Genomic DNA, 72,089 nt, shown 5'->3' with positions numbered 1-72,089 from the left:
CGTATTCAGACAGTATTTAGTAACCCAAAACCACACTAGAGGGCGGAAATATAGCGCTGATCGCTTTGAAAATTTCAGTGAAATTCCAGTTATGGTCAAGGACAACGCCTATAATTTTCGGTGATGATAACATAATAATTTTGGGATGAAGTGGACCGAAAACTTAACATTTTGTGAGTGTGTGTGTTTTTTTTTTGAGTCGATCTATAGTCCACAATTGAAAGCCCAACATCACAACATAACGTCCGACAATACTTGCCGGCTCACTGTTTTTTTTTTTTCTATTGCATTACAGATTCACTATTATTACAATAACATTGTTTCAACAATTGCATACACATGTATCCAATATGCTAGACATTATCAAACTGTACAGGTCCAATAGCTGACTAATAAACTAATAAAATAATTATAATTTATGTAAAAATAATTAAAAGCTAAAAGTAGTATTTTTGCCAGTAAATTGCATTTAATGGAAGGTCATAAATAATACAACAATTTTGCCAATCTTTGAGTGTGGACGGACATGTGTTTGGCATTGTCGGGACACTAGGGATTTAGGCAGAAATGTGCAAATTATTATTTTGCATTTTGGCACTTTGGCAGGCTAATAAACATTCCCAAAAATATGTCGATGATTAATCGGTAAAATTTCACACCGAATATATTTATTTGTGTGTGTGTGTGGCGATTTCACTATTTCACGGCTTGGTTTGTTGATTTCAGGGGTTTTGGGTTGTGATGCGGGTGGTCTTGTTTTGGTTATGGGTGTGTCGTGTGGTGTTCTCACAAACACCGGTAGCATTGTCGTATGATACGAGGCGGCCTGATGGTGAAAACGATGATGATGTCTGATATTTATTTTAAAAAGACACATTCATTTTTGAGATATTTTTTTCTAGATCAAATTTATTGGTGGCCGCATTGGCCTCTGCAGTTTTATAAATTAATAAATTTTATTAAATCATATATTCAGAACAATTCTGCAAGAATTTTCTTATTTTTAATGCAGATAATCCATAATACATACATTTGGCATAGAATTAAGGGGTGTAGATTTGAGTATTGAGAATACTTTTTCATTGTCTATAAAACGCTGGTCCCATACAAGTTTCGTATGGATAAACCGGCAGACGGCCACAAACGTAAACACTTTGCCGTCGTTTTTTTCATTTTCAAGAATAACTTGAACGTAGGTGTATCATCACATTTTTACCATTTCCATTCTATTTATTTTTAGACTAGTTGTTTTTTTTTTCTAGTATTTTTGTTTGATTTTTATTGTACTACAGAGCTTTTTTCCCTGCAAATATTTGCTGAAAAATAAGAGAAGCGAAAACAAAATAAAAAGTTGCTCATATGCAAAATGTAAAATTTATTTGCATGGAAATGGAATGTACTTTGCTACAGCAGACATACATAAAAAAAAATACCTGGAATTGTGCTAATAAATTTTTAATCCAATATATAGATGTGGAACAAAAAACAAATTCTATACATACATGCTCATGTATGCTGGTATTTGGAATTTAATTCAGATATGTATTAGATTTACGTAGAACTCCATATTTTTCATTGAGAAAAGAAAACTTTCTACAAATGGTACAATATCTCTCTATTTGACTAAAAAAATTTTAGTTAGCAAAATTTAATGCTATTCTATGTTATTAACACCAAAAAATAGAATGTTTTAAATTGTGTAACTGTTTCATTTAACAGTCACTAATAGGCATCTCAATTTCACCTATTTTAATCATCAGCCTTATGGCTAATGAAGGTATATACACTTTGCTACGACAATAATATTTGAAGATGGGACTTATCGGTCCTCTCCTTCTAGTACCTTTCCCGAAAAGTATCAAAATTTCGAATACTTGTAAATTTCATATGGAACGAACGGAATATCCATTTTCATCTAACCTTTACTTACTTAGCTGGCTTGTAACATAGCATTTGTTCCATAAGCCGAGCATAAAAAATATTTCCATGCGCGTCGGTCTTGTGCGCAGCTCTTCCTTCACCTTGTGCGTGAGCCATCAGTAGGTTCGCTCTTATATGTCTTTTGTGTTGGGGCATCCTCATACATTCGCTACAGCTTGATACGTCTGACAATTCAGATGTACGAGATAGTTCGGCTGGTAGCCCATTGGCACCTGCTGCTTTAGTATTCTTCAGCCGATTGATTGCTGTTCTGACCACATCTTGGCTAGGTGGTATATACTCTATACCGTCATCTTCTATTGGTTCTGGGGTATCTTCTTTGCCGCTACTATTTGATACCAGAAGCTTTTTAAAATGCTCCTTCCAGATCCTCAACACGCTGTCTGTATATGCCACCAGGTTTCCTTCTTCATCTCTACAGGAGAATGTACCTGCACCAAACCTTTGGTTTAGTGTTTTACTCGTTGGTAAAATTTCCGGACTTCGTTCTGACTCCTGTACATCTCGATCCTGTTTTTCTATCTCTTTTTTCTGATTTGCTTACAGTATCTGCAGGGTTGCCCTATACGCTGCTTTTTCATACCAGTAGCATTACGATATCTGTTGTGCTTGTATGTTTGCAGCTATCCGACGTCGAGTTTCCGTGTTACATTAGATCGCACCTTTGATGTGATCTAACCGTGTGCGAACCTTGCCTGCCACAAGGTCCAAATCGATATTCGCTCCTCGGATCGATCGAACGTCTAAAACACTGCCTGATAGACGATCACAACATCGATTTGATTTTTTTGTTTGATCGGGATAAATTCAGGTGACATTATGTATTTCGAGATGCTTGAATCTGGTGCTGTTAACTACCATGTTTTTATAGTAACATTGCACATATATATTTGAAGATTTAAAAGAAAAGAAAAATAATTTGCAAAAAATTTTTGTTGTTGTTTTTTTGTAATTAAAGAAAAGTACTTATTTTTGATGGCGGGCATGATAACTCCTCACTGGAACATCGGAATTCGGAAATCCCAACGGTCTTAGAAAGAGTACATGTCTAGCTCTCGTATGAACTAGGATTATTGACTTCGCTCTAAAATTGACAAAATGGCGGACCTTCGAAAAAATATTTTTGAAAAATCACCGATTTTTGAGTAAAAACCAAGTTAAATAATAAGAAAGATCTTCACCGATTGGCTTCATCCTAGTTCATACGATAGCTATACACTCACAGAGAAACGTCACAAAATTTGAAATCGATTGGGTTATTAGTTTTTGAGTTATCGTGCCCGCCATTCGAAAAATACTAATTCGATAAAAATGCGTTTAAGAATCACTCTTTCACTCTTTGAGAATCACTCTTTCCGTCACTTGATGCTGACACAATAAATCGACTATATCTTCAAGAGTTCTTAAGATTTTCACTTGAAATTTTGTAGAGACATTCTTGAATTAGTGTAGATTCGAAAAACTAAATAAAATTTGTTGACACCGAGAATGGGGGAGTCCCCTTAACCCCGGATATGAGACCCATAACCACTCCTTTTGGTACCTCCACCACAAAGGGTCTACATTTTGAAACAAAATCCAATATTAATCTAATAAATTTTTCAAACTTAAAATTCGAAATAGTCAACATTTTAAAAATTATTAGATCCCATATGAAAGGAACGCAATATCCCAACATCACACATCATAATATTTTTACCAAACGTAGATCAAGTCCGAATATGGGAACCAAAGCCAAAAGCTGTTGTTTCTGTGCACTATTGATGAGAATAAATATTTTTTTGATTAAACTAAATAAATATATTTAAAATATATTTATTTTGGGTCTCCGAAAAATATTCCGACTATTTTACAACTTTTCAAAAACAAAACGAATGCATATCGCTCATTTGCTGCAAGACAGGCATAACTCAAAAACCGATTTTGCAGAAAATGCGTTTTAAGTTTTCAATTTACTCACACTTTATATGGGACATACGAACTTCTACAGCTTCTCAATTAGAGTGTGTAAGAGAAATTCATATGCAATTTTTACACAACACGAAGTCTATTAAAGCAAACAATCGTGCATCATTAACTCGAAAATCACGTTTATTGAGTTATGCCTCTCTTGCAGCAAATGAGTGATATGTATTCCATTTGTATTTAAACCTTTCTAATATACACACATGGAAAAACTTGTCCATAGATGTTGGTTTATCTGTGACTAAATATATCTTGGGTGGCAGATAACAAGATGAAGAAAAACACTTTTTTTTCTGTTTGTCTGCCAACACTTCATTAAATGGAAAGAAAACAGCAAAAGTTTTACCTAGCCTTTTTTGCACGAAGTGTTTGGGGGCGATGTAGTTGTAATTCGACAGTAGTGGTACAGTGAACGACAGTGAAAATAATAAAACTATAATGGATTTATACTTTCAATTTGATTTTAACTTGAATTTATTCCCCAATATTTCCATTGCCCATATACATATTGGTTAATATTTAGGTTGGTTAATATTTAGGCGATGAAATCGACAAAATCCTTAATTTTTGTCGTTTTTTCTGGTCGCTCCAGAGACCGCAACTATGGCCCGAACATCGTGAAATATGACATGAAGTAGGGGATCGGGCTAAAAAAAATAAGCATGCTTTTTTATAAAGATCGGTCAATATTCAACGGACCCTGACTTTTGTGTGAAAATTACAAAATGTGCATTCTTTAACGTATATAGAATACAGGATTAAGATTAGAGTGAGGAAATATGGCGCTGATCGTTTTGAAATTTTTTTATAGACACAAATTTTAAGACCTCTGGTCCACTTTTTTATACTGAACAAAGGAGAACGCCGGTCTACTTTCCATAAATAATTTCTACAGAAAAAAATGTGAGACTTTGATCCTCTTTTTTTTGAAAAAAAAATTGGGAGACATCTTGCCCAATTTTTCTTCCGGTCCACTTATTTTCTATAAATTTTTTTTTTTATAAAAACAAATTGAAAACACTGTTTTTTTATACCCTCCACCATAGTATGGAGGGTATATTAATTCTGTCTTTCCGTTTGTAACTCATCGAAATATTTATTTCCGACCCTATAAAGTATATATATTCTAGATCAGGGTAGAATTCTGAGACGGTCTAGCCATGTCCGTCCGTCTTTTGTAATCACGCTATCTTCTGAACAAATTGAGATAGGGTGTTGAAATTTTCCATAAGGTTGTCTTTTGTCTGCAGGCAGGTAGGCATAGCTCCCATATAACGGTACCCCCAATTTTCGGTATTTTGGGGTTCTTGAGCGCGTTTTTCAACCGAATTCGCTGAAATTTGTTGCATTGGTTTCTTATTGGGTACCAAAAATATCTCCACTAAAAAATATAAATATAAAGGCCCCACATAAGGACACCACCAATTAAATGTCTCCACAAAAAAATTATAAATATAGTTCCACTTTTTCTGGTAGCCTTCACATAACGGTACCTCCTAATTTCCAGTATTTTGGTGGTTTTGGTGGTTTTTTTCGGGAAGGTCCCACATAAGGGCACCACCAATTTTCGGTATTTTGGGGTTCTGGAGCGCGTTTTTCAACCGAATTCACTGAAATTTGGTACATTGGGTTCTTATTGGGTACCAAAAATATCTCCACTAAAAATATAAATATAAAGGCCCCACATAAGGACACCATCAATTTTCGGTATTTTGGGGTTCTTGAGCGCGTTTTTCAACCGAATTCAATGACATTTGGTATTTTGTAGTCTTATATAGTAACAAATCTCTCTACCAAAAATTATTAATAGTCATCCCCTTTCAGCTATATAACCCATTTTTTATATTATAATAGTTATCTGATTTTTCCACTCTGTTGTCATTTCATTTCACTTGCGAAGGATATCGAGATAAAAAAGTAGAACGTAAGGTTCGATAATGAACTATATGTGAACTATAGCCCGCATTTAGGCCTAGCCGTAGCCCCAGCGTGGGAGGTACCAGAAGGCATGGTCCGACATTCCCCAAATTCGGACTTGAACTAAGTTTGGAAGAAATAATAAGATGGGATGAAGTGAAAAATTTCTGAAACGGATTTGGGTCTAGGATTTGGCAAACATGGGGTCTAGAACCAATATTTCGATGAGGCACATTTTCACTGTGTGAAAGTGTATACACACTAATTAGCCATAAGGCTAAAGGTATAATTTTCTATTAAAAAGTTATGGTTTACATAATCGGTTTGTAGAAATGTCGGTATAGGTCCAATATATGTTCGCTATATTTTCATTTCAAGTACCTCCCAGTATATCTATGATGGAGGGTATCCAAAGTTCGGTCCGGCCGAACTTAACGCTTTTTCACTTGTTTTTTCTAAGAAAACTAAATTTTGGGGAACCTAGCCTCCTTTTCTTATAAAAAATATATATAGAACAAATTTGTGAGATCTTTGGTCCATTTTTTTTTTCTACCGAAAAAAATGTGAGATATTTCGTCCACTTTTTTCCAAGAAAAAAATTTGCAAACTCTGGTCTATTTTGTTTTTCTATGAAAAATTGTGAGAAAGTAGCCTCCAGTATTGAAATAGCCTCCAAATCTCGTTTTGTCAAATTTATTTCAACTTTTGCATCTTAATATCACCGAATTTTCTTTAAACACCACTGTGCACATCACTTAAGTCTTTGAAGAAAGCCAAAATATTCTCACACACCTACTTAAAATTTATATTTATGTATGTACATATGTGCAACAAAAACTATCGTGTGCGTGTGAGTGAGTGTACACTCACGAGAATTTATAGTCATGTACTGAGGTGTTGGGTGTAGAAATTGTATTTCTTATTTTAGTAATGCTGATGTTTTTTTCTTTTTTGTCCGAATGTGTAATCATAACAATTTTGACCTAATTTTTGGAAGTGTTCATCTAGGTATATACGACTTTATTTACATGGGCACACATGTAAGAATGGTAGTGTGCACAAACTTTGGATTTTTTTCTTTGGATTTAAACTCTGAAACAAGCAAAAGGAAATGCCAAATGGAAAATTTTCTTAAGAAGAACATCAAGATTTTGATGTACATAGTGAATGAATGAATGATTTGACTCAAAGGGCATTACAAAAAAGACAGAAACAAAAAAAAACTGACCTAAGGAAATGTAAAATGTAGAAAGTGACACTTTTGGACTTTTTGACATTGTTCGCTTGTGGCTATATCGAATAAAAAATTATTTGTGACAGAACACGATTTTATGCGAAGATGTATCCACTAATATATTTATTGTAGCAGTTTTTTTAAATGCAAAATTAAAGTATTTATTTGTTGATACGAATAATAAATCCCTCAACGGGAAGCTAATAAAATCAATTAAAAACACATTATTCAATAATTAAGATGTATATTGATTGTAGTTTAATATGTTAAAGTTGAGATGCAGAAAAATATCTAGATTTGATTATGGACATGGAATGGAAAACATATTTTCCAAAATGTATCTAATTTTACATCCCAAATATGTAGGTGTGAGTGTATTTGTAGTTTTGTTACATTTAAACTTTTCTTGTATGAAATACTTCAAAGAAGATAACACTAGTATGTATAGTATTACAAATAGTAACAATTTTCTATGTCACGATGGCTACTATTATATCCTTCACCACACTGTGGTACCGGATAATATGTCTTTGTGCATATGTCTGTAACAGGCAAAAGGAATCGAGATAGACCCATGGTTCCTTTTGAGAATATGCATGGAATCACTTTCTGAGTCGATTTACGCATGTCCGCCTGTACGTCCGCCCATGTATTTTTGTGAACAAACGTACAGTTCACTTATTTGGCCCAAGAACGAACCCTTGAAATTGGAGAATATCGATTCAGATTTAGATATAGCTCCCATATACATTTTAGTTCGATTTTATGTGAATGATGGATTAAACTCTCAATATTTGTCCGATTGGGACAAAATTTTGTACAGAGTACTGAATTAGGTCCTGACTGATGTCTGCGAAGTTTTGTTAAAATCGGTTTAAATTTAGATATAGCTCCCATATATAGTTTCGTCCGATTTTTGGTGAATGATGAACCAAACTCCCAATATTTGTCCGATTGAGATAAAATTTTGCACAGAATACTTAATGAGGTGCATACTTATGTATGCGAAGTTCTGTTGGAATCGGTTCAGATTTAGATATAGCTCCCATATATAATTTGGTCCGATTTTATCTGAATGATAAATCAAACTCCCAAACTTTGTCCGATTGGGGCAAAATTTTGCACAGAGTACTGAATAGGGTCCAGACTGATGTCTGTAAAGTTTTGTTAAAATCGGTTCAGATTTAGATATAGCTCCTATATATAGTTTCGTCCGATTTTTTGTGAATGATGCACCAAACTCCCAATATTTGTCCGAATGGGACAAAATTTTGCACAGAGTACTGAATTAGGTCCAGATTAGTGTCCGCGAAGTTTTGTTAAAATCGGTTCAGATTTAGATATAGCTCCCATACATAGTTTCGTCCGATTTTTGGTGAATGATACACTAAACTCGCAATATTTGTCCGATTGGGACAAAATTTTGTTTGAATCGGTTCATATTTAGATATAGCTCCCATATATAGTTTCGTCCGATTTTATGTGAATGATGCCTCAAGCTCCCAATATTTGTCCGATTGTGACAGAATTTTGCACCGAGTACCGAATTAGAACCAGACTGATTTCTGCGAAGTTTTTTTTAAATCGGTTTATATTTAGATAAATCTCCCATATATAGTTTCGTCCAATTTTTTGTGAATGATACACCATATTCCCAATATTTGTTTGATTGAGCAAAATTTTGCATAACGAATGCAATTGAGAAAGAAATGATATGTGACAAGGTTTGTTGAAATCGGTTCAGATTTTGATATAGGCCTTATATATTTTTTCGTTCGATTTTATGTAATTTTTTTATGTAAATGTTTGTTCGATTTGCACGAAATTTGGCAGAGGGAATTAAATTCAATATAGAGAGATAACAAAAACAAATGGTGTATGCGACGATTGTTCAATTAGGTCCATGTGTTTACATATAGCTCCCATTCAAAATTTTACTCGATTTCATACAAATGGTACAACAAAGAATCCAAGTCTGCCCGTTTGACATGCAGTTTTTCATCGATTTCAGAATGGTATCTGTATAGGGATTTTTCAATTGGTTCAGATATCTATCTAGATAGCACATTTAATTACGCCCGATTCTATCTCAATGGTTCTCCAAAGATTCTATGTCTGTTCTATCTACAGGATATTGTAGATATTAACACCTCTTGTATCCAACTTTTGAACTTTCCTTAATGGTTTATTTGTGGCCTAATAACGAAAATGCAAATATTAATCATTAAAAATTGTTTTAATTTTTTTAAGTATTTTTCAGCATGATTAATAAAATTCGGTATGCCCTCTACTTCGTATGGGACACCTCCAAAACATTTTTTAACGCTTCAACAGTATCTTCTGGGGACGAAAATCGTTGTTTTGATGCCATTGGGTGACAATTTGTTTCATCGAAGCAAAATGCTTTCCTTTCATCAGAGTCTTCAATTTTGTGAAGAGCAAAAAGTCAGTAAGGTCTAAATCCCGCGAATACTATACGTTTCTGACGGCGTATTACTTAAAGGTAATATTTCTTATGCCTATGACCTCGTGGTAAAAATTCATGATGCATCACGTGATTACCATACTTAAAATGCTTGTTACAATCAGTGTTGCCAAAATGTTATTGAGAAAAAAAATGTTTAAATATAAACAAAAAAATTTAAATTAAAATTTTTCTTTAAAGTAAAATGTCCATTTTATAACACATCGAAAGCCTATTAAAAATAAAACGATATTATAAGTTTGTGTGACCCCAAAGAGAAAAAGTTCGTAATATGCAAGGTAAGGCAAAACATAGGTTTAACACAACTGCGGCCAAGTTTGCTATCAATATCGTTAAAATTAATTTTTTCGGGACCAGGAAATGTGTTCATTACACATAAAAAATCTGCATTATAGGTACTCGTTATAAACGTATTCGACTGTACTTGGATATAAGCGTTTTAATAAAATGGGTTTCCATATACTGATAGTGTGTATCATTATTATTATCACATCCGGAGTTGTATGTCCTCGGGGAATTTATCACTAAAAATCGCAGAAAATTGTAGTTCCGTATGTTTGGCCCTGCCCGACTACATTGCTCGGCTCACTGGTTTAACATTGTAAAATCAAACTCATCGTGTGAATTTAAATGTTTTCTCAAATTTTTTTTCTGTTATGACACTAAATTTCAATGTTTTTTGATAAATACCGAAAATTGTAAGAAATTCCAAGAAAACGATTAAAAATGTGTCAGTTGGTGTTGGCGAAAGATATATCCTCAGCCTATTGTTTGCGAAGGCCTTCGAAATTACACACAGGTTTTATTATTCGCTTTATACAAGGTTTCAGATTTGATGTTGATCAAATCGGTTATTCAATTCGCTTCAAATTAAATTTACAAGTTTATAAAATAATGACCCTTTGTGGGGGGAGGTACCAGATGGAGTGAACCAATCGATCCCATCTTCGGTCTTGACTTATACTTGGTAAATACATATACATAGTTTGATTCAAATAGGATAGTCCGTTAGCATGATATTAAATTAAATGTCATCAAAATTTTGACCATTTTGGGTGGGAGGTACCTAAAGGAGTTGACCGATATTTCCTATATTCAAACTTGAACTAAGTTTGGAAGAAATATTACGATGTGCAAAATTTGAATTAAATCGGTTACTCCCTTCAAAAGTTATCGTGCGCACCAGCTGGCCACACATACAGACGGACGGACATTCGTAAATCGACTACAAATTGTCTGAAACGGATTTGGTCTAAAGAAACATGGGATCTAAAACTAATATTTCGATGAGGCACATTTTTGTCGTAGCAAAGTGTGTATGGAAAATTACAAAATTCTTTTCAAATTTCATTAAAAAAAATTTAAAAATTTAATTCACAAATTCAGATGCTGCGCACAAATAAAATAAATTAATTTTTTAATTAAGACAAAACGTTTATTTAAATTTTCTGTTTTTAGTATGGTTCAGGGAATACGGGTTTGTCTTAATCTTCTAAAATATACGACGCTTTCTTCTGCAAATTCTTTTTGATGATTGTTAAATGTCGGTAGATTCATGAGTTTTGACGTTAAAAATGACTACCAATATTGCAATTACAATACATAATCAATATTAAAGAAGTGGTTATTTTGAAAGAAGTGGTTAAGAACCACGGATGTGCCACCACAATCAATTTTGATTGACATATTATTCGCGTATCGATGTATTTTTGACCTATTTTCACACAGATTCGCGAATATGATAATACAAGCATTAATGTAGGCAAAATCAATTCAAGGAAAAACGCGATTATATACGCGAATTAGTCCAAATAAGTTTTTACAGTTTTTTTCCACATTCAAGGTACCTATATCCGCCGTTTTATTGGGCGGAATTGAACATGGATGGGCTCATTAGCGGAGTTCCACGGAATTTGAATGGACTTTCTTAATTTTAGACTCAAAATATATGTTTTTTATAAAAATGTACGCATTAAATTTTCGGCTTTGGAACCCAATTGCAAAGAAGCTATGGTGAGCACATTCATGAGATATACACTAAACGAAGCAAAATCACGGGTTCTACAATCCTATAATTATTTGTGCCCATTATCTGGTTGCGCGTAATAATTATAAGAAAAATTCAAAAAAACACCGAAATCCGGCTTCAAAATGTCAGCATCCCTTTTGGGTTGATGTAGTAATTATATCGAAAAATCATACATTAGAACCATATTGTCCATGGGGTATTCTGCACCTTAGTCACTGATCACATTTGCGTGAGTTGTGTAGTTTAGCCACAAATCAGGAAGGAACACAAAAAAACTCGTTGGCTTCAACACATTTCCACCTATTTTTTACATTACCACCATCACAGCTTCCACGCAACTTATTATATATTACCAATACACTGCGTATCATAACTATAGACGCACCTTTAATTCAGTTGGTATGTTAGTTGACAAATAAAATTGACCCATTAAGTTATTGTTCACAATAAAACGATCAAAAACACATATTATTCAACAAAAATAATTAATTTATTCTTTATGGTTTCGCCGAAGTCTGCACTTTCAAAATTGCTGGTGTTGCATAACTATAGACGCACTTTTAAAAAATTAGAAAAATTTATTTTTTAAAACTTAAATAAAATAAAATAATTCTTATAAATAGTGGGTAGGGCCTCCCTTATTTTGAATAAGTTCAAAAATTTTATCCATCACACTGTTGATCAAAATTATTCGCAAGTCTTCATCGATTGACCGCCATTCATCGAAAATCACTTCTTGGAGGTAAAATACAGTTTGGTATTGGAGGTTTTCTGCATAGACACGATGAGTCAAGATTCCACACATGTTCTCGATCGGATTCTGGTCTAGCAGGAACATTTGCTACGTAATGAGGTTATGGTTCAATTTGAGACTAATATCTTCCAATTTGTATTTTATTTTTTAAATTAAATATTTAAGTCCAATTTTCAACGACTATTTATTATTGTCATTTCATTTTAATATTTTGACACAAGTAAATGTTGTGCCAACCGGGGCCCACAATGATATGTAATTTCACTGGGTAAAGCTCAAGGTCCCCAGATTTGAAATATATAACTTTTTCCCCTCTCTACTCGCAGGAACGTTCAGTATCAGATGAAATCATCCGAAAATATATACCCGATCTATATCTACATCTGAATCGATTTCAGCAAAACTTCGCATACGTCAATCTTTGGCACAGAATACCAAAAATAATAATATCACTTCTAATCATTTGTTAATAAAATATTTAAATTTTAAAATAAATTTATGATTTTGAAGGGAAAATCTCTGGCGTTATCAGGGTTAGCTCCTTAAATGTCTTAGTCACATTTTCCAACATAAGGTGTACAAATATCCTTTAAATTTTTAAGAAAATAATCGAAGGGTTTGAAAATAATCAAATGGTTTGATTATTTTAAGGAAGGCAAGTTTTCCAGTTCTTGTAGTTGGAACACCAATAACACTGACCTATATATATATATATTTATATATGTATATATATTTAGTACACATATTTCAAATCAATCGCTGCTAGGCATTTGGCAATGCTGACACTCATTACTGGCAACTGAAAAAATAAACGAGATGATTCATTGATTACCCGCCCATGTCATTTGTTTGCTCGATGTTTTGAAAAATGTTGAACACGCAACGGATTGACAAAAAATCTATTGTCAACGTTATGGAAGATAAGAGGAAAAAATGAAAAAACACATTTCATTTGCTTTTATTTAAAGACTTTGTTATTGCTGTTCTTTTTTGTGACCGAAAGCAAGAAAAAAAAAAATAAAAACTGGCAAAACGAGAACATCTGGATTTGTGTAGTAATACGAGTATGTAAGATAAATGTACGTGTGTACATGAAAACAAAAAAAGATCAAAAATAAAATTGCTAATGAAATAATGGAGTATGGGCTACTATGTTAGTACGATTTGGCCATGATGGGAATTATGTTGTTTTTCCTTGAATGTAAATGTACATACATAAGAAAATCAACGAATAGGGGAATTTAATTCACCATAACCGAATTTCATTGAAATTTTCGAAATATAGTCAGTTGTTCAGAAGTCATGGTCACGTCACTTTAATACAATGTTGTCTTTATTATATTCTACATGCGCGTTCTTACAACACTTTGTAATTTATTCCAAATAATATATATATATAATTTTTATATAATTAAATAAGCTCCTGGAGACCAACCGATAATTAAAAATCACTGCAAAAACATATTTTTTTAAGTCTAAATAAGATGATAGTGTAGTAAATGTATTTGATCGATGCAATCGAATCTATAATCAGCACTTCAAAAAAAAATACATTTCACTTCACCTGCCACATCAAAATACGATCCTTCAAGCGATATTCAATCTATAACGGAGTGTCTGAATTGGTTAAGGTCATACTTTGAGTTGATCGATACCTCACGCAATACACTGCAAAAATGTAGTAGAGACTGCAGTCGTAACATAAATCACAACTTTTGAATCAAACCGAACTACAAGAATAGTTACATAATGTCACATGTGATACTCTGATACCGGACATGGACTAATAGGGCACAAATGCACTTTGGTGACTGTTGTAACGCAGATGGTTCGGCAGGACTTGGACTTTTTTTTTGGTTTTGAGTAAATGGTGCACCAAAGACTTAAAAATCGGTTCATTTGGCGAATCGTTTAAAAAATGCAAACGTTCTGATTTTAGTATATCCAAACGTTTGTCAAGTTTCGTTGTAATCGATTCAGATTTAGATATAGCTCCCACATATGTCATTGTTCGATTTTAAGTAAATTGTGCATCAAAGACCCAAAACTTTGGTTTGTTTAGCCTAACGTCAATCTGTTCAGATTTAGATATTGGTCCGATATATATATTTTTCCGTCCGATATTAAGTAAATAGTGCACAAAAAAGTCAAAATGTGGCCAATTGGTACACAATTTTTTATAATTTACTGAAGTTTGTATACTCAAGAAGTACAAAGGGATATTATTGCCTTACAGGAAAGCGACAGGCGTAAGTTAATCAGATGATTATGCACTGTATTATATCTGGCATGAAATGTGACATGAATTTGGCTGCGGATTTATGGCTAACAGGAAAATAAAAGACCTCGCCTCCAGATTCACTCCAGTAGATTAGCAAATTGCTATAATCCGTATAAAAGCGAAGTTCTTCTACATCAGTCTCATTTGCGCCATGCTCCGACGGAATACAAAAATGAACAGACCAAAGACCTATTTGCGAGCGCCTAGAAATAGCATATGACCGCTGCCCTGGCCATGACATTAAAATTCTGCTAGGAGCTTTTAATGCACTCTCCATGAAGAAACATCTGACAACGGCATGAGCTTGACTGACTTCGCGGTAGCTGCTCTTCCTGTGAAAGAGTTGCAGGTGTTCTTCTTCCTATAGGAAAACTGGAGGTATATTCCTTCATATAGGAGAGATGTATGTATTTTTCTTCGTATAGGAGAGCTGCAGGTATTCTTCAAAAAGTTGCAGCTATTCCTATTCCTGTGGAAGATCTGCTGATATTCTCCTTCCTGTGGAAGAGCTGTTGGTATTCTTCTTCCTATAGTAAAGCTGGAAGTATTTTCCTACATATAGGATAGCTGTATTTATTCTTCTTCATGTAGAAGAGTTGCAGGTATTACTTTTCCTGTGAAAGAGTTGCAGGTATTCTTCTTCCGTTGAAAAAACCCAAGGTATTCTTCTTCATATAGGAGAGCTAGAGGTATTCTTCCTCCTATACCAGAGCTGCAAGTATTTTCTTCCTGTGGAAGAGAAGCTGCTATTCTTCTTTCTATGGAAGAGATGCTGCTATTCATCTTTATACGGAAGAGCTGCAGGAGTGTTCTTCCTGTAGAAGGTATTCTTCTTCCTATGGAAGAGGTGGAGGAATTCTTCTTCCTATAGGAGAAATTCATGTAATTTTCTTCGAATAGGAAATTTGGTGGTAGTTTTCTTCCTATAGGAGAGCTGTAGGTATTACTCCTCCTATGAAAGAGTTGCAGGTATTCTTCTTCCGTTGAAAGAGCTCTAGATATTCAGCTTCCTTTGAAAAAAGCCCTAGGTATTGTTCTTCATATAGAGAGAGGAGAGAGAAGGAAACCTGTTGACAGATACATACTGGTATCAAATAATGACGGCGAAGAAAATACCCCAGAACTAATAAGAGATGACGGTATAGATTGTATACAACGTATACAATCGTAATACTCCTTATTCGGTATTTTGCGAATTTTAGGTATATTTTTCAATCGATTTTTTCTAATTTGATATTTGGGGTTCTCATTGGGTACGTATATGGTCATACCCCAAACATCCAATACCCTATAGTTTGACATTTCTTTTTCTCTTGGCAGTAATTTACCATGTCATAACACCCATATAAAAGTCTTGATCGATTTAAACCCTTTGTGGCCAAATGTTGCCCACAGACAACAAAATGTTTTAGAGCTCATATTTAATATGTAGCTAGTATATATGTATTATTTGGATTTCATATGTCAGGACCTAATTATGGACATATAAAAAGAAAAATAAAAAAAAATCCAACTTTTGGTAAAGTTATGAGCTTTTCAATATAGAGAAGAGGGTAAATTTGTGTACAGTACTAATTTGTGTATACAGTCCAAATTATTTAAATCGCTTGGTATTGGAATTGTACGAATGCTGCCATCAGAATTATTTTTGATTCTTGTAAAAATGAATATAGAGAATAATTTAAAATAATTTTTCTGTCGATTTTGCATTTGGTTTTCCTGATATTGGACTTTAATTTTTCGGAAAGAATGCACTGTATCTCCCGAATACAAGGTTGTAGCGATTTCAAATTTTGTGCATATCCTATTTAGGATAGTTTCATTAAATCTGTGAACAGAAATTTGTTCTAAAATTGCGGAAAAAATTCGGGGCTCAAAGGGTTAAGTATTTAACTGTGCACCTCATTGTAGAGAGTACAAAAAAATCGTACTTGCCGAACGTAACGGCTTTTTACTTGTTTTTTCATACTTTTTTGAATAAGTTATGATTCCAAAACAATCTTTACTCTTTTTGATAATATTAACATGTAAAAATCAAAATTATTGCAGTAATTAAGATATATAATGAGAGACAAGTTGTAAGAAAAAGACCTATCATGCAAACTTAGCAACAGAAAAAGCTCTAAGTCCCAAAAAAAGTCGTGTACCTCCGCAAATTCTTATTTTTTAATTTTGCCTTTACGCAAATAAAATACAGATACAATACAAACACAAATTGCGTTTACAGATTTAAAAAATCTTTATTCAAAAGAAAGTTTGATTCGCTTTTGGTCTCTCCTGGAAAATGATGAAATAGGGACTTGTTCCCTTTACAAGTTAAGCCAGATAAGATATATCTTTTGTGTCGTGAGCATAACAATATCTTTGCTCACTTCTTCGACCATCTTATGAGGCTCTTTGACATTAAGACTCAGGAAGGCTGGTTCGAGCTTTCTCTTTCCAAGTAGCTCTTAAACTAATTTTTTCCCGTTGGCCGAATGTTTGTCAGGGCTTTTATATGGGTGTTGGCCGAATGTTTGTAGCGTTATCCTCGACTACGAATACCAAAATACGCTGATAACGAATGTGTCGTTTTTTTCGGTCTTGGTTTTAAGACATTTTTGGTGGGTATGAGTATGCATTTGTTTCAATTATTAACTGATCATTTTTGGTGATGATCAGATAATAGTTTTGGGATAAAATGTACCGAAAACTTTTTTTGTGTTTTTTTGAGTCATCATCACAACAGAACCCACGGTGAAGGGAATATGGAAATGTAATTAGAATTGAATATTAGTAATATTTGTTGACCTCTAGTCGGTCAAGAGGGTGCAACTATAACGAAATACCGCCCAGGCTCGGAATAAAAATTCGCAGAAAGTTAGAGATCCGTGGTAGTTGTGTAGGGTATCGTATGGTCGGTCTCGTCCAACTATACTGCTCCGCTCACTGGTTTTATTTATTACATTTGTACAGGCCAAGTTGTTATTTTTTCTCAACAGAATTTTCAAACTACAAGTTTGATTTATTTCAATACTCACTGTGACAATGACAAATACTACAACATAAACACAAAAATTTCAAAATTCAAACATTTGTGACCGACATATCAAACGAGAGCGGAAATAGTTGATCATCAAGATGACGATGATGATTATTTATCATATCATCACCAAATATTCAATTTATTTAAAAATTCATCAATTTCAATACTTGTTTAATAAATCAAAATATTTTAATAATAAATGTAAAGAAGATTTTTGTTTTTGCACGAATAACGTAACTATGAAACAAACAAAATCAAATAATTATCTATTTAAAAAAAAACAATTTTGGAAAAATCATAAAAATTGAAATAAATTTTGGACACTGCCATAAAGACGAAACGAAAACATCAGAGCACAAAAATATAACAAAAAAATAAATTAAAATTCATGCTATTTTTAAACTATGAAACATTACACATTCCAAAACCTCTAGAATTCGACAATAATACAGCAAACATACACAAACACACATACGCACATTCACATGGCATCCGCTTCAATGAACGAGGTGAAACTGTGAGCTATCAAAATATAATAATGGCTAATTCAAATGAAAGATAGAAAAAAAATAAAATCAGCAAAAAGAAAAACACAAAATTATATATCTCTTGAAAAAATATTGAAAATCATAAAGAATCGAATACAGTGTTTGTTCGTAAGTGTTCTTCACATGTTCAAGAAGTTGGCAGTTCTTGGCACTTTGGTTAAGAGTTGGCCAAAACAGCCAACAAAAAAAAAACTATTTTCCTTCTATCTTAAAATTCAGACAAAAATATGGATGACCACATTAAGGTGGATTACAATTGCCGATATTACATTTTAAGTTCGTTTACATTTGGTTTCCAATATTTCGAAAGGCCTTTAAAACGACGGCCATGACGCAACTCCCTTCCGAGCAAAAATCCCAAAAATTCGAATACGCCTGCTGCTGCATTGGTAAAACCCAGAACCAAGGTCATGCTAAAAGAGCAGTTGTTGCTGGATACACCCTAAGTGGCGAACCCGAAGTAGGAAGTGGTTGCGACTGCTGCATCGACTTCTGCAGCCGCTGTAAATCTGGGTGCCACACCTCTAACACATCCAGTGGTTGTGAAGAGAATTCAGTACTCGAATGAGCAGCAACCTGCTGCAAAGGGACCCACGCAGTCGATTTTCCTCGAAGACTCTTGCCAGTCGATAGTTATCTGAAGGACCCCTTCCTGAACGACTAAATGATTGCCTAACCCCTCAAACTGACATACACAATTTCATCGATTTTAGATAAATGGTGTTCGAAAGAGACTGTGCTTATTCAATTAAGGGGACCCCCATTATCGGTTTCAAAACAGAATTTTGGGTTTCTATTTAATTCGAACCTACAGTAATTCAAGTATATCCCTATTAAATTTCAAGTGAATTTTCGCATTTCGATTTTTTCCCTTAAGTCTTCAAATGCGTATGTACAAAGTTGTCTCTTGCCCGATTAAAGGTCAACAGCTCCACTTTCTATCCCTAGCATATTTTCCCGAGGTAAACAAACATTTGGTCACTTAAGATATTGGTTGATTTAACACTCTAACAGCCGTTCTAATTGGTCCGAACAGAACTGTGTAAAATATGTGATGCTCTGCATATAATAATGGCCTCTGGAGCGACTAGAAAATCTGGCAAATATAAAGTTTTCGGTTTATTTCGCACTCTAAATATCATCTGAACATCACCGAAAATTATATGCGTCGTCCTTGACCGTAACCGGAACTTCATGTAAAATTTCAAAGCTATCAGCGCGATATTTGCGCCCTCTAGTGAGGTGGCAATAATACTAAACAATATCATAACACATAGACACCTTTAAATATTTACGTATAACTCCCACATCCGAGTACTTAAAGGTCAACTACTCCTCTTGGATATATTATCGGGTATATGCCCTTCAGAAGTAAATATTTACACATCAGAATACAAACTTTGTTATTTTAACACAAAAGTCTGGGTCCATTCGACCCGCTAAATATTAACCGATCTTCATAAAAACTCTGTCTCTGTGTAAAATTTAATGATGTTCCTGTCATAATTCAGCCCCCTATAACGACCAGAAAAAAGATAAAAATACAGTTTTTGTCCGATTTCATCCCCTAAATATTAACGTAACATTGCCAAAACCAATTGGGGTCTTCATAGGCTAGAACCCATCTTTCATGTAAATTTCATGACGATTGGTCCATAATTGTGGCCTTTATCGTGTTTAAAAATTATAATAGACAGACATACATGGCTAGATGAAATCGGATGGGCCGATATATGATACACTTTACCACTTTGGGTCGCATTTTTAAAGGACAATTGACATGAAATTGGACGAAATTAAATATGTGAACCAAATTGTATTTCATTCCAGCAGATTTAGAGTCGGTCAAAATAATTAAACTCGATTTAAATACAGCGCTGATTTCAACAAAATTTAACACACGCTAGTCTATATTATCTTTAGTACGTTGTGCAAAATTTTGTGTCAATTGGGCAAACTTCAGGAGTTTGGCGCAACATTTACATAAAATCTGACGAAATTATATATATGGGAGATATATTGTAATCTGAAACGAATTCACAAAACTTGGCATACGTTAGGCTATACTAACTGTATACTGTGCAAAAATTTTGTGCTAATCGGCCTAACTTTGAGTCTAAATCTGAACCATAAGGCTATACTAACTTTAATATGTTATGCAAAAGTTTATGACAATCGGCCTAACTTTGAGTCTTTGGTGCACCATTTACTTAAAATAGGACGAAAATATATATGAGTGCTATATCTAAATCTGACCCTGTTTTCGATCTTGGACCAATTAAATTATCTGTGCCAATCTTCGTCATCTGTACGTTGTTTAAACTTTAACATGGACAGAGGGACGGACACATATAAATCGACTCAGAAAGTGATTCTATGCATATTCTCAAAAAGCATCATAAGTCTTCCTTTTGCCTGTTACAAACATACAAATACATAATACCCTGTATCACAGTGTCGTAAAGGGTATAAAAAAGGAACTAAAATCCTACTTCTGTCTAGAGTCTATCTTGGACTATTTCCAAATCATTGTTGAAATAATGTCTTTTGGACGTAGTTTCGCGCGAAATTTCTATTTTCAATCGGTGTCCTTTGTACAAAAGATATGGTTTCCATGTATCCCATCTGTCTTTATTATGTGGTCCATATTTATTTTGTATTTATTAATTTGTGAGGCAGATTATTGATTTTGTCTTTTGCTGATACCTGTGCACAAACATAGAAATGTCATATTTATATTTCTTGTATTTGCAACATATTAAAAAGAAGGAAATTCGAAAAACGAAGAAAAAACATAAATATATGCTCAGGTGAGTGAATACTGTGAAAATACACACGAATCTATGCGTCCATCGGATATCTATATACACATATGTTAGTAGTATATACTTTAGTGTGTGTTTGTTTGTTGACGCAAAATTTCAACAGTGTTCTAAATATAAACAATTGTGTAGTGGCAGCAGACACTGAGATGTGCCAACAAACAAAGCAACAATATTATGATTATTTTTTTCGTTTAGATTTTCTCTGAATATTGTTATGATATTGTACACAACGATATCATATTTAATTACTAACGAAACTTAAGAAAATAATCAAAATTTTATAAAAACGGCATTTACATTAGAACTTTTTACCAGGTTAACCTACTTTATGAGGATTTATTTGACATATGTGCAAAGGAATTGACAATTCAAAACCCACTGGGTTAACGAAATCCGGTCAAATGTAAACGTACTATAAGTTTATTCCATTTGGTTACAAACAAGGTATATGTGACAATCGATAGTTTAAAAATGATTTCAGAATTTAATAAGATTTGCCCAAAAGTCAGAAATCAGTGTACCAAAATCAAAATTTTTGTCTGAACGCTTTTCTTAAGGTAATTTTTATACCCTTCACCACACTGTGGTACAGGGTATTATGACTTTGTGCATATGTTTGTAACAGGCAAAAGGAATCAAGATAGACCCATGGTTCCTTTTGAGAATATGCATATAATCACTTTCTGAGTCCATTTACGCATGTCTGTCTGTCCGTCCATGTATTTTTGTGAACAAAGTACAGGTTGCATTTATGATCCGATTTGAATGAAATTTGGCACATGTCACTTATTTGGCCCAAGGACGAACTCTATTGAAATTGGAGAAAATCGGTCCGATTTTAGGTAAAAATTCGTCCGATTTATTTGTCGATTGAGACAAAATTTTAAACATTTCCAAATCGAAAGTATTGTGGATTTTTGAAGGCTGACTTACATCTATGCAGAGAATATTCCCAAGGTTGAAGGTTCAGAAATGTGGTTTCTAAATTTTTGAACCGAATATTCAGAGTTGTTATGAACATTGTCTGGGAAAATTTTCAACAGTAATCCAGAAATCGAAATTACTTTCACTTCTATTGTGTAAATTTGACTAAAACCTTCAGCCTTGGGACTATTTCCTTTAAGAAAATAATTCAGACCAATTCGAAAATTCTACATAATGAGGAATGTATACTGTACTTATTGAAATATTTGTAATATTCTATTATCAAAAAAATCGGTTTTTTGTTTTCGTACTACATCAATGATTTTTGGTACATATATAGAGAAAAATGTCCTGACTCTGAATCCGTTCGCTATCAATATTTTGGTTAGTGCGCGCAAAAGTATGGAGGACATAAAAAAAGTCTTAAAATTACGCGTTTATTGACCAAAAGCGTTGGTATATGAGGTACCATGTCTAATTGAGGACCGATATATCTCAATTTCGAACCTAACATTTTTGCACCACATACCTTCTTTCACGCTAAGTATTGAAAATACCAACCAGTGAGCGGAGCAGTATAGTCGACCGGGACCGACCATACGATACCCTACACAACTACCACGGAACTAAAATTTTCTGCGAATGTTTATTCCGAGCCTGGCAATATTTCGTGAAATTTGCACCCTCTTGCCCGATTAGAGGTAAACAACACCTCTTCCTCACACTGACAAATTTTCCGAATATTACGAGTATTCAGTACAGCTATTGTCCAGATTCCCTTCACAGTGTTCTGATGTTCGGCTTTCATTTGTGGTCTATAGATCGACTCGAAAATAATACAAAAAATAAGTTTTCCCCCTACTTCATTCCATAATTATTATCTGATCATCACTGAAAATTATAGGCTTTGTCCTTGACCATAACTGGAACCGCATGGAACATTTCAAAGCGATCAGCGCTATAGTTTCGCTCACTAGAGTGATAATGGGTTACTAAATAATATACGAATACGGAGATACCTGTGTATATTTAGGTGTAACTCCCACATCCGAGCACATACAACAATATAATTCGTATTAATTTAAAGGTGAACAACTCCTCTTGGATATAATATAAATTTCTCGGGTCTATGTACTTCAGGGGTAAATATATACGATATAGAGTACACATTTTGTCATTTTTCACACAAAAGTCAGCGTCCATTTGGCCCGCTAAATATTGACCGATCCTTATGAAAACAGGCATGCTTATTCTTTGGCCCGATCCCCTTCCCCATGGAAAATTTCACGATGTCCGGGCCATATTTGCTGCCTCTGGAGCGACCAGAAAAACCGACACAAATTTAGTATTTGGTCTATTTCATCCCCTAAATACTAACCGATATTACCCAAAAAAATAGGGGTTTTCATTGGCCAGAACCCATCCTACATGCAAAATTTCGTGAAGATTGGTCCATAACTGTGGCCTGTATCGTGTTTACAAATTATAATGGACAGACGGACGGACACACATGTCTAGATCGACTCAGCTAGTCGAGATATGACGATCGGTATACTTAAAGGTGGGTCTAGGACCAATATTTCGCGGCGTTACAAACTTTTGGGGCTGCACAAAGCTATAATACCCTGACAACATAGTTGTGTCACACACACAGAAAGTTCGTATGGTCGACCCCGTCCGACTATACTGCTCCGCTCACTGGTTTGAGTTATGCCTGTCTTGCAGCAAATGGGCGATATGTCTAAACAAATACTGCTACTAAGCATAGAATGTTTAGTATTGATAATGGTACGGTGAAAATGAAAAAATATATGAGAAACATCAGGTTCTTAAAAAAATATATGGGCAATATTGCCAATTTTTTAATATTCCATTTTCAAAAAATCAGCTTTTTTGTTTTTGGTGCACATCCATGATTTTTGGTACACATATAGAGAAAAATGTTCTGAGTCCGAAACCGTTCGCGATCAAATTTTTGGTTGATGCGCGCAAAAGTTATCGAGGTTTTAATTTTGGGCATAAGAAAAAAATCTTAAAATTACGCCGTTTATTATATTGACCAAAAATTTTGATATATATCTTCCTCCGTAAAATAAGAATATGAATATATTATAATAATCGCGAAAAAGTTGCACATCTTCGCGAAATATGAGAAAAATAATGAAAATATAGGAGATTACGTAAATATTTTCATTATATTAATGACATACACACACCTAAAAATTAATTTAAAAATATCTACATAATCTAAACCCCATGGTGAATCAAATGATATCAAAATCACAGAAGTCCGTGTAGCGGTTTGTAAATTACAGGGACAACAAAACAAGATATTGGGGAAAACTATTTGTTTTTGGTTCGAAAAAGTAATGTCATCATATTTATTTTTTTAATTTAATACAAAAAATTTCAGAAAAAAAAGTTGGTATTATTCTGCTATTTTACTCGAATTTCGCCGAAAAATTGACATATATATTAATAATAAATTTTTGTGTATAAGTATACGCCTTGCGGATTATATCAAGACCCTTCCGATAAATCTTAGGGTACTATAAATAGGAATAAATTTTAAAATAAAATAATATTATGAAATATACATTTTAAATTGCGTGTAAATCGCGTAATTCTCAAAATCAATTGATGCGCATGCGGTTTCCAGGAAGTACTGAAGTTTATCTTCCAATCCATATATATTTTGCGAAATTTTATTTGACGGCTAAGATGTGCTGCACGTTACATTGAAGTACCCAAAAAATCGTAAAACGCGAATAATTTCCGAAAACTCCATATGCCATTAACGCGCATCCGATTTCGGTGTGCACCCTAAAAAAATACATCGATCTATACCATTTCAATGTGGTCCATTAAGAACCATGGATGTGCCAGCACAATCTATTTTTGAGATAAATTGCGTACATGTCTCTTTCGGCTGAAGTTTTTAGAGTTCTCTTTTCGAAAAAGATCAAAATCCGTTTGAGGTCATTTATTGAAGCGGAAATGATACACAGAAAACGCAAATAAATCCGCGATATTTTCAAAAACATTTTTTGCCAAATTTCGTGTTTTTGGAAGGCCAGTTCCCGCCGTCCTAGTAGATGGATTTTCACGAAGAAGATTTTATATCATCCGAAATGTAAAAAACCTTACTGATCGCGGGTACCCATATCATTCAGTTTACAGATCTCAAAATTTGGCCCGAAAAATAGGTTTTTTAGATATTTGATCGCACAAAATTCTCACCTTCGGATGAGTATTGCTCTGAAGCTGTGCATACTACATACACAAAATATATATCAAATTACTCACATTAGCGACTACAGTAATCTTATAATCGATTTTTAGGAATTCCTGTTTGCGCATTAAAACTAGAACTAAAATTCAAAAAACACTCAACATCGAGCTTCAAAATGTCAGCATCATTTAAAGGTAGATGCAGTTAAAATTTTGAAAAATGATACATAAGGGGCGTAGTCCCCATTTTGTTGGCTTCTAGTTTTACTTTGACACGAAGTCCCTGAAATGAGTGGCTTAATCACAAATCGATAGAGAACAGAAAAAAACTGGTTCGCCTCAACCTGTTTTTACACATTTTTTTACATTTAAGTAGACACAGCTTCCACCAAAATAATGTTTGGAGGTCGATATCATGAGCAGTTTGCAACAACAGATCAATTAACCCAAAACTATTCACTTTATTTCATATACTTAAGTAGTTCCCGAGTTATAAAGGGATGAACCTCCGCTTCAGCTATGTTAAAAAATTGGCAATATTGCCCATATATATTTGCAGAAAATGGTTGCTATAGTGCCGTCCTGTCTAGGAATTTTCGTAGTTTTTGGCTTTTTCTCCAGCCAAAGTAGCAGGTGAGTAAAAAATTGTTTCCGAAAATGTCCAATATAGATTCATGCTTTGACATAGGTTCTTGAGTGCTTACCTCCGATATACAACTTTGATGTTTTAAAGGTTTGGACTTATGAAGGGGGTGTAATTTTGCAGAAGACGTTTAATACAGGAAAAGATAAGTCCAGAATAAATTTCCTAAGATTCTTATTGAAACAAGCAATATGTGCTGTGCAGTTTATTTTGATAGTGGTTGAAGTCAATTGGTTTCTTATATTGAGATATTTAAAGATTGAGTATGTTTCAAAAAATGTTTAAGTCCTATTCATTTTATTTGTGGCTTTGTGCCCTTAAACATGATAGAATATATATATATATATATATGAAATTCGTAAAATTTTCTAAAAAGATATGTATCAGAAATAAAATGGACTTAAAACACTTTCAAAATAAACGATTCATATATTGGGGATATATTTAAATCTGAACCGATTTAAATAAAACTAATATATGTACTTTGTGATTTAACTCGGTACAAAATGTTGTCTCAATCGGACAATTATTGGATACTTGGTGCTCCAATTAGATGAAATCGTTCGACAATATATATAAAAGCAATATTTGAAAATATGCCGATTTGATCTAAACATAATACACCTCATTATTGACTCAATCTAAATTTTAATCGATGACCACTAATTCCAATGGGGTTCGTCTTTGGTTCCTCCATTTTTGGAGATTAGCAAAAACTCCTCTAATTTGAATAGAAGTTTTCGCACAAAAACTCTTCCAGTTTATTGTTGAAAACATAAAATTAAAGAAAAATATAAACATTTATATGCCTTTTCCATATTTAAATGATTCGATTTTTATTTTTGCAATTATTTATTGGCGATCAGAAAGGTGGGTGTTTTTTTTTTCTCTTCATATTTTGAATAGTCTATCCAAATGGAAAGGTGAAAACTGATGGCTAACGTATGGAGGGGAAAATTTGGCTTCTCTAAAATTAAGTTATACACATTAATTAGTTGTGAAACAAGCCAAATATACTTTGTGTGGGATGTCTCAGAGACCTAAATAACAAAAAGAAAAACCAAAAACAACGCGAAACAAAAAAAGTTTTCATATTTGAGTATTTTTTGTAGTTTCTTTTTTGCAGGTGGAATGATTTTGAGTGTTATTTGTATATTTTCTATGTAAATGATAGAAAGCTTTTATCAATTTCCAAAAAAAAAAAAAATTTTCAACTCATTATAGTTTTCTGATTATAGTGAGGGTGTATATAAATACATATACCTATGTATACAAATCACTACACAACAAATTTCAAATGGAAAACGGTTGTGTTAAGTTGATGTCGTTATTTTTTATAATCTGAAATGTTGTAATTTTTATAATTTTTTTTATTTTTAAATATTGTTGTATACATTCTTTCTTTAAAATATTTACGACGACATTTATTGTGGCTCGATTCTGAAATATTTATTGCATCAATTTCATTTTACAGTTTGTTTTATATGAGCCAAATTTATGAAATCCTTATGAAATTATTTTATTTTGACTTTTCAAACCACAAATATATTCTTCGAATAATAGCAGGAGTACTGGTTTAGATCGATTCAGATTAAGATATATATTTTCGATGCGTCCTGGTTTTATTTTTATTTCAATATAGCCTTTACATATTATTCACATAAATTATGTAGAGGTCATCAAGGAGTCTTATTGTAAGACTCGGTAATTTTTTTTTTAAATGCAATTAATCAAATATTTAGAGAACACTTTCTTTAGACCAATAGTCGGTTTATATATTAAGGGTGTAAAACTATGTCATACCATAATTAAATTTGAATTATAGCCAATTCTGCTGAAAATCGTGGTCTGTTTATATGGAGTCTACCCCGAAACTTAAGGCAATTTTTGTTAGTTGTTGGCGCCAAGATTTTGAAAAATGTCATTTAGATTCCTAAAATTTGTATTTGGGGACTAACGTAAAAAGTCGACCAATATTGATAACATGTTTACCTTTCCTATAGCCCTGAAAATCACCCTTTATTACTTAAAAGCAATTTTATTTTTTTATTAAATTTTTACAATTCTTGGGAAATGACACTCTTCACGGACTAACCGATCTGAGGGTGTGTGAATGTAGAAGACTGAAGGAGTTCTCAAAAACACAGAATTCCTAGATTCATACGGCAATCAAACCCAAATGTTTGCAATCTAAACTTTTACTACTTCTAACTTTCACCGCACTTCAATTGACTTATGTGTACGTCCTTTTCATGTTGGACATGTGGCGGTATCATCCACCCCGCTTTTCAACCTAACCTAAACGAATTGAGGTATATCGTTAAAAATGTGCATAGAGTTGTCCTTTGTCTGCAGTCAAGTTCAAAGAAAAACGATCCACGTTTAAGGGTTTCGGTATTATAGGTTTCTTGAACGCGTTTTTATACCCTACACAACTATGTTGTCAGGGTATTATAGCTTTGTGCAGCCCCAAAAGTTTGTAACGCCGCGAAATATTGGTCCTAGACCCACCTTCAAGTATACCGATACCGATACTGAGTCGATCTAGACATGTGTGTCCGTCCGTCCGTCCATTATAATTTGTAAACATCTTCACGATATTTTGCATGTAGGATGGGTTCTGGCCAATGAAGACCCATATTGTTTTTGGTAAAGATCGGTTAATATTTAGGGGATGAAATGGACCAAAAACTAAATTTTTGTCGGTATTTCTGGTTGCTCCAGAGGCCGCAAATATGACCCGAACATCGTGAAATTTTACGTGGAGTAGGGGATCGGGCCAGCGAATGGGCATGCCTGTTTTGATAAAGATCGGTTAATATTTAGCGGGTCAAATGGACCCTGACGTTTGTGTGAAAAATTACCAAAATTTGTATTCTATGGCGAATATATTCACTCCCGAAGGACATAGACTCGAGAAGTTGATACCATACGACAATACAATGTATGTACTCGGATGTGGGAGTTACACGTAAATATTTACAGGTGCTTACGTACCCATTACCCATTACCACACTAGAGGGCGGAAATATAGCTCTGATCGCTTTGATATTTTCAATGAGGTTTCAGTTATGGTCCAGTACAACGCCTATAATTTTCAACGATGATCACATAATAATTCTGGGATGAATTGGACCGAAAACTTAATTTTCTACTGGGTTAGAAATTTGAGGAATTTTATATTAGTTTGTGGAAAAGAAATCCATTATTTTTTCGACAGATGTCTGTATTGATAGATTTCTCGTAAAGATCGGTCAAATGCTAGTTCGAAGGGTGACATTTCGCATTCAGTTGGGAGTTACAGGGTGTTAACAATGGAGGTGAACAAAGAGAAAATTCGATACATTTTACAGTTTTTCTTTGACAAAGGCGAAAATGCAAGCCAAGCGGCTAAAATCGTGAATGGTGTTTATGGTTCGGATACTGTAACACCCAATTATGTGTAATTTTGGTTTCGTAGATTCCGTTCAGGAATTTTTGATGTTAAAGATGAACCTCGCACAGGTAGGCCGGTCGTCGAAAATGTAGATAAAATCGGAGAAATTTAGATAAAATCGTAACATCGCCCAGGAGCTAAAAATTTACCATAAAACTGTTTTAAGGGGACCCCCCCATTCTCGAGGTCAAAATTTTTTTGATTTAATTCGAATCTACACTAATTCAAGAATGTCTCTACAAAATTTCAAGTGAAAATATCAAGAACTCTTGAAGATATAGCCGATTTATTGTGTCAGCATCAAGTGGCGGCTAAAGGGCTTCTCAAACTTTAAACGCGTTTTTCTCTTTTGCGAATGGCGGGCACGATAACTCAAAAACTAATAATCCAATCGGTTCCAAATTTTGCAACGTTTCTCTTGGAGTGTATAGCTCTCGTATGAACTAGGATAAAGCCAATCGGTGAAGATCTTCCTTATTTTTAAACTTGGTTTTTGGCAAAAAATCGGCGATTTTCCAAAAATATTTTTTCAAAGGTCCACCATTTTGTTATTTTTAGAGCGAAGTCAATAATCCTCGTTCATACGAGCCAGACATGTACTCTTTCTAACACCGTTGGAATTTTCGGATTCCGATGTTCCAGTGAAGAGTTATCATGCCCGCCATCAAAAATAAGGACTTCTCTTTAATTCTTTAAAACCACAACAAAACAATAACAAACATTTTTTTGTAAATTATTTTTCTTCTCTTTTAAATCTTCAATTATATATGTGCAAAGTTACAAACCTTAACAAGCATTGGTATTGATTTACCAGCCCATTGAAAATCTTGAAAAATTAAAATCGAGAAGGGAACCGCCGGTTCAGATTTAGATATAGCTCCCATATATAGTTTCGTCCGATTTAAGGAATTGTATACAAATTCCAGGTATCATTTATTTGCACGTAATTTGGCACAGCGTACTGAATTAAGACTAGAATTATGTGTGTTAAGTTTGGTGAAAATCGGTTCCGATTTAGATATAGCTTCCATATATATTTTCGTCCGATTTAAGGAAAATTGTGTACCAAAGTCCCTCTATATCTTTCGATTTTCACGAAATTTGGTACAGCGTACTGAATGAAGTCTATAATGATGTGTGTTAAGTTTCGTGAAAATCGGTTAAGATGTAGATATAGCTCCAATGGTGCACCAGAGTCCCTATATATCCTTCGTAATGAACGTAGTATAACCTATAAGTTAGATATAAATGCTGCACCGAATTCCCCAGGTGGGTCCGATTGGCACAAAATTTTGCACAACTTATAGAAGTTATTATGAGATAACGTTTGGCAAGTTTTGTTGAAATTAGTTCAGATTTAGATATAGTTCCTATATATAGCTTCGTCAGATTTTAAGTAAAATGTTCACCAAAGATCCAATGTTATACAGTTTATAGAACCTAGCATGTGGAAAGTTTTATTGAAATCGGTTCAAATTTGGATAGATGTACCATATTTTTTCCCGATTTTAACTAAATGATGCACCAAGAACTCAAAATGTGGTCGATATTCTGTGACAAGTTTCGATGAAATCGGCTTAGATTTCGATATAGCTTTTATAAACATTTCCGTCCGATTTGAAGTAAATGGTGAACCAAACTCCTCATGTTTATCAGATATGTATCCAAATAATCAACGGGTATCCGACTGATATATGCTTTAAATTGATTTACATACTTTTGTCCCATTGTAAGAAGCAACTCTATATCTGACCAAATGAAAAATTTAGTATAGGTTGCAGAAAGATATGTTTATGGGTCCAATTTAATTTTACTGATCCTTCAAAAATGCGACGTCTGTTAAGATTCATCTGTTGAATATGCCCAAAGTGGTGAAGGGTATCATATAGTCGGCCCCGTCCGACTTTACTACTTTCCTTACTGGTTTTTATTAAATTATTACAATTCTTGGGAAATTACACTCTTCACGGACTAACCGATCATAGGGGGTGTGAATGGAGAAGACTGAAGGAGTTCTCAAAAACACAGAATTCCTAGATTCATACGCCAATCAAACCCAAATGTTTGTAATCTAAACTTTTACTACTTCTAACTTCCTCCGCACTACTAGAGCGCACAACAGGCCTCAATCCAAGTCGCTGTAATTTGGTATTTTGTAATTGTATATGGTAAAAAATCACCCTTAAAATTAATATTCACCCCTTTTTAGTTTTTTTTTAATTGCGGAAATTTGCATTTCGAGTATATTATGGCAATCGCTAGGTGCAATTGTCGATAAAGGTTCACTTTTGGGTATATTTTATAATTGGGTATATTCTTTAAATAAGAAGTCGACAGTTCCTACTGGGGTTAGAAGGGGTTTGGAGAATTTAATATTAGTTTGGGGAACAAGAAATCCATTATTTTTTCGACAGATGGCTGTACCGATAGATTTCTCGTAAAGTATCGATCAAATGCTAGTTGGAAGGGCGGCATTTCGCAGTAAAAAAATGTTTTGTTATTTTTTGTTTGCTGCATTCAGTTGTGAGTTACAGCGTGTTAACAATGGAGGTGAACAAAGAGAAAATTCGGCACATTTTATAGTTTTTCTTTGACAAAGGCGAAAATGCAAGCCAAACTGATACGGATGGTTCGGATATTGTAACAGCCAATTATGTGCAATTTTGGTTTCGTAGATTCCGTTCAAGAATTTTTGATGTTAAATATGAACCTCGCACAGGTAGGCCGGTCGTCGAAAATGTAGATAAAATCGGAGAAATGATCTAAGTTGACCGGCAAGTTAGCAGTCGTAACATCGCCCAGGAGCTAAAAATCGAATATAAAACTGTTTTAAATCATTTACAATTGACAAGAAACGGCCAGAATAGGAGAGGCCAATAGGAGAGGTGCCGTGTTCCACCAGAAAAACGCTAGGCCACACACATCTACAGTGACTCGCCGGAAACTTCAGGAGCTTGGTTTATATATTATCATATTTTTCTTGCATTGCAAAGTTTGATATTTGAATTGATAAAAAATTGCTATCTAGGGAGTATTGTGAAAATCAACACTAATATTAATATTTCTAATAGCAATTTAATATTTCAATAGTTTACAATATATCTCTGAAAAAAATTGTTTGAGCAGGTTCGCTTATTTGTAATATGTCCTTTATAAATAGCCGACACATTTTTGTTTTCATCGGAAGTTTTAACCACAGATTCCAGTGAAATTCGTTATAATATAGTTCCACGTAGTATTAACACTTTCATTTCAAGTAACTGTCGGGATATCTATAATGCATGGTATTCTAAATTCGGCCCGGCGGAACTTAACGCTTTTTCCACTTGTTATAGTATAGTTTTGAATTAATTGATATGACCAATATTTATTTGCGATATCGACCAATATTTATTTGCTCAATGCTTCAATGCATTTTTTGTGTTATCATTCGAATTGTGATTAAGTCACTCATTTCACGATTTCATGCATACAAAACGAGAATTTAACTGCATGTACCATTAAATGATGCTGGCATTTTGATGTTAGTTTTTAACTGTTTTTTTTTAATTTATCTTAAAATATCAAAGAATACTTAGGAATGTCCAACAATTAATTATAGACGTATTGTACTCCTGAATCTGAATAATTTGATATATATTTTCTGTATGGTTTTGTACCTGCTACGGATTCTGATCTTTTGCGATATGTGAATTTTTTTATGACAAACCACATTTGCCTTTGCATTATAATATATTTAGCGTTTTAGTTCCGTCGTATTTATTTCGAACTATATATCTCTGTTCTGTAATGCATGCTAACAATCATTCCACTGCAATGCATAATGCTAACAAGCCCCAAATAAACAAAAAATGCTTAGATTCATCCAAGTGATCAATCATAAACAATCAATATGAAAAACAACAGCTTCCATAATTGACTTCAAACTCAATTGCAAATCGGAGATAGAATACAACAATAAACAACAACAACAAAATCGAAGACGTTTGTTCCCCATGGACCAACGAAAATCAAAAGAACAAAACAAAAGATACTAAAGCAAAACTCTCAATCAAAAGTTCAAAAGAAAACTAAAATTCACGATGCGAAGAAAATCGACAATAACAACAACTACAAGACCAACAACAGCTACAAAATTTACAATTTAAAAATAATTTTTTACGCACTTTTGGCAAAAAGCAAAGAATCTCCTCTAAACGATGATGTTTAGGTGCTATAAGACGGGGGGGAAGCAGATGCAGAGAAGTTGTTGCCACACGGCTGCCTGCTTAATTACAGGTGAATCTATAGGGGATACTGGTCCATGTAGTTCGAAAACAAAGTTGTGATAGACAAGAGCGATCGAAAGATATGTAAACGGCAGACGCAGAGATAGGAAGGCAAACAGACGAACGGACAGACAGATAAACACATATGTTGCCCAATTTGAATTGAGAAAATATAACAACAACAACGAAATGAACAGCAAACACACACCAAAATCAGAAGAATTTCCCTCTACGATACAGGAGAACTACAAATGCAGCAGCAACAACAACAACAACGCCTAATGGCATAAACGGCAATTAACACAAATATTTGAAAGTGTGAGTAGGAAAAAGCGTGAAAATCCATTTCAAAAAATGAAGAAAAAAATTGAGAAATTTTGAAATAACAAAAGCAACAAAAAATCTAATAACGAGCAGCTAAAGTAGCCGCCAAAAAAGCCTCCATCAAGAAAAAGCAGCAGCAACAACAACACAACACGCAGCAAAGGAAGCTAGCAACCGAAAGTATTAAACACTCAACAGCCAACAATAACAAAAAAACTCAAAGTTCAACTCAACACACACACACATGGCCACATGATGACCAAGGGGTGGGTAGGGATACAGCGATCGCGGCCAGTGGAATGGGAAAAACGAGAAAAACTTTGGCGTTGAGGAAAAACAAAAATTTTGGGTAGAAATAGACGAAAACGTTGGTCACACCGACAATAACACGAAATACTCTTTATTCGAACGACACCGGGATCTCTCGTTCAGTAGATCACCAGCCTTACTCCGACGTTTATTACGAATTATTCGGTGACTCGGTGACAACTACTTTTTGACTTTTCTGTTGCGTGTGGAAAAAAGGAAATTCTGTTGGAAGAACCAAAGAAAAAAGCGCTTACGCGAACGAAGTGAATTTTTTTACTTTAAAAAACGCAATCTAAATTACAACTCTAATTAAAAATTAAATAATTTAAAAAAAAAGAAAAACCAAAATCAACATGTCTTCATCACAAGCTGTACGTACTTCAAAATACTCTTATAGAGCCACCTCCACTGGACCCGGTGTTGAGAACATCAACATTGAATATACTGCCGATATGAGCGCCCTCCACCGTCTTGAGGTAAGAAGAATGAATGGTCAAGCTACGCTATACGAACAACAAGGACTAACAACTGCATATGGCAAGGACTAAATGCCCCATTTTGAGGAATAAAAAAACTTAATCACTACCAAGACAATAAATTACAAAAAAAAATTCTTAAAAAGAAAATGCATTTAAAAATAAAAGAAAAACTCCGAAAAACAGTACGCCCAAAAAATCCCACAAAAAAGTGAAGACTAAAAAGAAACTGAAAAAAATGTTATGAAATGAGTGCAAAAGTTCTAAAAATTTAATGTGTATGATGAAGAAAAAAAAGAAGAAATCAAATTACCAATACTATGAAATCTAAAACACACATACTCATCTATAAACGAGTGTGTGTGACTGTGATGATATGTGTGTAGACTAAAAATTTGAAAGAACACAAGAAAAACCGAAAAAAAAATCAACGAATCATGATGAACCAACCACAAAATTGTACATATATATATATTTTTTCAAAAATCTACATACATATATACATACGTTGAGATATATTTTTTCATATATATGTGTACATATATATGTATGTATGATTAATATAAAGGCGTGTGAAAAATATAGATATATTTTTTTAATGGAAATATTATGTAATGGATATTTTGAATTTTTTTTCATGCTTGAAAAATCCAAAAAAGTGAAAATTAAAATTGTATCAAGGACTAATGATTTTAAAGGATATTTATTTTACATCTAAAAATAAATGCAAGTGCTAATGTGCTAATATTTAATATTTCCAGGATAAAATCCGTTTGCTCCAGGATGATCTTGAAGCTGAACGTGAATTGCGCCAAAGGGTGAGTTTTAAAAAAAATACAAATTTTGGAGAAATAAACCAAAAACAACTTGCAAAATATTAATTTTGGAGAGAAAAAATATTACAAGTGAAAAAATAATAAAAAAAAATTTAAAAAATTAAAGGAAAACCTAATTGCGTGCATTAAAAAAGATAATAAAACATGCGAAATATTTTTTAATTTTAAATTAATTTTTTTAACTTTAAATTTGAAAATAAATAAAAATATCCTTCCCTAAAAATTAATTCAGGGAAAAAATAAATCTTAAGGAAATTTAAATTTTTTACAAGTAAATAAATAATTTAAAATTTAAATAAAAACGGCATTTAAATTCAAATTAAAAAAAAATATATATATAGTTCAACTTTTTTTTTTTCATTTAAAAAATTTTCTAAATTGCAAAAAAATAACTTAAAAATTAAAAAAAAAAATAAAATCGGTATTTCAAGTGAAATTTTAATAAAATATTTATAATTTTGTGACAATTAAAAGTTGCCATAAATTGCACATTTCTAGAAAATATAAGATATATAAAATGCTCATGGTCTGGAGGTTGGAAACTTCCTTTTGATATAAAAGCCCCTTTGTGTTGCGTTCCTTTCATTTTTATTCTCTTAAAATTAATTACCACAAGATGATCATAGCTAAATATTCTACAAAAATTACGCTCATGCATAGGGTGCTTAAGGACAAGAAATCAATATTTGTCCGTACTTTTCCACTCTTTTACCCGACCTTTCTTCAGAAAACCTCACGTATAAATTATGAAGACCTGTCGGATTCGTCTGAAATATTTGTCATAAATTCGTCAAACACATATTTGCGTAAGATTAACCCAAATCACCAGCTTTTTTAACCTGATTTTCAAGAAATAAACTCCCTCTTGGAATGGAATAAATTGTCCTCTTTACTGGTATATATCTTATATAGGTATTACGGCTTCAAAGTAATGAATATCTACATGTTCAATAGAAAGCTATGATATACTCTTTCTTCAAAAAAATGGCGTGACTTTGTGTGAAACCAAAATTGCTATTTCACCCTATGACTTTCAAATATTATAAAAGCTATCATGTCATTCCACATGCCTGTAAGTTCCAGGATAAATGTCCAGAGTTTCCGTCGATTTTGGATGATATACGACTTACCATTGTGGTAGTTTAATAAAGTATTTGAAGATGTTGCCTCCGTCACATTCTAGAATTCTTTCAAAGAGGTTCCATATTTATGTTTATCTTCAAAATTTTCCTGACAATCCACGGTAATTCTAAGAGATCTACTTGACCGACAAAAAATATGTAGGATTATCTGAAATATAATCTATGCTTCCCAAATGTCTAGGTTAATATATTTATGTTATATATGTTCCCAAGTTGCATGTTCCAATCTGAATTTAATAGTTTCAAACCTTGTTCAAGAAGTTTGTTATCACCAATCCGATGTATATTCACACAAATTTCACATTTCTTTAAACTTTGCTTTTTATATTTTTATCATTACCTTTTGAAGAAAAAATGCTGCAATATATTCCATTGTACTGCACTAATAATACTTATTCAGAGGCTGATAGTCGGACTTTCCCGCATCAATATTTTTCTCAAGGATACAAAATCTTTTATAGACCTTTTTTAAAATAGGTGGCCATAAAAATGTATTTCCTTCAATAAAAGCTTCAAACATAGAACCCATGCATTCTATAAGCTTACGATATTCTCCAATATAATTATAGTTTATATTATATACCGGTCTATGTGTCACTCGAAAAAGAGCCACAATAAAACTCTTACGAGTTCACGCTATTTTCTTCTCTACAAATCATCTAGAAATGCCATTGCATTTGATGGATACATGACTAATAACTGACACCATGATAAAATCAAATGAATATTTCTATTGTTATTTCTTGTTCCAGTTCATTAATTCGGTATGACCAAATGAATTAAGAAAAAGATTTGCAACAAGAAATTCTAGAAAATACTCAACACACATCCTTCATATATTTCTACACCCATAAATATATACATATATACATGTATAATTATAATTCCAAAAAATCAGAACCGCCAACATAAATCTCACCTCAGATTAATCGCACATGCCAGCTATGACTGTCATACCGGCTATGATATAGACACACACACACCACACACTCACACGAGCGCATATATTTGTTTTTCTTAGCCGATATTTGTCACTCATAAAACGCTCAACATTTCTCATTAACACCCACAGTCGAATGGTTCACCTTTCAACAGAAGAAATTTTGAAATCTGCCACACAAAGCAGAAAGAAATGAAATAATAATAAAATAAAAAAATACCAAAAATAAAAATTGTGTAATTATGGCTGGCATGTGTATTGGTATATGCAAATGTATATTTGTTTATACATCTGTGTGTGTGTTTTTAGTATAGGTGAATATATACAAAAAACTCATCAAAACGCCTACCCAAAATTTAATGCAATCATTAAAATATGCACAGTGATTTTGGGGAGAAAATAGGAATCATACTTTTTAATGTATTTCTATATATGCAAATGTGTGCGGTATATTTTTGGAGGGATTTGAAAATCTCAATTTAGAAAACGATATTTTTATTAAGAAATCTTTTTTTTTTTCAAAACCTACAAATAAAAATTTTCTTAAACAAATTAAGAATAATGGTACAGTGCAGCAATGTTAATTGTGTATGCAGTATACGCCCTGTTATTCTTCAAATTAAAATAAATCATACGCCACATGTTACGAACTGTTAAGATGAAATAATAGTAAATATTCCCCAATCTGATATAGGGATTATGTCTTCAAAGTAATAAATATCTCAATGCAACGTAATACTTCTTTCATTAAGAAACTGGGTTTAAGTATTACTCTCTATTTCTCTATCCAATGGGTTCGAACTTCTGTCTGATTTTTATGTTTATAACCAAAATTGCAATGTCACCTCCCTGTCTCATCAATAAATTGCAAATATATAGATGATGTGCATCTTTTCATGGACCTGGTAGTGATGGGACACATTTTGAGAGCTTATGTCTATTTGGTTGATATATTGTAGGTAAAAAAAGTATTTGAAGATGTTGCCCTATTTGCAAACTTAAAACTTATGTTGAACGAATTTTGTTAGGATTTTTTAACGAATTTCTCCAAAATGTACATATACTATACTGCTATATGGGACCAAGTCCATGTTGCCAGCCAATAAAATAAAATTGTTCAACGAAAAAGTTTCAGGGTATGCTGAAGGTACTTGCTTGGTACATATGTTTTAAACGAATTGGCGATGAATTGTTGATTAAGATCGGATTACTAGTAAGTTTGTATGCCGACCTTTAACATGAGACCTTGATGGTTTCACTGTTAAATAGTTGGCTCTGAAGCCAGTCCACCAAACGTTTGTCCGTCTATAAAACTGTCTTAGTGGTGGAAGTTTGAAGATGATAATTATCATCCTTTCTAATATAGAACCATTTAAAGGATAATTTCTTTGACATTTTCTAAATTTTTGAACCGGATATTCATATAATACAACCGATAAAGGTCTGGTTTAATAAATTTACCGAGTTTCCTTATTAGCTTTCTAATTGTATGCATATAAGGTATTAAAACCGGTTTTATTAACTGAATATCCGGTTCAAAAATGTAGAAAACCGATTCTTTCTTCCTCGAAATTTAGTTTTTTTTGGCTTATTTGGCCTAACTATATATGTTTTAGTAAATAATTTGGACAAATCCGATAATTCTTCGTAATAAAGAATTTTTACTGAAAATACAGGGTTTTAGTAGCATGACGTAGGTTCAATTGAGAAATAGCAGGACGAACTATTATACAAAAAAACTCTTCATTCGATGTTACTTCAGAATCTCCAAAAATTCATACAATGGCTACAAATCAATATATTGAGCAATCTTTTTATGTATAGTAGGGTCGCCAGCAAAAAAAAAAAAAAAAAAAAATAAATGATCACGTCATATCTCCGAACTTTGACATATGGCAAATGTTTCCTTCTGGGGGTTTCATATAATTATTACCCAGGTCATTAATTCCCAATAGAAAATTTCACCCACCCAGACCATGATCCCGATTTTATCACACAGTGTACTTCGCAAAAAAAATGATCACGCCATATCTCCGAACTTTGACATATGGCTAATATTTCCTTCTGGGGTTTTCAGATAATTATTACCCAGGTCCTTAATTCCCAATAGAAAATTTCACACACCCAGACCATGACCCCGATTTTATCACCCAGTGTACTTCGACAAACCTATTGAAATGAAGTAAAAATATAACTTCAGTTAGGGGAGTCCTTTTTTATGATGAGTGTAGAGAAAGAAAATTTAAACAAAAGTGTCCTTGATTTAAATAGTATCCTCCTCTCTCCACCTCTCCCTCCCTCGCTCTTTCAAACTGTTATCCGATTTCTTTTAGATCATTTAGTTCGTTTCAACATAAATCAAAAAATTGTTTCTTTTGTTTTAAAATGTCACCAAAAAACACAAGTTTTTTTGCAATGTAATTTCTTTGTGTTTTGTAACGAATCTGTAATAAAAACAATAAAGAAAAAAATCAATATAGAAAATAAACTAAACAAAAGAAGAACACAATAGAAACACATGTATGTAAATAAAAAAAACAGCAACAACATAGGTTTTGAAAGCAGAACAAGAGAAGCAGAAAACAATTTACACCTAACAGCAGCTGTTGCTGTATTGTGAAAAAAGGGGCATCTAAATTTAAAACCAAATACCCTTGCAACAAATCCGCCTCACAGCAACAGCAACAACAACAACATCGATTTCTGTTGACCGATAACCATTGTGATAATGGTGTACATTGAACTTCAATTGCCGTTGCTGCTCTTTTGGTGATGATAGATAAATGGGTGGAGAGTGTAGTCAGCCTTCTGTTCGCCACTCCACACATGATGATCTATCAACAAGAAATTGTTTTTGTTTAGAAATACTTTCTAATGTAAATAGTAAATTTTACAATAAATAACATTTAAATGGATAGAGTGTAAAGATTTATCTGGTATTTGTATTGTTTTCCCGTTGAGTTTTCTTCTTTGCTATTTGATTTACTAGATTTTGATTTCGAATTTTTTCTACTACTCTTCGAAAATTGTTTGTCATCAGACGCCCTACTCTCTTGCTCATATGATCTCTATCTCTCTCTATGGTACGTGCTTCGCAACATGAGCTAGGCGGCCAAACAACAACATCAACAACAACAACACACGACCACATAAAATGTTAACGCCACAATATGTTGTTTGCTGCCGTTTGGAGCAACTAAGTGCTTGAAATAACAACAAATATTTCATACGAAAATAGAAAATATTTTTGGCCTGGGCCAAAACCTATGCAAACGCTACGATATAGAAGACAACTCAACGAATGAAAAAACAACAACAACAAATTGGGAAACACTCAACTGCAGCAAAACAAAAACAATGTAGGGTGTATAGCGAAATTTTTGGGTTACATGTGAATTCCGTTTTTCCCTTTCCCCTATCTCTTCAAAATCTATTTGCGTACAAAATGCCTATTTACAGTTTACCTATGTGGCGGAAATATCTGCAAAATTTGTAATTGTCTGGCTAAAATTAATGGTAATCACCATTGAAGTCACATTCCTAAATATTTTTGGATAGCAGGATTTGTGTGTGTGTCTCCGTGTGTGTGTGACTTGAGGAAAGAGGAAATATGTGCATGACTTGAAGCAAGTCATAGGAAATTTGTTTGGCAAATGAAAAAAATTTTCTCTATTTAAATAAAAAAATTATTATTTATTTATTTTTTTTAAGAATAATAATATTTCTTTAAAATTTATTGGTCGTAATATTAATCAAAATATATGTCATACGCCCCCAATGAAGTGAGAAATAACATTAATTATACGCCACCATGGAAGTTGTATTAAAATTACTTACACGTCACAATGGACAATGCGTCAATTAGGAAGTATAAAATGAGTCCTTTATTTTAAAATTGGTTTAAGTCCTATCTTGGTTTTCTAGAAACATTTACAAAACATAATACTTTATATATTCTCTCATATTTAAGGACTCAAAGCCACAAACAAAATTATTACAACTTAACAATATTTTTGGAAACAAATCAAACCCAAACATTTAAATATCTCAATATAAGAAAACATGGACTTAGACCATTTTTAAAATAAACGACTCAAATATGCAGTTTATAAATATGTAGTTTATAAATAATATTTCCATTATTTTTTCGGCTGATGGCTGTACTGATAGATTTCTCGTAAAGTATCGATCAAACAATTTCAGATTTATGCTTGTCGGAAGGGTGACATTTCGCAGTAAAAAAATATTCTCCTGTTTTTTGTTTGGTGCATTCAGTTGTGAGTTACAGGGTGTTAAAAATGGAAGTGAACAAAGATTCTGAACATTTTATAATTTTTCTTTGAAATAGGCGAAAATGCAAGTCAAGCGGCTAAAATTTTGAATGGTGTTTATGGTTCCGATATTAAACAGCCAATGGGCAATATTGGTTTCGTAGATTCCGTTCGGGGAATTTTTGATGTTAAAGATGCACCTCGCACAGGTAGGCCGGCCGTCGAAAATTTCGATAAAATGGGAGAAATGATCGATGTTAACATGCCGGTCAACTTCGATCATTTCTAACATCGCCCAGGGGGTATTATGACTGCCATAACTGTTTCAAAACACTTACACCAAAAAACAAAACAAAAAATACTAGTGTCATTTAGTCGAGTCCATCCGACTTAGGTTCTTCCTGATGTTTTTCATTTAATTAAAAGTGTTGCTTTCGAAAATTTTAACTTTGTGTACATTTAATTCTCCACTTAACACTTAGTTTAAAATTGCAGGAAATACACAACATATGGTATACACACTGTCATACCTCGAATTAATAGTACTTATACGACACCTCGTATTTCAGTATTAAATTGTTTTCTTTCTTCTTTTTTGAAAAACCAAAACAAAAATTAGTGTAAAGGATATATTATAATTAAGTAGATCGTTTCATTATACTTCAGAACGTACAATAATTGCACAAATCATACATATATTTCTTTCTATAATTTGAGGCGTATAATTGTTGTCATTATTCATACGCCTACTTACACACATGAACGTTTGATGTCAGCTACGATTACTTGTGATTTAAATTAAAACGTTAAATAAATGTGAATATGTTCTCAGTTTCCACATAGTTTTTTTTTTTTTTAATTGGTAAATCCCCAGCTATCCTGACGTATACAGCTTCGTATTACTTATACGCCATATAAACTTGATTTGTCTTTGTTCTATTTTGATCATTTAATTACTGGTATCATTTGGTCGAGTCCATCCGACATAGGTTCTTCCTGACGTTTTCCATTTAATTAAAGATGTTGCTTTCGAAAATTTAAAATGTGTGTACATTTAATCCTCCACGTAGCACTTAGTTTAAAATCTAATTGCAGGAGATACGCAACATATGGTATACGCACTACCATACTTCAAATTAAGAGTACTTATACGTCTCCTCTTATTTCAGTTTTAATTTTTTTCTTGTTCTCTGAAATACCAGAACCAATACAATTTTCTCTTACCCGTAATATTCCCTGAAAACAAAACCATGTTTTAATAGGATTCCGGGGTTCCATACAATCTAATATTCTAGGAATTCAAAAGAAAATATCTGCAACTATCGTTTGTTTTTGAAAAAAATTGCAACGAATATTGTTATTTCATGTTAGTTATAATGACCTTGTCATTGGTAGTGATTGTAAGGTGTATATGCACCTAAATATGAAAATACAAATTTGTTCAGTTCAAAAGAAAAAAAATTTTGTTTGGAACATTTTGCAATGTAATTGCTATTACCCATTTTAAGTTTTTCTCATGAACAATTTTTTCTGAAATAATCGTAAAAAATTCAACAAAAAAAACTGAAATAAACTCAAAGAAAAAAAAAATACATTTTTTAAATTTAAAAAATTGTTCAATTTTAAACAGAAAATTTTAATAAAAAATTTCTAAAAATTCCATTTGTTATTGAATTAAATTATTTGGAAAACATCTACTCAATATACCCTTATTATTCTTCCTAAAAAGTACTACAATATTGCCTTATTTGTGAACAGAGTGTAACCTACATTTAATATGAATCATACGCCGTAGTGTGCCAATATATTAAAATTACTATACGCTCTCATCTCAAAATGAAAACATTGTAATATTGTTTGTATTGTTTATGTGCCTGTATTTGTTGTTCAGTGTTTGAAACACATAAAATAGATTCATAAAAATAAGCAATTTCAGATTTCTATAAATGAAGACAAGTGATGATTAATTCAAAATATTGTTCATCTTATTTTAAAAATAAATGGTAAATCCTTTACTCAGTAGGCAAAAGAAATACAACAAAAATATATTAAGGCTATCTAGTTGTTTATATATAAAAATAAGAACATTTTCCCCACATGTTGTTTGTATTTCTGACTCATAGAACTATTATACAAAAATATTCATAATACATTCATCAGGTCTGTTATCTATAAAAACAAATTTACATATGGTATATAGAATTTATCTCATTTACACATTTTACCCTCACAAATAAAAATAAGACAATTGTATATTTACGACAAAAAAAAACTATAAACAATAAACCCCTTTTTGAACAAATTTTCCTAGAAAATTTTCCATGAAATTCATTTTGTATGCATCAACCACACCTTAAGGTGTAAAATTGTATAATTTAATACTTTTGGTAAATTTCCAACACATGTTGCTTTAGACCACAAGGTAGCATGTGTTACAAATTAAATGTAATTTAACTGACTGGCTAGAATGTAAGCAAAAATAAACAAAAAGAAAACCTCTTTCCCTTCAAAGAAAATCTTGTTTGTTTATGGGCAATTGTTTTAAATTCAATAGAAAAAGTTTTGGAAGAAATTTTGAGATTTATAAAATTGTTTTTTTTAAGATTTTTTTCCCATGTTGGGAAGATGTTTAAAGAGTTTGTAGGCGTATGATAAATATATATATATATATATATATATATATAGGATGATTCAATTTGAAACAAAAAGGTAATATTAATTAAATTTCCATACATCGGAAATAATGCTAAATAAGCAAATTCTTTTTAGACATTTCATAGAAGTTCCCTCCAGTTTTTTCAGTACTCGTATTATTCTTACTTATGAGTATTACTCATACGCCAATGATGAGTGTAAATGTCGTCTTATAGTCAAATACATATTCAGAGCGTATTATAATTGAAATAAATCATACGTAGATTTTATTTTTCTCTAATTTGAGGCTTATAATTTTTGCAATTATTCATACGCCATTTTTTACAACACTCCTTCTAAAAAATCAATGAAGAAAACTTGGAATATGCGAATTTTTTTGGTAAATCAGAGCGTATAATTATTGGCACAACTTATACGCATTACCTTTCGATCCCAGCTACGATTATTTGTGATGTAAATTAAAACGTTAAATAAATGTGAATATGTTCTCCGTTTCCTCATAGCTCATTTAAATTGTTAAATCCCCAGCCACCCTTGCGTATACAGCTTGATATTACTTATACGCTATATAAACATAAACTTGTCCTCAAGAGTTATTTGCATACTTTAGTGATGGGGATGCTGTTGAATGAAATATCTAAATGGGATTTTCAGTGGTTTGAGGTGTATAATGTTGTCAGAATTAATTCGTCGATGATTTCAAATTATTTTTGGTAAATACTGCAGATCTAGTAGCTGTACTTTCGAGCGTATAATTATTGCACTTGTCATATGTATGGCTTTTCGAGATCTCAGTTATGATTATTTGTATTAGATGTAAAAAAGTTAATCCCCAACCATCCTGGCGTATACAGAATGTCATTACTCATACGCCATTTAAACATAAATTGTAATCAAGAGTTATTTGCAAACTTTAGTGATAAGGATGAGGTAAATAGAATCTTTATATCGTCCAAATAAGTCCAAATTATTAGTATAAATCCGAGTGTAATATCATTGCACTTGCCATACGCATTCTTGTTCGAAATATCAAGTACAATTATTTGCAAATAGATGTAAAACGTTCATCCACAGCCATCTTGACGTATACAGATTGTCATATACTTATTTTTCTGTAGTTTGATGCGTATAGTTTGATGTCACCGTTAATACGCCAATGTGCCGAAATTATTTTTCGTAAACACAGTAGATCTCTTCCGAGCGTATAAATATTGCAGCTGTCATAAGCATGACTTTTCGAAGCCGAATATATTTTACAATTCTCCTTTTGGAAGTAATACATAAAATAATACATGATCAGCTTATTTAAGATCTATATTGTTAGAATACTTCTGAGCGTATACTTATTGTTGCTAGTTATACGTATTGATCCCTATTTTATGTTCGATTCAGTCCTATTTTAGTTTGAACCTTTTAACATTGGCTTAAGTTACATTGATGCGTATAATTATTGACAAATACTTATACGGTGCAGGGTACACAATCCTTAACAATTGTATTTGAGTTATTTTCAGGCTCTAAAACGAAACAGATTTTTATTTTTATTAATAAAGGGGCAACCAAATGCTAAAAAAATAAAATTAGAATATATACCCGATTTGTAATTTGTTTTATTACGTTTCATTATTTAAGACTTAATATTCAAATACACCATATTTTTACAATTATGAATTTGTTTATGAATTGAATTTCATATAAAAAAACTCAGAATAGTTCATATGATTTCTGTCCAATGCCTGCACACCATATTTACGGTGTTTCGATGCGTATGTTTATTGGCAATACTCATACGTTGACTAGTTCATATTTCATATCAAATACGTGATCTTTCTATATTGCTTAGTTATTTGAAATAATAATAAATATATTGCTCAATCCAAAATTTTGAAATTTGGTATAAATTAAAGTTTAATAAATTTAAATTTAATTTTAAATCACACCCAATATTTTAATTCCCCACAATTTTGGTTACTAATTAACATTTTTTTTCTGCCAAGTATTTTGTACCCGAAAAGAAAATCTGTATTTTCTTATTATTTTGGCCACCGCAAAAATTCTTTGAAATCAAAATAAATCATAAGACCATTCAAATTGTGTTTATCTACGCTGGGTAATTTACATTCTTCTTAAGAAAGAAATCAAAAACAATTTGAAATGAAATCTATTTTGCACAATTTGCTGGTATTAGTGATATTGGTCAGGGAAAATCTTCTTATTTTTTGGGTTTTCGAAATTTTTTTTTGTTATTTCGCATTAATAAAAATATCAACAAATATAATTTTTAATGCATTCGGGCATTTCGGCTATGTTTTCTACCTTCTGTTAATAATAAAAATTCTTTCTTTCTTTTCATTCACTGGCGTTGTAGCCGTCTCTTGGACGGCCAATGTGTCGGAGTAATTAATTTGGGTCATTTCGAATGTTTATAATTAAATTTGTTGTTGTTGTTTTTTTGCTGGTAGTTTTTCAGCCGATGGCGGTGATGCTGCTGCTGTTGCAGCTTCTGTTGTTATTCTTGCTTCATATTGCTTTTAATTAGAATTTCTTGTTGCTACTGTGGAGATCTTTGAATTTTGCTGTTGTTGTTCTGCTTCTACTTTTACCAACTATCTATGAAATATTCCTTGCACACGCAAACATTAATGGCCAAAAAATGGTGCGGCGGTGGTGGCTGCAGTGCTGTTATGGCATGTGTGAGTGTCGTTTAGTAAAATTGGATGAATTTGGAATTTTTTTTATTGTGCCCATCCATAGGAGCTGTCCATTTTCCCGTAGTAGTAGTTGTTGTTTTTTTATATGGCACTACATGTGGTGCATGGCAAAATGCATTGCGATTGTTGTTGTCGTTTTTTCCTATCTAACATTCGCATTTCAAACGTGCAATTCTATTTTTGCCTATTTATATGTTTTGCTGCTGTTTTTCTCAATTTTTGTTTTGGGGTATTCTTTGGCATTTTGCCGCTTTTTCGAGAATAAAACAAAAAAACTACACACTCTCATGGGTGTGTGTTTTGTTTTTGTCGTTGATGCGTTACCTTAAAATGAGCAATAACCGCAACAAATGTTATGATCGTTTTTTCTCTTATTTGCAAATGATTTATAACCGAACACGTTTTAGCGTTCAGCTCTATTTGAATCAATAATAATTTATTAATGTTATTCAATTTTTAATGTTTTGAAAATTGTACATGACAAATTGTAATATTAATTTAATGTTTGTTTTAAAGGACTATTAGAGGTCATACAAGTTATAATAATATTGTTGATAACAATTTTAATTATAAAAATTGCGGTTTTAATAAATATTGAAAACCAGATGTCATAAGCATTGTGTTTTTTTTATAGTAATCAAGATTATCGGAACCTATTTCATAAACTTTCTCCTCCATCCATTAAATATTTCCACAAATAATATTTAAAGATTATTTACTACCCTGGCGTATAACTATTGTCGTTACTTATACGCTCATGGTTTTACACTTCACCATACTTGCGTATAATTATTGTCGTTACTTATACGTCCATCGGTTTATAATTGGTTCACAATTAAAGGAACATTTTTGTAGAACGAATTCGTCATATTTGATAGAAAAAAGTGGAATTAGAATTTCCGTATTGCTCAGGTTTATTAAAATTTGTGCAGACGTACAGATATCGGTGACCCTTATACGTTCAATGGACTTCTCTGAAAGGGGTTGATCAATATACCAAGAAATTTCATAACTTTAAAATTAGCATTATACAAGAACAAAACTACTATAATATATCATTAAAGACTAATCTGCCGTATACGTTTTCATATTACTTATACGCCAAGGTGTTTCCAAGGAACAAAGTTTCAAGCTTAAGTGAGCATTTGTAATGTTCTAGAAATGTAAATGGGGTTTGTTTGCCGAAGATATTTTTTTAAATAAATGTACTTAGTTTTTATATATCTTGCAAGTTGTTTTCGATTCTCCAAAATAGTTTATCCCCTCTTCCTTTTTATATCAACCAAATAACTAACTTTTTTCAATACTCTAATTTTCAGATTGAACGCGAGAAAGCCGACCTCAGTGTCCAAGTCATTCAGATGTCTGAACGTCTTGAAGAAGCCGAAGGTGGTGCTGAACATCAAGTAAGTCAAACATTACCAACACCAAATTTTGAATTTCGAAACTATTTGAACATCTTTTATTCACATTCAGTTCGAAGCTAACCGCAAACGTGATACCGAATTGTTGAAATTGCGTAAAATGCTCGAAGATGTCCATTTGGAATCCGAAGAAACCACAATGATGCTTAAGAAGAAGCACAACGAAATCATTGCCGACTTCCAAGAACAAATTGAAATTCTTACCAAATCGAAGAGCAGGTAATTTTGAAAATTGCTTCCATAATTGTTTACAATGCAAACGCATACAAATTAATTAGCTTTTGCCAGCTTAATATTTTGTTCTTCAAATGAAATATCATGTATCTTAACTTCATCACGAGTTTCATAGAAATATTTATTCCTTTCAAAAAAGCATACATAAGAAGTAAACAAAGAGGATCTCAAAGAACAATTATTGTATGACCGATCCAAGTTTGTGTAAAGTTATCTTTAGCCTATATTCCTGGATCAGTGCAATAATTATTCAATCTATCACCTGATTTCATTCAAAATGAACTATCAATAATACTTTTAATTTTATGTCGTTTATATACCCCATAAATTAGGTTTATATTGTGCGTATAAGTGTTGTCGTTATGCATTCGCACCCTTGTCCCTTCTTACATTTATTATAAAAGCATATCATTATCTTGTTGTTTTTCTGTTTGATTTTCTACATGTCTAATCGAAATAATAGCATATGTAAAGTTCCGTATAAAAGTTTTCCAATTTCCAATTCACAATATTTCTCTATATATTCATTATAAATAAATATACGGAAATAAAGCTATAGAAAGATCAATTTCATCCATACTAATAAACCATATGTAAATACGAATGCTATGCGCGAATACGGTCGCGAAAAAAGCTATATACTACAAAGAAAACTATAACATACTTTGGCTTAGTAGACGAATACGTGTTGTCGTTAATGATACGCCCCACCATTTATGTTTTATATATACATGTACATAGGTCAAGCAACAGAAATATCAATTACATACAAATGAAAAAAATCCATATGTAAATACACACGAAGACTTTATTTTACCAAAAATATTATATTAATGTTTAGCTTAGTAGACGTATACATGTTCTCGCCACTCATACGCCCCACTGAAGATGAGTACTATTTAATTTATTTATAGCTCTTGTACAATTGAAGTTTTAATGAAAAAATGCTCATCTGTAGCTCCAAATATAAAATAATAAAATTATTCATATATATTTAACTATCCTCCAAATATTCTCAAGTTGACTTCATGTGCTGGTCGGCTCATTTAGGGTTTTATTAGAAAATTTCCTTCTCTGTGACATTTGACACGAAAAGGAACAGATGTTTAAGTTCCCACATGATGTGACTTTGATGGAAGGCTAATAAATGATCTTCAAAATTCGGCATACCTTTATATTCTGAGTCCGAAATGTGACTAGGCTGCGTATACTTCTTATTGTTATTCATTCGTACTATTTTATTCAAATCCCCATATTAATATAATCATTTTATGTGATATTTACCTTTTTTGTCTACATAATGTTCTCATTGAATTTCCTCCTATTATGTCTTCAAAACAAAAATTAGTCTTTAAGCCCGTATAAATTTTCAATACTCCAGTACGCAATTTAAAGATTAGTGGTGACTTAGAACATTCATGTGCATCAGTGTTCACCGAAGAAAATTTTATTTTTTTTACGTACTCTTTTGGAATTCCTCCTTTGCACGTAGATATTCGTTAATAAAAATGTTTGAAAAAAATATCTCTTTGGTCATTACTTCTACATTTCAATGCAAGTGGTGGCTGAAATTTAAATCATTTATTTTATTTTCATTTTTGCAAAGGACTTTCCCAACTACGGGGAACTCGAAATGCCGCATTAGTTTGGAAAAAAATCCTATCATTTATTCCGTTTCCCATTCGACACATAGTTATGGGTATATTCGGGCATACGAGTTGTATCATTACTTCTACCTCAGAATTGTTGAGCAATATTTCAAGTATTTCTGTTTGAAGATGAGTTTGAAACATCTAAAAAATTTGGGTACACCCCTATGAATACATATTGTCTCTCTCATATGTTACATAGTCCTCGTTACCTGAGTGCGTATGCATTTTATAAATACTCATACGCCAGAGTTCTCATTAAAATTGATATTTTCAAAATATATTGCAAATATTATATAGATTTTGAATTCTCGCGTATACATGCTGAAATTAACCATACTCCGCCTTCTATTAGAAAACCAAATTATTTTTTCTTTTTAAAAAAATCTTGCTAAAATTGTTTTCATTTAAAAATATGAACATGTGTGTCAGACATGTAATAACATTTGGTATTCATATTTCACTATTTTTAAATTCTCAATAAATTAAAAAAGAAAAAAAAATAAATTGCTCGGAAAAAATAAAAAAAATCTGCCAATAAATATCTTATAACGATTTCGAAAGATTGTTTCCTTATTGAATTGGCAGGCATCATTCCATTTATTTATATGGTATAAATATTTCCAATGTTCGAATCAAGATTCTATTCACATAGCACCAAAAACATTTAAATAGTCAAAGTTCAGAATAAATCTTCATGGTGTGGTATTTTGTTTATTTTTTCAATCAAATAAAATTCCTTAGGAAACAATCTGACACAGTGTCATGAAGTGTAAATGTTTATAATTAAAAAAATACTTTTTTTGGATTATCCAAAAAATTTCAACATCTTCCACTTGGCTATATGTTTCATATACACACAGATATATACATGGTTTCTGTATACATATGGAATATCCACATATATTTTGTTTGCTTGTTTGACGGTGCTGCAACAAAAATAGAAATTCAAATGTAACAATAAACCAATTTTCAAGGCCATTGTTTTCATTTATTTCATGAAGTTTCCTTCCATAAAGATCAAATCTCTTGGAAAAAAGAACAACAAAAATAATGTTTGTGGAAAATAATAAAAAAAAACTCAATTTAGCAAAAGCTTCCTATGGCAGATCGCTCTCTTTGTTGAACTCTCTAAGAAAATATTTCAAATCACTCAAAAAGCTTATGGGGGGATTGTGCGCAATGCAACTCACTCATCTGCTCAAATATATATTTTTTAGAGATCACTGCTTTTCCCAACATAAACAATTACGCATAGGACCCACGCCCATTGCCGAGAAAAAAAAACACTTGAAAATATATAAAACAAATTATAATGTGTTAATTATTTATTTCTCTCCTCAGAGAAAGAGCAACACTTGAATCTACCCACCTTAGGTGGTATTCGACAAAGCTTTTTCCGAAAAGCCAAATCATACGAAAATGTTTGCGCTTTCCATTCCCATAGACCCCCACCTTGCCGTGGATGTTGTGGCATATTTTTATCATTGTGTATGGGAGAAAAATGTAAAAAAAAAATTGAAAATGGGTTTCTTCCCAAATATGTCTTGAATATTTTGAATTTTTTCGCTATATTTTTATTTGTTTTTGTTTTTTCCTTTTTGCTTAAAATAATGTTGTCTCTTTTCGTGTGTTGCACACCTTTGTGGAAATTTGATATATGTGTTGTGGAAGTTTGTGTGTGTGGGCTTTTGCTTTCGCAGAGATTTTCCACGTAGCTTAGCTGCGTAGGATGAAAACATTTTAATGGCGGCAGTGAATACTTTTAGCAATACATACGTTGATACACAAATACACACACATATATATATATATTTGTATGGCAAAAAGAAAATCAAACATTGTTTTTAATGGATAAAAAGAAAAATAAATTCTATTTAATTTTATTTATCTTCAAGAATTTCAATAAGAAACACAAAAAATCACTGCTAAGAGTTATGACAATCATTGAACCATTTGATTTTTGCCAAAAAGCCAAATATTTTTCTCCCTCTAGAGATAATCTTAAAATAAATTTTGTGTGTTTTTTTTTTCTTCTTTTTGTTCAGACATTAATATGTATTACAGACACATATGTTTTGCTGTATATTTTTTTAATATTATTAGACATTGTTTTCGTCTACTAGAATTTTATTTCTAAATATACATTTTTTTGTTGTTGTTTTTGTCGAACAGACATGTGTGTCTATATTTTGTATGAATGTGGCAATGTTTTACTCACAGTACTGACACATTTATTTTATTTATTTTCTACATAATAAGAAACATATTTCTTTTTCTCCTCACAAATGTTTTGGTATTCTTTGTTTGAGCGAACATAAACTAGGCCAAATGATTTTAATTTTTGAGAAAAAATTTGAATTTGAATTTAACAAAAAATAATGAATTTCAGACATGTGTACTTCAGTGCGTATTACAGTTGTTATTAGTCATACGCTTAGGTGTTCAAATGATAAAAAAAAACTGTTTCATGACATAAGTCTTAATTCGAACAGGGGAAATGTAATTGGTCTAGGATACTATAGCATTTTAATCCAAAATTAAAAATTGTTAGTTCTTCCTATTACTTTAAAAAATTTAAATTGTATCCCAAAGCTGGTAAATAAAATAGTTTTGCCTTATTGACTCCCAAATTATATCCAATTCGATTTGATAATGAGTCTTTCGCCTTCAACAGAACTGGGTACAACTCTGCGTATACATGTTGTCGTCTCTCATACCACATAGAGTACCATATACCTACATGCATTACCTGAAACTTGAGTCGATTTTTACTTTCTGTTTTCGTACAAAGGTTCCCAAACTACTAATTCCATTAGAGAAATGTAATTGGTGTAGGATACTAAAGCATTTTAATACAAAATGAAAAATTTTTAGTATATATATTAAAATTATACCCCAAAGCTGGAAAATGAAATAGTTTAGCCTTTTACACTACCAAATTTTATGCCAATCGATTTAAGTCTTCAAAAGAATTGGGTACAAGTCTGCGTATACATGTTGTCGTCGCTCATATGACACAGAATACTTGATACCTATATTCATAACCTGAAACCAGATTTTTGCTATCTGTTTCCCAAACTACTAGGAACTCTAAATGGCACTCTAGTTTGAGAACAACGTTGCGTATACGTTTTTTCGTCTCTCATACGACACCTAGTTCTAGATATTTTCGGGCGTACTAGTTGTATTGATAGTCATACCCCTCTTATTAATAAAAATTTTTCAATTCATTAAGGAAGGGCGAATATCAAATTATATCTCATTCGATTTGAAGAGGAATGGTGTAGCAAAAACATTCAAAAGAATTGGGTAGAATTTTACTTATACATATTTACATGTCTTATACGACACAGAGTCCTAGACACCGAAGTGCATATGATTTTTATATTTCAATTCAAAACCTAAATATTGAGTCGATTAGTATTTTAATTTTTTAAAAAGGTTTCCCAACTCCCGGAATCTCGAAGAGTCCCGTTAATTTCGAAAATTTATTGCATAAAAGATTTTCCGTTTCTAATTTGTCACAGAGTTCAGACTTGTTGATAAATTCATTCGACTTCAAGATAGGGCTGAAATCTCTAATATATAATTGGTCATAAACCTACGTATACATCTTGTCGTCTTTCATACGTCATATAGTCCTTAATACCTGAGTGCGTATACGTTTTAGAATTTTGTATATATAAAAATTATTATAAGAAAAATTCTTATGATTCATAAAATATTATCAAAAACGAATTTTAGTTATTCTCAAACCTCAAAATCTCTGTCAACGTCTTGTGAATATATTCAGCGATAACTCTTATGAAAGCTATTCCAGAACACATCCATAAGTGTTATTAACTCCCATACTGAATGTTCTAGTTTCAGTGAATTATATCCTATCAGTATAATTTAATAATTGAAAGAAACTCTAAGTTCTCTCCATTTTTATTCTTTTGTTCAAAACAAAAGTCAATGCAAAATCCAAAAAATACAATTTCAGATGTATCTCACCTCGTTAGTTACGAGGTGTAAAAATTCCTAGTTTTGAAAGGTTCATTTAACTCCACGAATATGATTCAATTTAAATACCCTCTGCTTTAAATTCCGTGGTGTTGTGGTAGTAATTGTAATCCGTAGAGCGCAATAATAAACGGCGTATGGCTGATGTCATTCATCATACGCTACGAAGATAATTCAAGAAGAAAACAAATGTTTCCAGGTAACTTGGATCGTATGATTAATGCCGTAACTCCATATACACCATAATGAGTTTTTAATCATTTTAAATTGAATTCTAATTATCTGTTATATTATCAAAAATTCCACTTTTATTTCAATTAAATTCATGTAACAATTTAAAATTCATTCTCAAAATCACTTCATGTTCTCATTAAACTCATTTCAATACCATTTTCAATTCAATTTTATTTTTAAAATTTCTTTACAAAGTAAACAAAAATAACCAAACATCTAGACCTTGCTGAAGCTTTTCAACCATGCTAAGTATACAGCCCATTATGCTCCTGCTTCCGGCACTTCTGTTTTGAGTAAATCGAAATTTCTTTACATTATTGTATTTCATATATTCTCTTCTATTCCATTTTATCACACAAACACCAAATTTAGAGCCGAAAAAGAAAAGGCCAAATTCCAAGCCGAAATCTATGAATTGCTTAGCCAAATCGAATCCTTCAACAAGGAAAAGATCATGTCCACCAAGCACATTGAAAAATTGGAAGTTAGCATTACCGAATTGAATGTTAAGATCGAAGAGCTCAACCGCACCGTCATCGACATTACCTCGCACAAGACTCGCCTCTCGCAAGAAAACCTTGAATTGACCAAGGATGTCCAAGATCTCAAGTCACAATTGGACACCGTCTCATTCTCCAAGAGCCAGGTCATCTCCCAATTGGAAGATTGCCGTCGCCGTTTGGAAGATGAAGACCGTCGTCGCTCAATGTTGGAGTCCTCCCTTCATCAAGCTGAAACCGATTTGCAATCGCTTCGCATTCAACTTGAAGAAGAAACCGAGGCCCGCATAGACTTGGAACGTCAGTTGGTCAAGGCCAATGGTGATGCTGCCTCCTGGCAAAACAAATACAATGCCGAGGCAGCAGCTCGTGCTGAGGAGTGCGAGGAAATCCGTCGCAAATACCAAATTCGCATCACCGAATTGGAAGAACATTTGGAATCTTTGGTTGTCAAGCTCAACAATTTGGAGAAACAAAAGACCCGCTTGGCCAGCGAAGTTGAGGTCCTCATTATCGATTTGGAGAAATCTAACAACACCTGCCGCGAATTGCAAAAGTCTGTCAACACTTTGGAGAAGCACAATGTTGAATTGAAGAGCCGCTACGAAGAAACTATTGTCTTGTACGAGAACAGCCAACGCGACTTGAAGAACAAGCAATTGGACTTGCAACGTACCGTCCATGAATTGGACAAGGTTAAGGATGCTAATAACCAATTGGGACGTGAGAACAAGAAATTGGGAGGTAAGAGGAGAAATAATACAACAAAACAGCGAAAGCAGATTAATGCGAATTTTTTGTGTTTTTTTTTTCAGATGATCTCCATGATGCTAAGGGTACAATCAATGAATTGAACCGTCGCATGCATGAATTGGAATTGGAATTGCGTCGCTTGGAAAATGAACGTGAAGAATTGAGCGCTGCCTACAAGGAAGCCGAAGCTGTAAGTATTGGGAAACTATTGTTAATATTGGATTTGGTTTTAAGTGATTTATTCTCTATTTGTTATGTTTAACAGGGTCGCAAGGCTGAAGAACAACGTGCTCAACGTGTTGCTGCCGATTTCAACCAATACCGCCATGAAGCCGAACGTCGCATCGCCGAGAAGGAAGAAGAAGTTGAACTTATCCGGTAAGTTTTATGGTTTACAGTATTTTTTTTTTTTTTATTTTGAAACGTAATTTTTTTAAAAGAAATTGATTTGTTCCTTTAGAATTCCAAAAGGATGATTATTTTTTAATTTACTACAGCATTATAATATTTTAATATTTATTTTAAATTTAACAACACTATAAAATTATTATGGAGACAAAATCATATATAACGACGTTCATGGGACCGGCTAAATTTGTCGCTTTAGGCGACAAGCTGGAACTGTTTTTCTGGGTTTTGGATATCGTCGTTATAGCCGATTTCGAGTGTAATTAAAAGAAATCAAAATTTTCTTGAATAAAAATGCCAAAACTTGGGACGTTATACCAAAAATATAAGTTCCTGAGATTCCGCACTTAAGTAAGGCGGCATAATTAGTTTGAGACTTGTCTTCTGGAATGGGTTTACCCCAGAGAAAGTCTTAATGATTCACACTTTCCACACTAAAGCTTAAGGGTCGAACCCTTGAAAAATATTCGATTTTAAAATTTTAGTGTACTTTTTTATCACAACCAACCAATGTTGGCTTCTAGTGAATTCGACTATTACATTTGTACCCTATGCACTTTGAGAATAGTAATATTAGCGACTGCTCGGAATATTTATATCAATACGAGGGGCAGAGGGAATAGCTAAATTGACATAATTTTTTAACCCTAAGGAAAATATTTTTTGTTATTACTAGTATTTATTATTTTTAGTTTCACTGTATAAATATGTATTATTTGCATTTATTTTAAACGATAAATGGCTTTAAAAACATATCGTGCTGTGTGAACATCACTTGTATCAAGTGTTTTCCTTTTACGTTCCACTAATATATGTTTCGCCTAAAAGTATGCTTTACATTTCTGGCTTTGTGAAAGAGACACAGTAAAGCAATTAAAATGATCTCTACATATGTTAACACATTGGAATGGATTAAAAATATAACAAACACAATAATGTAATAAAACTACAACAACAATTTAATTATTTATTAAGTTTTAAATAACTATATTTATATAAATATATTTAAAATAAAAAAATGACTTGTTTCTATATGACAAAAACATTAATATTGTTTTTGTTGACATTATCTCCATTTCCGGAAAATAGATGTCTGGCAAACAAAAAGTAAAAACCGGAAACCGTTTTTGCGATGGCACAGTATTACTTTTACATTGACATAAAGACCTTAAATACGCTACAAATCGAATGCAAATTGCATTGTTTTGTGTTTTTACTTCGGGTTTTCATTGCTGAACTGATTTAGAACGGGAAATCGTTTAAAATGAAAGTTCATTGCAGTTTTGTTTTCTTTGTTGGCAAATGACAACAGAAAATAAATAAAAAACAAATGGTACACTGAAAAAATACTACATGCGAATAAAAATTAAATGAAAATAAGATTCCACTAAATAGTTACGAAAGAAAACAAAAATAATTAAAATAAAAAAGTTAATAAATAAATAAACGAATAGTACACTGAGAAAAATACAAAATTAAATGAAAATAATATTACTAAATAGTTAAAAATTAAAACAAAATTAAATACATTGATTTTTAATATGATTAAAAGTAAAATTATTAAAAATAAAAATTATACAAATTCAATTTAAATAGTTCTAAATTAAAAAAAAATTCAAAATCATTTACCATAAAATTTCTGAAATGGTATTTCCTCAGGGTTTTCCATTTATTTGTATTTTTTTCTCGAGAATTTTTCTCTTCCTTCCCTTTCTTACTTTTTTATTTATTTTTTTCAACTGCAATATCACGTTTTTTTTTCTAAATCGAAATTTATTTTTAATTGTTTTGGCCTCCTCCTCCACCTACTATTGTCGATATGTCAAACAAAAGAGAATTACAATTGCAAAGAATTTGGCTCATTACCGACAATCAAACCACATTGCCAGTCTTTTTTATATAGTTCAACTAGCAGGAAGTTAGCCACTACATTATTTATTTAGTTATTTGGATAAAGTGAATTTTCAAAAAAGGATTTAACAAACAAAAAATTGTTTCTCAAAACGGTATGCCAACAAAAATTGTGTATATAAAAAAGATGAAACAAATATTAAATTGAATTATTTCGTTTCCACAAAAAATATTATTTTTAGAAATCCTATGAAAAAACTAGTGGTGTTATACAATCAATCAAAAGCACAAAGAAATTGAATTGAGGCATTCATTCAACCACAAAAAGAAAGAAGAAATACAATATCTACGAATTTCGATAACGTTAAACGAATACAGATGATTTATTGAATTTTTGAATGATGAAATACTAGAATTGATTGTGATTGGGAAAACAAAAAAGAAACGAGGTGGGTGTTAATTTTGAGATTTCTAACTTGAAAAAATGTAAAAAGAGAGTGTTGACATGTGGGAACGAGAGAGAAGGAGTGAGCGTTGAAAATCATATTTGTCTCAAAAATAAATTTAATATCATTTTTATTATAAGGATTAAATTTCTGAAATATAAAGTGTTTTGAATGCATTCTTTATCTATATTCCATTATATTGTAATGCCAACTGCAAATGTTAAAAAAGATAAATTTAGAATTGACATGTGTGGCATGTCACTGTCTTTCAAAATAATGTGTTGCTAAGAAATGCTGCAGGTGGCTTTAAATTTGTTAGATATATAGAAAAAAGTGAATCGATATATAAGAAAACAATCACAGTCGATATTTGAACACAATATTTGAGAATAACAAAATTTTCAATTATACCCTTAAATATCTGAACATCTCAAACTGGAATATACGATTTGTATGAATATTCAATATCTCAATTGATCTAATATTGAGTTTTTAAAACATTTATTTAAAATTTATAATCAGTCCATAAGTCAGCAATATAGGATAAAGGAATCGTTTTGCTCATTTTTATAGGATATTGTGATATTAACGAATTTGGAGTTATGAAAATCTTACAAAACGTTGCAAAGAGTCGTCATGTATAACACACATTTTGGAGATTCGATTTTCCCAAAATTTTGAAAATAAATATGTCGATATACTTTGCACTCGAGAAAAAATGTTCGAGACTTCCGAATTACAAAGCTATGTCATATAGTCGAGAACACAATTTTGAATAAGAAGAGATTCGACAATTTTTCCACACTCAAGAAAAAATGCTAGAGAATTTCGAGTTAGAAAGCTGTGTATATCCTCGAGAATACACATTTTGGATAAGAAAAGATTCGATAATTTTCCCAAAATAAAAAAATATGTCCCTATACTTTACACTCAAGAAAAAATGTTCGAAAATTTCAAATTAGAAGGCTATGCAATACAATTTAGCCAAAATGTGTTTTAAAAAAAAATATGTCCCTATACTTAACACTCAAGAAAAAATGTTCGAGTATTTCAAATTAGAAGGCTATGCAATACAATTTAGCCAAAATGTGTTAAAAAAAATATGTCCCTATACTTAATATACTTTGCACTCGAGAAAAAATGTTCGAGAACACAATTTTGAATAAGAAAAGATTCTATGCTATACTAAGTGATTAAAAAAATATATGAATTGAAATTATCAAAAAATATTAGTTTTCAATAAATATTTAGGTAAATACGAGGTCTGATCAAGAAATAACCCTTAAGATCTGATCAAAAATTCATGATTGGATTTTTTCACAATTCTGTTTGCTCAAAATTTAGCAATTTTTGCTGTTGCACGTTTTATGGCTAACACATTCATAAAAAATTATTGGCATGAGCCGAACGATATGTCATTATCGAAATCATAATTTTCTTCACTACTTCAATATTTTCAATGGTTGTCACGACCAGGACAGTTTTGCGGTCTCCATTGTGTTCTGTTCATAGTAGAGTCGTCAAACGCCACAGTCAACAATTCAATTGCCCTTGCACATTTAATTACATTTTTTTACACAAAACTTAATGCAGTTCCTTTAATACATTCACTTGAATCGTAAAATAACGAAGAGATTGCGAAAAATGCGAACTTTGAACATAACTCAAGAAATTTGAAAATAATTGTTAATTTTTTAATCAGACCTTCTACATATAATAAAAAAATAATTATTATTCTCAATATTAAAGTACAAAAACATTTTTCCATAAAATACTTTTATGAAACAATGTTGTGTATTTTTTAAAATTATTTCATTTAACACTAATTTTTGAATATCATAATTTCATATATTCCAAAATATCTTGATTTTCGTTGGCACATACAATTTTTTTCTTTCTCAACGGTCAATGTTTTTTTTCGCTTTCATTTGAAAACACTTGCCGCTGATCATTCAAAACAGATTGGTTTGATTTTGTTTTTTTTTTTCTCTCTGACAAGTAGATTTATGCGCAAATGCCTGTCAACATAAATCTATCAATCACATTTGTTTTTCTGTGTGGTTTTTTAACGTCACAACCTACCTATATACCTTCCTTCCTCGCTCTCTCTCTGTCTCTCTTCTTCGTCACCGACTCTCTTAAGACTTTCCACCGTCACTGTGTGGAATTAGCCTAATGGATAATGTTAAATATTTTCTTTCCTAAATGATGGATTCTTTTTATAGATCAATTTCTACGAAAGAAACAAAAAAGAAAATTAAAAATCAGCGAAAATAAAACTCTCTCGGGCCAAGCAACGTCACCAGAAGCACAACCATAAAGATTTGATTGACGACTGGGGAAACGGAAGTTGACACAAAATTTAAGTGGGTAAAACGAACAGCATCATTGATTGTCATCGGAGCCAACTACAAGCATATCAGCTGTGGATGCGGCAAGCTTTTTTTCGCTACTTAAAAAAAAACAGAAAACTTTGTATAGCAGCATCAAATAATTATAATTTTGTTGTTTATTAATACCACAATTATTGTAGCAATCAACGCACAACACAAACACTCGACAATTTGTAGTTTCAATTGTATCATTAAAGATACACACATACATACATATACACCCCACTAATTCCCAAGCATTAACAGTTTAAAAGAAAAACTTGTTGTTGCTGTTGTTGTTAACACACACAACATCGAACTCGAACATTTTCCTTTTAACAACGAACCCCTTACTCATTCATACCCATTTACCTAGCTGAAATACCTGATAACCCCCTCCACCCCGCCACACCCCTCTAGAAGAAAAACGACTATGTCTTTGGCATACAGTTGTCGTCCTCCCACCCGTGTTCGCCGTCATGGCGCAGCATATGAGGACAACTACGGCTATACCATGAACTACTATCAGCCAATGTTAGACTATTTAGATGCAAAGGCCCAAAGACTCGATGTATCACCGCCCCACTTGCCGTGGACCAGTGAACGTGGCCTCAAGCAGTATCGACCCTCGAACCCCGTACGCAAGTACAATATTGACGACATCTTGCGACTATCTCGCTCTGTTGCCGCTAGGGCCGATGAGATTCTATTAGACTTTCGTGTTAAAAAGCGTTCACCGTTCAGTGTCGTTAAGTTGGTGGACGCGTCGCGTGTTACCAAGCATATAGCTCCCGATTCGATATTAGAAAGAGCGCGTGAACGTTCCCGTCGTCGTCAGCGTGAATTCGAGGAACAGATACGCCAAGATACACAGAAAATCTTACAACGTATTCGACGCATAGAGTTGGACACGGTCGACATGTCTGAGGATTTTAAACGTTCGATTCGCGGCAAATCCGCTTCGGCCATAGCTAAGGCATTGCTCTCCGAGTCCTCGCGCAATATTTCACAGGCGAGGAAGGAAGAGGAGAACCTCATGTCTCAGACCATGGTGCGCTCCTCGAGTCGCGCTGGCTCCTGCTATCGGTCCACATCGCCCGAGGGTGGTCGCATCACCACCCACACATATCATATGGAGCTAATGGACGATCGCATGGTGGACAAATTGGACCACCGTGTGTCGTCCTCGCTGTACAATGTCAAACGTCAGTTGACCAATTTAAATCAGAAGACAGCTGAATTCTATGCTGATTCCAGGTGCGATTTAGAGTCTAAGTGTTGGTTGTGTCGTAAAGTTTTGCGTAATCATCCACGGATTAAGGATTACAGTTCGAGTTATTTGTATACCCATTAGGTCCGTGTGAACGGAAAATGGTCAGGGTAGAGTGCTTAGATTTCATTAGACTAAACGAAAGTAGAAAGATGAAATTTTTACAAAAAATGCCTATGGTGTGTGTTCGGAGGCATCAGGTGTAAATTGAAAATTGATGTGGCCCAGTGGGCCTGTGTCAATTTGTTTAAAATTTATGTAGGTGTTTTGGGACAACAACATTTAACCACTGTTGCCAATTTCTTTGACACATGTTCAGTTTTTTCTTCGTTTCTAGCATCCCTTCTTCGCATACCAACATCATTGTCCTCAACCACAACACAATTGGCCATTCATTTTCATTTAACCCATTTTTCTTATTTTCTTGTCTTCTGGCCACAACAAACATTTTAGATTTATTATTCGAATACAAGATTACAACAACAATAAATACAATATAAATTTACAGTTGTTGTTAATGCCTTCAATTAAAAGCCATAGAAATTAATTGAGATTTTGGTTTTATTTTTTTGTTTCAATTTCAATTTGTGTTGGTTGTTTGTTTTTCAGTATGTTTTCGATTTTGTGTGTGAGTGTGTGTCTTTCTGATTTTTCTTGGGGTTCCTTAAATTTATTTTTATGCCTCGTAGCTCTACGGTGTACAGCAGACATCATCAGCGAACAACGAATATTTCGAGATAAGCAACAAGTACATTGTGTGGTGTTTTCTTTATTATTTCTGGTCATTTATTGTTTCTATTGCTTATTTTCTCTCTCCCGGGCCATTGGCTTTTTTGTTTTATCAGCATTATTTTCATTTGATTTGACAGCCAGCCACCCAACCATATGTGGGCTATGGCTTATTTCGTTTAGAAAAATTTATTAAATTTGATAGGTATGCTAATTAGCCATGATTTTCAATTAACATTGACGTAAGTATGCTATACACTTTGCTTTATTTTTTGGTGGTTTAGGGATTAGGAAATATTTGTGAGAGACGTCAGAAAAATAGATTTCAAAATTAAAAACAAAAAAGAACAGAATCATCCTTTTTCATATATGAAAAATATGTGAAATATTTTTTGAAAAATAGAGAAATAAGAAATATTTGTCTTTAACCCAAAACCTGGATCCAAATAAATACACAGCGTTACGAGACATTAAAAATACAAGTCTAAAAAGGTCATTTAAAAAATGGCTTTAAAAGCTTCCATCGCATTTTAAGACTTTCAAGGCTTCTATCGTTGAAAAAAGACATTTTAAGGCCTTTGAAGGCTTCTATCGTCAAAAAAAATACCTTTCAAAGAAAGGAGAATAATAATTTTCTGTGTATAAATCTGCACAATAAAACAGGAAATATTAAGGCTTATATCTGGCCTAAAAAATGCCTTTGAAGGCTTCTATCGTCTAAAAAAGGTATTTTAAGGCCTAAAAAGAGTTTAAAGTCTACCAATGTCTAAAAATACCATTTAAGGCTTCAATCGTCTAAAAAAGGCATTTTAAGGAAATGAGAATAATTAGGAATTTTCTATCGTCTGCAAGAGGGCTTTCAAGACTTCTATCATCTAAATAAGACATTTAAAGACTTCTACCGTCTGAAAAAGGCTTTAAAATGCCTAAATAAATAAAAGCGATAACAAATTTAAAAGTTTCTATCGCTTAAAAAACGCCTTTAAAAGCTTCAATCGTATAAAAAATGTATTTTAAGGCCTTTAAAGGTTTCTGTCGTCTAAAAACAGGACTTTAAAGGCTTCTATCGTCCTAAAAAACATTCAAAGGCTTTTATTAACTAAAAATGGCCTTCAAAGGTTTCTATAGCCTGTATACATACTTGCACTATTTTTCAAATTAAATTAAAAAAACGTTGAATTTTTCCGCATACTATTTCAAGCACAAATAAAATTAACAACAAAATTAATTAAATTAAAAACAAAATTAACAACAATTATAATGGTATAATTATATCTCTACAGTAGTATTCAAAATTTGAATACTAGAATTTAATTAGTTTGTTCTGTACTCAAAACTTTTTAGAATTTAATAGAAGATTTTTGCAGGACCTGAAATATATCAAATATGTAACTTTTTATTCAATACTCATTAAGAAATAAATTAATATTTTAGATTCTACATTCGAAAATATTTCCATCATTGCATAAAAATTTGAAGCAAAAAGCAACCAGGTCAAAGAAATCAATTTTTGCACAGTAGGAGAAAAATCGTAAAGGAAACACAGCTTTTATTTCGAATTTGAATACCACAGAAACAGATTCAAAAATTGGAAAAAAATATTGCAATTTTTTGAAAAAGGCTCAATTATTGAAAGGTATGCAATGACCCTCTTCATAAATTGTAATAGCACTGAATAATCTGGTAACACCTTATTATCGCATGTTGTCATTCAACATAGTAATTCTTTATGGATTAATTTAAATATTTCTTCAGGTTAATACAATAAATTCATGGAACCAGACCAGTTTTATATTTGAAATCTCTATATAGTCTTTCTTCCTCTGAAATAATAATGACTATATTATGTCTACGACATTAAAATATTATAAAATAAACAAGTCTATGAGAGTAACTGAAAACGCACCATATGAAATTACCAAAAAAATTGAAACCGGTAGTTCTAATACATCAGTAGCATTGGTCTACGAAATTAATACAATTAAAACAGTGATCTCTTTTTGTGGCATCTATCCTCCCTTACATTTCATCTTACATTAACTTTCAGACCATTTAAAAAGGTCTCTGTAATGAATACAGTGTAATCTTTTAAGGCTCTCCTGAAATAAAATATAAATATAGCACTTTCTCTCTCTCTCTAGGTTAAGTCGAAGCTCTAACCTCTCATTGAGACATGCCAAATTTACTACAAATTTGTATTGCCTGTACAAAATGCACTCTCTTCTAAATATATTCTCTAAAACAGAACAAGCAAGGAGTCGCTCTTGTGCGCTGTTTTATACACCATTTACTCTCAAAGAGAGCACGAGTGCGGTAGTATGCCCGATGCAGCTTTAGAATGCATAGCTGTGATGTATGAAGAGGTTGAGTGGACATAAATTCAACTTTCGTTTTGTAATAATTGAGCCAAGATTGGCAACATCGAATCTCGTTAACTGAAACGGCCTCCATTAAGGCTTCTTTAATATGAAATTGTCTACATCTGAGCTTAAATCACGGATGTCCACGTATTCTCTTTTTTCTATCAACACGACAGACGAAAATAGAAACCATCGACGCTAACGTACTGGTTTGGGCATAATTGGGCATATCAGAGAATATTGTGTGGACTATTCTGAGAAACATCGATATTATAAAATGCGACAATTCATCTATAAGTAGAATTAGAATTCCGGGAATGTGAGACATATGAAATTATCAAACTTGAGGTTGCAACACTTGTCTCTTAAAATTTCGAAAATCTGCTCTACAAAATATCTTATAATAAAAAGCTTTTTTATCGTAGTTTCTTTAATTAAATATATTTTATATTAAATAGAGCATTGACATACACCATATATCTAATGCAGTAATAGTAAAAACCCACACTTTAATATGAATATATATATTTTTTAAATTTTAAAAATATATAATTTTATTCTATTGTTCTTTCACTCGAAACAATACAATAACGCTACGTATGTCTCAACTACAGAGACATAATATTAAACAAAAAAACACAACAACAATTTTAAATATTTCATAGCTTCATCATGTGACAAGGTCCTTTTGAAATTCTAACGAAAACATTTTTTTTCTAAAATCATTTTTTCTTAAGTAAAAACATCCATCAGCAGAGACAATGAAATGAAATAATGTACATACTTATGTTATATATATATAAATATGTTAATATAAGCAACTATATTTTGATTTATTATATAGCAGTGCGTAAATGCACAGAGTAACAAAAAAAAAACAAAAATATGTTTCTAGCGGTGGGGGGAAAACAAATAATCTCTTGAACACCCCCATATATGTCTGTGTACATATATACATATGTAGTGCATGTGCGGAACCTCAGTGCTTCAATACAGCTATTGTTGTGTGATTTATTCCGTTTTTTTGCTTTGCTTTGTATTTTCAAAATCGTTGCCAAATATTTTGAGATTAAGTAATTGAAAGCAAACAACAACTGATGTTTGCTGTGTGTACGCTGATGTACTGATTCTTTTGGGCTAAACAACAAAAACAAATTCACATTTTTGAAATGTTATGCAAATTTCATGTACATAGTAGCATAATATATGAATGATGAAGAGTATAGATATATTATTTTAGCAAATATTTTAGATAATAATATTAAGTAATTTTTAGCAAAACAAAAAAAATCAGAGGAAAACTACACCTTGAAAAAACATATTTACCTGTAAAGTATGTTTAGATGTATTTAAAAAAAAGTAATTTAATATCACTACCCAACAAAGTAACTAAATTTATCCCCGACGATGACTATGACAAACTGCTGGCCATTGTTTTTTTTTCTCAAATGATTAAGAATAAATGCATTTTATTTATATGTTTTTAAATTTTAAATTTATATCAAAGAGATTCTTAAATTTGTTTAGCCGAAGGCTAAACCATCATCTCATCACCCGTGTAAATTAGTCATTCATCCTAGTGGTGACAATGTAACAAACATAGTTTTTTTACACAATAAACTCAAGAATGCATGAATCGATGAGTCATGATGATGAACTAAATCAATTTGTCAAAATCATTTTCGAAATGTAACACCAACAACTACAACAACTGCAAAAAAAGAGCAGGCGAACTATTTAAAGATGTGATGCCATCATCATCTCGACAAAGAGGTTCGATCAATACGATGTAGTAATTTGTCAGCACCTTAAGTATTTGTGTTGTTTGTGACAAGTTCAGGTCATGTCAACGTTGTTACCGATCAAACATGAATGACATGCGAGACAATTGAAACGAGGTTAATATTAGTTAGTCATTTTATGAATAATTTATTTTCAAATTCAGAGAGGTCTTTAGGAAAAGAAAATAATTTTGAAGTATGCAGAAATTAAAAAAGTGTTTTTTTGGTTTATTTTATTTAACAAAAACAAACAATTATAGGAAAAAGGAAACAAATTGAACATATATATATAAAAAAATTAATTAATATAACTTAAAAAATAAATAAATATCTATATATATATATATATATATAACTATATATTAATATATCTATAAATTAAATAATAAATAAAAAAATCATAGTAATTTTAAAAAAGTTTATAATCTTTAGTAATTTACTTTTTTATATAATAACGATTTGAATTATTTTTTCTCAGAATTTTTGATTTTTTAAAAAAACCCAAAAGGAATTTAAAAATCTTAACATTCGAATATTTTCAATTCGAAAAAAATTAATTTTAATTTTAATATAATTTTTAATAAAAAAATAAATGCAACAGTTTTAAAAATATTTATTACTATTGATTTTTTTCATTATTATTTAATTATTTTTATTATTTATTTAATAAAAATAATAATAATAATATACAAAAATATTAGAAAAATATAGAATTTTCCAAGATCCATAAAATATACATTATTATTGTAATAATTCTAATTTTTTATACAAGTTTCTTTTTCTGAAAAATTAAAAAATAAATACAAATATTACAAAATATTTATTATTAGCTATTATATTTTTTATTATTTTTTTAATAAATATAGACATATTTCTTGCTTGGAATTTTTAATTTTTTATAACGAATATTTTGGTCGCAAAGGGATATAAAAATTTAATAATTTCGAATGTTTATTATTTTTTATTTTTTTTATTATTTATTTGATTTTATTATTATTTATTTATTTTTATTTAATTAATATTAATTTATTTAATTGTTATAATTATAAATATAGCGATATAACATAATTAGTACATTGTTAAAAATATAGGAAAAAATATAATATATTTCGAGATCAATGAAATAGACATTATTATTATTCCCTATTTGTATACAGAAACTAAAAAATATATATTTTTATTTGTTTTTTTTATTAATTATTTACTTTTATTTTATAAATCTAGATATATTTCATGCCTTGAATTTTTTTTTTTTTAAAGAATGTGTTTGTCGTAAAGGCATATAAAAATTTAGTACATTCCAATTTTAAAAAAATATATATTCAGGATTTTTTGAGATCCCTAAAATAGTCATTGGCTTGATAAAAGATTTCTGTGTTAATAATCTGTATATACTACACACATAAATACCGACAATTATATACACATATTAGTAAAAAAAAGGTTAAATTTTTATTAATTAATTTTTAACGGAATTTTTGTAAATACGTTCGGAAAACATTTTGAAAGTATAAAATCATAAAAAACCATTTACATTTTATACAGATGTCATAGAAGCTTATTTTTTGTATGTAAATCCCTAAGAGGTAAACGACAAAGGAACAAATCAATTTCTTATAAATGTTTGCATCACTTTAATTCCAAAAATTATCATAATCCGCAACTAACCTCAATTTGTTTGTTTGTTTCCTGTTCCTCACCCACCCATTTTAGCAAACAAACTTCCATTGAAATTGAACAATTGAATGCTCGCGTTGTCGAAGCCGAAACCCGTTTGAAGACCGAAGTCCAACGCATCAAGAAGAAGTTGCAAATCCAAATCACCGAATTGGAAATGTCCTTGGATGTTGCCAACAAGACCAACATCGACTTGCAAAAGGTTATCAAGAAACAATCTTTGCAATTGACCGAAATCCAAGCCCACTACGAAGATGTTCAACGCCAATTGCAATCGACCTTGGACTCGTATGCCGTTGCCCAACGTCGTTTGGCCGCCATGAACGGTGAATTGGACGAAGTCCGTTCGCAATTGGATAGCGCTCAACGTGCCAAGCGTACCGTTGAATTGCAATTCGAGGAGGCCAATACCCGTATCAATGAATTGCACGTTGCCAATGTCAACTTGGTATCGACCAAATCGAAATTGGAACAAGAATTGAGCGTTATCTCATCGGACTATGAAGAAGTTAGCAAGGAATTGCGCATCAGTGACGAACGTTACCAGAAGGTTCAAGTATGTGTTGAGAGGTGCAGATTTTTAAACGAATGGATAAATTAATTTATTTATTTTCTGTTTTTCTTAAGGTTGAACTTAAGCACAGCATTGAACAAATCCATGTTGAACAAGAGCGTATTCTTAAATTGGAAACCATCAAGAAGTCCTTGGAAGTTGAAGTAAAGGTAGGTATCTCAACACAAAATTAAAAAAACGTACGCAGATAATTCAAAGCATCAAGTGTGTATGGTTAAAAAATGTATGGTTTTAAAAAGTGTGGTTTCTACATAGAAATATTTTTTTGGAGAAAAATATGTAAAAATCCTTGGGAATAACAAAAATCGGCATAGACAATTGTCCGGTCCAAAATAGTACGGAGGACTATATCGATATATATATATAATTTTTTAATTTCTTGACTAATAGCATATAAATCCTAACAATTGGGAAAAGGATGATATTTCATGTGGGACCTGCAAGTATCAAAATACCCTTACCACACCCTGGAACTTTATAATGTATGGGCTCTATATTCTAAATTTGTTTCAATGAATTCCTCATATTTCCCATATTTTCAATTTGTTTCAATGAATTTTTATACCTACTGGAATCTGAATATATCATTCCCAATTTTTACAAAGGATTACATAGGACGAAAATATCGAAAACAAAATCAAGGAACAACTCTACATTATTAGGAGTCTCTCATAGAGAGATCAGGACAACGGAAATATTTTAAATATAGTTGAAATGTTTACGCTAATGACGTTAAAACTTATAGGCCAGGAGGCAATGCCCTACGGAAACCCTAAAGTCCTCATTTCTGTTTGAAAAAACCGCCAACAAATATCTCCATATCGGAATATATTGACCTTTGATTTGTCCCAATTTTTATGATTCTCTGTGATTATGTACAGGCTATTTTTATGTCGTCTCATTCACTAATAATTTTAATTTATTTTTTCTCTCTTTACAGAACTTGTCCGTTCGCTTGGAAGAAGTTGAATTGAACGCCGTTGCCGGTAGCAAGCGCATCATCAGCAAATTGGAAGCCCGTGTACGCGATTTGGAATTGGAATTGGAAGAAGAAAAGAGAAGACACGCCGAAACCATCAAGATCTTGAGAAAGAAGGAACGCACCGTCAAGGAAGTCATGGTACAATGCGAAGAAGATCAAAAGAACATTATGTTGTTGCAAGAAGCCTTGGACAAGTCCAATGCTAAATTGCAAATGTTCAAGCGTCAAATGGTTGAACAAGTGAGTATTGATTTAATTTTAAAAATAAATTAAAGAATTATTTTCTAAAAATTCCTGTCGCTTTTTTCCTTAAACAGGAGGGTGTTTCTCAACAAACCATTACCCGCGTACGCCGTTTCCAACGTGAATTGGAAGCCGCCGAAGATCGTGCCGAAAATGCCGAAACCAATTTGAACATGATCCGTGCCAAGCACCGCACCTTTGTCACCACCTCCACTGTTCCCGGTTCCCAGGTCTACATCCAAGAAACCACAAGAACGATCACCGAATAAATTAAATTATTCATAATATCTAAGCCAACCAACCAACCAAAGAAAGCAAGCTTCAAAAATTATCACACACACACACTATCAAAAACAAAGAAAATAACCTCAAGATAGAAAACAAAACATCACTTTATCAAGTTTTTATATAGAAATTCTGATGATGAACAACAGAAAACCCTACCCCTAAGATAAAGAAAACAAAAAACTTCACATCACAACACCATCATTCGAAGTTTTTTTTTTCAAATCACATGTTTCGAATAAATGTATTTTAATTTAATTAATTTCGCAAAAAAAGAACAACAAAAAGAAGAATGAACAACAAATAAAATTTTTAAATTTAAGAAAAACCCCAAAAATGAAATCATCTGAAAAACACCAAAAATACGTTTTTTTGTTTTGTTTTGTTGTAGTACACACTTATTTCTTGTATTTAGTTTAGAAGTTGTCGCCCATTCCTTTCGAAGGACAGGGACACTAACGTTGCCAACACCGCCAACATTTCAAAGTATTTTAAGGATGTTTTTATTATTTTATTTCGTTTCTTTACGTTCTGGAATCCAAGTATCCACAACACAATGGGACAGTGCGCAGCAAAATGCATTCAACAGCCAACAACAATATTTCGTATAGATTTTTTTTTAAAATATTTTTTAAGTATTTCATTTAAACCCAATAATCACACCATGGGTTTAAAAAAATGGGAATTCATTAATTTTTTTGGATAAAATTGATTTTTTTGTATTTTTTCTCTCTTTTTAATATAATAAATTTTAATATAAAACCAAAAAATATATAAATAAAAAAAACTAAAACCAAAAACAAAAACATCAAAATGAAAACTTTCTTTTATTAGGATTGTTTTCACGAAGAGCCCTTATCATCATGATACGTCTTTAGATCTGAGCAATAAACAATTAAAACCCAAAACTTTTGTCTCAGATCCAATCATAATCATAATGCATATCATATCATTTATCACTAATTATTAATATTAGCAATTATTAATTAATTTAATTAACCACACAACATTATTATCATCATCGTCATGATCGACAAACAAAAAAAAAGAGAATTGAAATATTTGTTTGTTTAATTATTTATATATTTTCTTGTTAGTAATATTTTGTTTTATTTTTTCCTTGCTCTTAGCTCATAAAT

The 72,089-nt window shown here is 32.1% G+C and overlaps 1 protein-coding gene across 2 annotated transcripts; it reads left to right on the top strand.

Annotated features, from left to right (window-relative positions):
- Window positions 1-34,179: 34,179 nt before the first annotated feature.
- LOC133329558 (paramyosin, long form) lies at window positions 34,180-70,939 on the top strand. 2 transcript variants are annotated; one of them, XM_061538033.1, is made up of 11 exons: window positions 34,180-34,615; window positions 35,377-35,433; window positions 48,490-48,576; window positions 48,647-48,813; window positions 55,092-55,963; window positions 56,035-56,162; window positions 56,238-56,350; window positions 68,903-69,422; window positions 69,494-69,589; window positions 70,381-70,662; window positions 70,740-70,939. In XM_061538033.1, the coding sequence occupies exons 1-11, from the start codon at window positions 34,493-34,495 to the stop codon at window positions 70,932-70,934; spliced, it is 2,640 nt and encodes an 879-aa protein (XP_061394017.1). In that variant the 5' UTR covers window positions 34,180-34,492; the 3' UTR covers window positions 70,935-70,939. The 2 variants fall into 2 exon arrangements, with proteins under 2 accessions (XP_061394017.1, XP_061394018.1); XM_061538034.1 differs by lacking the exons at window positions 34,180-34,615; window positions 35,377-35,433; window positions 48,490-48,576; ... (2 more) ...; window positions 56,035-56,162; window positions 56,238-56,350 and adding an exon at window positions 61,448-62,306.
- The last annotated feature ends 1,150 nt before the right edge of the window (window positions 70,940-72,089 follow it).

The sequence above is a fragment of the Musca vetustissima genome, unplaced genomic scaffold (assembly GCF_032173495.1).
Source record: "Musca vetustissima isolate MV318-11 ecotype Yass unplaced genomic scaffold, APGP_CSIRO_Mvet_v1 utg1266, whole genome shotgun sequence".
NCBI classification, from domain to species: Eukaryota; Metazoa; Arthropoda; class Insecta; order Diptera; family Muscidae; genus Musca; species Musca vetustissima.
This window is presented reverse-complemented; position numbering and strand designations above follow the sequence as displayed.

Coding starts and splice junctions, on each gene's coding strand:
- LOC133329558 (XM_061538033.1), top strand. CDS start 34,493: ATGTCTTCATCACAAGCTGTACGTACTTCAAAATACTCTTATAGAGCC. Junction 56,163..56,237: donor CCTACAAGGAAGCCGAAGCT/GTAAGTATTGGG, acceptor TATGTTTAACAG/GGTCGCAAGGCTGAAGAACA. Junction 69,590..70,380: donor CCTTGGAAGTTGAAGTAAAG/GTAGGTATCTCA, acceptor CTCTCTTTACAG/AACTTGTCCGTTCGCTTGGA.